We start from the raw sequence: 72,089 nt of genomic DNA, 5'->3' as shown, positions 1-72,089 counted from the left end.
CAGTCACAAATATAGTGTATAATTCCACTTATATGAGATATCTAAAGTTGTCAAATTCATAGAAATAGAAAGTAGAGTGATAGTTGCCAGGGGCTGAGGGGATGGGGAAATGGGGAGCAGTGGTTTACTAAGTGCAGAGTTTTGCAAGATGAAAAAGTTCTGGACATCCATCGCACAACAGTGTGAATGTACTTAACATTAGTGAACTTAAAAATGTGTAAAGATAGTAAATTTTATATTATGTGTTTTTTTACCACAATTAAAAATAAATAACTATATATAAGGAATAACTTAAAATATAAGGAAAACAAACTGTAACCAAGATTTCATAGGATCAGTACTACTATCCAATGAAATTATCTTAAAACTGTTTATCATAAAACTATTTAGACTTTTTAACCTCCAGAAGAAATATTTGCATATTTGATTCCTACCAGTATTCTAGTTATGACAACTTTTCTCAACCTAATGGTTTGATCACATAATTGACAGAGATTTTTTCCCATTAGGAGTCCCCAAATCCTGTTGGTTAAGCCTAAAGACATTGTGTTTATTCTTTTGTCTCCAAGAAAATTCTTGATTTGAAAAAGCCCACAATCTTTTAAAAATAAAAGTTAAATGTAATAACATTAAATATATGAAAAGAAAACCTCACGCATCATCTTTCTCCCTACATACCAATTATTCCCAATTTACATACTTACCTTTCCAGTCCTCAACCAAATGCAGGCATATTTTCACACCACTGTAGTCCTGGTGTACATACCATTTTGTGTGTTTTTTTTTCATTTGCTGTTATGCTGCAGACATTTTTCCAAATTCTATATTTCATTGAAATTATCATTTTTAATTGCTGTCTGATATTTCACTGAGTCAATAACCATAATGAGCTTAGCCATTGCTCTATTTTTGAGCAGGTGTTTTTATTCTGCCCATACAGATAAAGCAGGCTTGGATATTTAAGTCCCATGTGATGTACTCAGTGTTTTAGACAATTGCTGTTTGAGACAAACTATCATACACATAGAGCTGGAAAGGCCAAGGGGGCAACCAGCCCGGCTGTTCATTGAGGAAGACTGAACCTGTACACTGAACACCACTCCTTGCTTCAGTCGTATCTTCCTGGCAGCAAGTTCATGGACCCACATAGTGCCAAGTAGGCTGTGGAGCCACGGCTGGTTTTGACTACACTTTTCGGTGGCATTCATCCAAATGGCAGCAATAACAGCATGCTCCTATGTAAATCACACATATAACAACATTTGAGTGCTTCAATTAGTGAATTCCTCACATTTCCTGGGTTCTGGGTAACTTTCGGAACCAGAGGATCCATTTGTAGGACTATGCTTGCTTGGCTATTTTTTCTTTTTGGTATTAAGAATAGATTTCATTAATCTGTTATGAGGTTTTATCACATGGTGTTCCACGCTGCCTGGAAAGCCTCCTTCACAGGACTGACTCCTATTCGTCTTTCACATCTCAGGGCAAAATATCATTCCTTTGGGAAAGCCTTCCCTGACACTTCCTCCCCCAACCAGCTCAGTCCCCCACCTAGTACATATTCTCATTATTTCCTGGACTTTCCTTTCATTGCATTGATCAGGTTGTAACAATGTATACTCATATAAGTATTTGATGTCTGTCTCTCCTTCTAGATGTAAGCTCCACGGGGCTGGGTCTGTTTTTGACCACTGTATTCCAATGTCTAGCACATAGTACGTGGTCAGTAATATTTGCTGAATGAAGTAAATGTCATGAGGGACAGCCATGAGCCATTAGGTTAATGAAAGAGGAGAGGAGGAACCAAGAGACAAGGCTTGGTTATCTTAGCACGGTCCGCTTCTTCACACTCAGCAAAAACATTGTGATGACTTTAATAACCAATAAATCAAAGACTTCACCATAACTTTTCTTTCTAAAAGTAGTCTGGAGAATTTGCCTTCAGTTTTTCCTCCCTTCTCTACCTTTCATATTACATACATGCTTAAGGCACCTAGCCAGTTCTGTTTCATGTTTATTTGTTATAGCTTACCTTTTCTTATAAAACTGTGCTCTCTTAGAGGGAAGGCTTGCTTTTTCCCTACCTTGTATTTGCATTACCAACATGCTTAGGAGATAATACATACTCAATAAACACTAGTTCCTTTATCCTAAAATTCCTTTGGAATCTCAAAGGATCCCCAATAGCCACAATAATCTTGAAAAAGAGGAACAAAATTGGAAGTCTCACATTTCCTGATTTCAAAATTGACTACCAAGCTATAGTAATTAAAACAGTGTGGTACTGGCATGAAGACAGACATATAGACCAGTGGAATAGAATAGAAAACCGAGAAATAAATCTACATCTATATGGTCAAATGATTTACAACTGGGATACCAAGAGGGTACCAGTGGGGAAAGGACAGTTTCTTTCAACAAATAGTGTTAGGAAAATTGGATATTTACATGCAAAAGAATAAAGTTGGATGCTTACCCTAGACCATTTTACACAGGAATTAACTTAAAATGGATCAAAGACCTAAACATAAGAACTAAAACCATAAAACTCTTAGAAGAAAAAATAGGGGAAAAGCTGCATGGTATTGGATTTGGCAATGATTTCTTGGCTATGACACCAAAGCACAGGCAACAACAAAAATAAATAAATTGGACTTCATCAAAATTTAAAACTTCTATGCACAAAGGATACAAACAACAGAGGAAAAAGGCAACCCATGGAATAGGAGAAAATTTTTGCAAATCATATATTCGATAAGGGGTTAATATCCATAATATATAAAGAACTCCTATAACTCAACAACAACAACAAAATAAACAATCTGATTTTTAAATGGGCAAAGTACTTGAATACACATTTCTCCAAAGAAGGTATACAAATGGCCTATAAACACATGAAAGGATGTTCAACATCACTAATCTTTAGGGAAATGCAAATCAAAACCACAATGAGATACCACCATACACCTATTAAGATACTACTCTAAAAGAGACAATAATAGCAATAAAACAGAAAATAACAAGCATGGGAAAAGATGTAGAGAAATTGGAATCTTTGTGCACTGCTGGTGAGAATGTAAAATGGTGTAGCTGCTGTGAAAAACAGTGCAGCAGTTCCTCCAAAAATGAAACATAGAATTAGCATACGATCCAGCAATTCCACTTCTAGGTATATACACAAAAGAATTGAAAGCGGGGACTCAAACATATATTTGCTCACCAATGTTCACAGCAGCATTATTCATATGAGCCAAAAGGTAGAACAACCCAAGTGTCCATTGATGGATGAATGGGTCAACAACATGTGGTATATACATGCAATGGAATATTATCAGTCTTAAAGAGGAAAGAACAATCAATCTGACACATGCTACAACATGGTTGGCCATTATGCTAAATGAAATGCTCCAATCACAAAAGGACAAATACTGTACGGTTCTGCTTCTCTGAGGTTCATAAGATAGTCAAGTTTATAAAGACAGAAAGTAGAGTGGTGGTTGCCAGGGACTTGGGGGAAGGAGAAATGAAGAGTTGATGTTTAATGGACATAGGAGTTTCAGTTTTGCAGGATGAGAGGAGCTCTGTGGATGGATGGTGGTGGTGGTTGCACAACAATGTGAATGTACTTAATGGCATCGCGCTGTAGCCTTCAAATGGGTTAAATGGTACATTTTATGTTGTGCGTATTTTGCCACAATTGAAAAGAATGGTTGCTTTTTCCACTATTCAAAACAAGTGTGAATCTCCTCAGAGCCTAGAATGGCACCTTGCTTCCAGCATGTCCTCAAAAAATGTGTGAGTGAATGAGCAAACAAAATCCCGGAGTTGGAAAGTGCCTTAGAGGCAATTTGTGGAACCCTGTAGTCAGTGGACAAGTGTCTTCTACAATTCCCACTTTTGCTGAGACACCTCCAGATTGTAGGACACTCCCTACCTTTCAAAGTACCTCACTCCATTGTTGTATGCATCTTTTTCACTAGAAAATTCTTCTTTAAGCCAAGCCAAGATATGATTTTCTGATAATCTCTCTCCAACCTCAGTGGTCCTACCTCTGCCTTCCGGGCCAAAGAGAATAGGTCAAATTTCTATCTCACCTGACCACCCTTATACAATAAAGGGCAGAGCTCTGTGCACTAGGAAAGTTAAAGCCTTACCCCAAATGCATCTTTTCTAGCCAAGAAATACTCCTTTTTTATTTAGACACACACTAAAAAGTCTCAAAAGGAATAGCTGACTTTGATTCCTTCTAGAGATTCACCAAATGGCAAGAATATGGAGGCAAGAAATGGGTCTGATGGAGTCTACTTGGAGAGGGGACTCCGATAATCAAAAAACAGGAAGTATTTAGCCTGGAGCAGAGACGTCTCAGAGGGAGATACTACCTGTCCTGAGGACTGTTCTATGGAAGAGGAAGCCTTGGGGTAGAAGTCTGTGGGAAGGCAGATTCAGCTCATTTATAAGAAAAGACTCTAGAACCATCCAAGTACATAAAAACTCACAGAACATAGAGTAGATGCTCAGTAAAGTGTATCCATTATTGTTACTATCAGGCCCCAGCTGGAACTTCATCACCCCTTTGAATTCAGAAAATAAACACACACACACACACACACACACACACACACACACACACACACACACACACACCACATACCACACTGGGCTCCTGGCACTATCCAAGCCTGGCACAGAACATTCTAGAAGCATTTCTATTTTTAATACAGCTGCACATAGCAAACCGAGTTAAAAATCGAACAACTGTACAAACAGACACTATTCAAAGACTGAAAACCCTGCTCACTCCAGAGTACCTTAAGACCTGTTTCTTCCCACTGAGCTGTAGCTGATTCTAACCTGGTTCCTCCCAGGGCTGGGAGCCTCTGACCTTTTACGTCCTGGCAATGACTTCTATGTGTTTTGGCAGTGACTGTCTGAATTTCGGATTCAACCCTGATCTCAGCCTCTTGGGCTTTCTCCCTCCGTTAATTCCTTCCATGGATGACCAAGGTTTCTGCCGCCCCTTCCCTTCCTGGAGCAACCCGTGCTTCTGAAAAATGACCCTGCCGACAGGGAACTAACACTCCCAGCCTGCAGCAGGTCTTGTCAATCTGATTTTTAAATGACAGAGAAGGTTTGAGGACGAGGCTCAGGGTGGCATTAGCACTCTCCGGGCTGATGCAAAGATCCAGTGAAAAGGAAGAAAGGATCTTCTGAATGTGAGCACATTCACAGACCCAGAGGACAGAGAGGTATTTAGAGTGAACTGGAACAAACCTGCAACATCAGGTGCGTTCTGCCTTCAAAAATACCTGCCAGTTAGAAAGGGTTATTTACATATTGATTTCATGCTAACTTTGTAATGGGATGTGCTGCTTGCCTGCCTGAGACCTAACAACTGTCATCATAATCTTTTCTAAAAATACAGTCAGAGAAAAACACTCAGTGAACCCTCCACTGGAAAGTGGCTGCCAAAGACCCCAGATCCCAAACTGACTCCCTAGACCACAGCCAAGGGCAAGGGCACTCAACCTCCACAGCGGAGGGAATATTTCACAGTTATAGCTGGCCCTCCCTTCTTCCAACCATCCTGCGCTCCAATTTATTTATTATTTTTTATGGCATTCTAGAAAACCTGGCTTGTTCTAAGGTGAGGGAGATGTGTCCCCCTACAGAGCAGCCATTATGGGAACTCCAGCTGGCCCCTTATCAGAAATGATGGATGAGAAAGGGGCTGGAGTCAGCCCACCAGCCCCAATGCTGCGTCCTGGGTGCATTCCTGCCTTGGTTTCTCCCGATGGCTCTCTCCTAAGGATCCCCACTTCTGCTGCCTTCTAATAGCCATCTTCTAGTGTTCCTCACTTGGGCTCCTTCGAAACCCCCAGGTTTGTCTAGATGGATCCTACAGAGCTGATCCTTGGCAGGGCTGTCATCGCTCCCCAGCACAATATTAGCAATTTAAATGCCTCTTTGCCAGGCCTGATGGAGCTGATTGGGTTGTGATCCTGGGCATATGGATGGCATATGTGCTGTGAGCTAGGTGAGATGTGTCCCAGAAGGACCACACCAGCCCCTGCACCGCCTTCCCCAGCCGCTCCAGCCATAACTGCTGCCCACTTTGCTTCCAGTCGGGCCCCCAGGGCTGCGGACAAATCTTTCATTCATGAAGAGTAGCTTGTTAGGCCAACTCCGGGGACTCTAAAGCCACTTAATTAAATTGTGGAAAGTCGCTTGGCCCCGGTGGGAAATTTGCACACAAAGGCACGGTGTCTGGTGCTCCCTTGCCAAACCGCTCACAACAAAACCTCACAACAAAACCTCGACCTTACCCGCCCCCCTGCCCCCAGCTCTCCCCCTCTGTTCTCAGCACCCCCTCATTAGAGGACATTTGTTTGGGAATGTTTTCCCAGCGATTCACTGACAGGCCTTTCATTCCTCCCTTGGCAATCAAGGGTGGCAAGTACAGGCTGAGAACCCTCCAAGGCCTGATTGCTGAAAGAATTTCCAAAAGTAAAGAGTGTAAACAGGTACATTGAAAAAGCCTCTTTTGAACAATTGTGTAAACATTCCAAACACTATTTGAAAACTTTCACAGTGGAACTGTCAGATCGGAGCATTCTTGTTTAATTGCCCGAGCACAATGCGCCCTGCAGACCCAGCTCAGAGAGAGTTTAGCTGGACATGGGGGCTTCAAATAAAGAAAGTCAAGGGAACACAGCCATATACAAATGAGCTTCTCTGCCAGGCCAACTGCGTCTTTCTGTGTGTGTTCTCACTCCCTCGGCTTCCAGAAGAATCTCCTGGGAACAGGATAGGTGTTTTCTTTCTTCTGGGAGGATCTCTCCAGGACCCGGTCCAATGCTCTGCACACAGGGTCAGTTGATGAGCCTGGATATAAGATATTCCCAGGTTCACTTCCATGTCATTTAAGGTTTTCTTCAAAGCACCAAATGATCATACCAAGCAGAGTTGTTGGCAATGTTCCCCTCACCCTGGGAATGGCTCTTTGCTCGCCTGTTTTCTTCTCCTCCTCTAGTTTCCTGTCTTTCTCTTTTTCCACGCAGCTCAGATTCTCACCATTCACTAACCTAACCACTTTGCTGTACGCCAGAAACTAGCACAACATTGTAAATCAAATATCCTTCAATTTTAGGGCTTCCCTGGTGGCGCAGTGGTTGAGAGTCCACCTGCCAATACAGGGGACGTGGGTTCGTGGCCCGGTCTGGGAGGATCCCACATGCTGCGGAGTGGCTGGGCCCGTGAGCCATGGCCACTGAGCCTGCGCGTCCGGAGCCTGTGCTCTGCGGCGGGAGGGGCCACAACAGTGAGAGGCCCGCGTACCGCAAAAAAAATTAAAAAAAAAGAAAGCCGTGTATGAAAAGTCATCTAAAACCTCAGTGTTTCCATGAGCACGTTGCTAGGAGCTGGAAGAGTTTAAGCCACATGAGCAAACTGCTTAATTTCATATTTCATGGAAGCACCGAAGTTTCAGATGACAGTTGTGCTAGTTTCTGGTGTACAGCAAAGTGATTCAGTTATATATATATATATATATATATATATATACACACACATATATATGTGTGTGTATGTGTGTGTATATATATATGTGTATATATATGTGTATATATATATATATACACACACACATATACACATATTCTTTTTCAGATTATTTTCCATTATAGATTATTATAAGATCTTGAATATAGTTCCCTGTGCTATACAGTAGGACCATGTTGTTTGTCTATTTTACGTATAGTAGTTTGTATCTGCTAATCCCAAACTCCTAATTTATCCCTCCTCCACGCTTTCCCCTTTGGTAACCGTAAGTTTGTTTTTTATATCTGTGAGTGTGTTTCTGTTTTGTAAATAAGTTCATTTGTATCATTTTTTTAGATTCCACACATAAGTGATATCACATGGCATTTGTGTTTCTCTGTCTGACTTCTCTCACTTAGTATGATAATCTCTAGGTCCACCCAATACGTGGCCTTCCTTGAATCAACATAGTCTCCAGTCATTTGGGATCCGTTCAGCGTCTGACCACTAAGCCTTGCAGGTTTTATCTCAGTAGGAACTGTTATCCCAGAGGGTGGGGCATGACTTATTCCTATTTTTGTATTTTAAAATCTGTTTCTTAAGAGCCAGCAGGAAAAGACTAAATAGTCAACAAAGAGGATTGGCTTATCGACACAATAAAGTCTTACAAATGTGTGTTATGAGGGCTAAGTGGAGACATGGGAAATATTATGAAAACAAAGTAAAAAAATCAGGCCACAAAATCATATCTGCACTCTACCTGCAAAGACAAAAACAAACAAACAAACAAAACATGTCTGCATGCGGCAAAGGAGTGGAAAGGGCCATGGCAGAATGAAAACACTTGCTCTGGGGAGTGGAAGTGCTAGCACGTTTCACTTTACAAGCCTAACTTTAATGTCATCGCATTGTGTTGTCAAGGCAGGGTCTGGGAATGCTGGAAAGTACCCATGTACATACAAGGTTGAACATAAAAGGCCACCCCAGTAACCCGCAGAGAGATGTACACACCAGCCTGCAGGCAATGTGCATCCTTACCAAGGGTGTGGATCAGAGCTTCAGAGTAAATTCCTCAGGTCTAAGGAAGGAGCTAAGACTTGCCTGCTTGCTGAGTCCCCAGGAGGCAGACACAGAATCACAACTACAAGATAAATCAGAAATATGGTTGGAAGAAATGGTGATGCTCAACAGGGTCAGTTACAGAGCGGGAACCAGAGAGAAAAATCACCTCTCTCCATCCCCTGTGCTCCCTGGATACAGAAGGGCTCAGTGTCTGAATGTGCCTATCTATCAGGCTTACTCCATTTGACTGAAGTTAACACTTACTTTGCACCTACTCTGTGCCAGGGCCTGTGCTTTTTGCTGAGCATACAAAGTCGTAGGATAATTTTGGCTCCAAAAGTCAATTCACAATTAAGTGCGGAACCAACATCTTCAAAAATGCATGTGAGTCAGTTGCAGTTTGACAAGGGTGTTAAGACAATTCAATGGGCAAACAATAGTCTTTTCAACAAATGATGCTGGAACAACTGGGTATCCACATGCAAAAAATGAATCTGGACCTCTACCTCATGCCATATACAAAAATTACCTCAAAATAGACTAGACATAAATGTAAGCGCGAACACTATAAGACTCTTGGAAGAAAGCATAGGTGTAAATCTTTATGACCTTGGATTAGGCAATGGTTTCTTAGATATGACACCAAAAAGCACAAGGAACAAAAGAAACAATAGATTAATTTAACTTGATGAAAATTTAAAACTTTTGTGCTTCAAAGGACGTTATCAAGAAAGTAAAAAGGCAACCCACAGAATGAGTGAAAATATTTATAAATCATATATCTAATAAAGGTCTAGTACCCAGCATACATAAAGAACTCAACAGTAAAAAGACAAATAACCCAATTTAAAAATGAGCAGAAGGGGCTTCCCTGGTGGCGCAGTGGTTGAGAGTCCGCCTGCCGATGCAGGGGATGTGGGTTCATGCCCCGGTCCGGGAAGATCCCACATGCCGCGGAGCGGCTGGGCCCGTGAGCCATGGCCACTGAGCCTGCGCGTCCGGAGCCTGTGCTCCACAACGGGAGAGGCCACAACAGTGAGAGGCCCGCGTACCGCCAAAAAATAAAAATAATAAATAAAAAAAAATGAGCAAAGGATTTAAATAGACATTTCTTCAAAGAAAATATACAAATGATCAATAAGCAAATGAAAAGATGCTCAACATCATTAGTCATTAATGAAATTCAAGTCAAAACCACAGTGGGATGCCACTTTACACCCACCAGGATGGCTATAATCAAAAAGACAAACGATGAAAAGTATTGGCAAAGATGTGGAGAAATTCCAACTCTCGTAGGTTGCTGGTGAAAGTGTAAAATGATGCCGCCATGATGGAAAACAGTTTGGCAGCTCCCCAAAAAGTTAGACACAGAGTTACTACATGACCAAGCAATTGCACCCAAGAGAATTGAAAACATAGGTCCACACAAAAACTTGTATATGAACATTCACAGCACATTATTCATAATAGCCAAAAAACGTAAACAGCCCAAATGTCCATCAGCTGATGAATGGATAAACAAAATGTGGTATGTCCAAACAATGGAACATTATTTAGCCATAAGAAGAAATGAAGTGCTGTTGCATGCTATGAGCAAGACACGAAAGGCTACATATTTATGCTTCTATTAATACGAAACGCCCAGAATAGGCAAATCCGCAGAGACATAAAGTAGATTAGTGATTGCCAGGGACCGGGGGAGAGGGGGAATGAGGAGGGACTGCCAAAGGGTACAGGGTCTCTTTTTGGGGTGACGGGAATATTCTAGAATTAGAAGTGATGGTTGCACAGCCTGTGACTATACTAAAACCACTGTACACTTTAAAAGGATGAATTTTATGATATATGAATTATACTTCAGTTATTGTTGTAGTTTTTATTTTTATGCATGTGAGAAGTTCTACAAGTTGTAAAACACCACACACAATACAATTTCTGCAGCAGAGGCAGGAGGTCCTAGGTATTACGTGGAATCCACAATGCTCGTCAGCCTAATTCCTGAGCCCCCTCTCAGCTTCCATGCCAGCAGTTAACCAGGATGAGGCTGGCACTGTAGCCAGCCCTAGGCCTCAGGAGCTTAACTGGGGCTTCTGTGTGTCCCTGGTCTTCCAGAAGGGAATGGGGCACATGATTTCTAGGTCTGCTGAGCCCTCTAGGTTGGGAGGATGGGGGATGTACAAGTAAGCCTGCCTGGAAAGACAGCATACACAGGGAGGCCAACGGTATTGAGTCAGAATCAGAGAGCTCAGCCAGAATTCCAGGAGCAGGGTAACCCTGAGCAGGGCCGCCCACCCTGCGCCCACCATGTACACACACCATGGATTTCTTTCATCAGATTGGGCTAGACTGTGCCTTGAGATTCCAAGAAGAGATTCTTCCGCTCATTCTGTGGCTTTACAATAGCAACCAAGGTGGGCTTGGGATCCCCAGACCCTAAGCACAGCCCTGCTAGAGAAGGGCTCTGTGTTTCCCAGAGCAGACCTGCTACAGTGACTGGCTTGGGGTCACAGGAGCTAGACGTGGTTTCACTCTGCTTCCAGGCTGTGGGTCACCCATGCCCACTGCATTCCTGAGCTATGCCCCTGAATCCTCCAGCTTGGTACTGGACCCCATTTCTCTGTGTGAATAGCTGCTGCGGCTGCATCCAGGATCCAACCTACATTTCAAATAGCCCCAAGGGCCCCATCTATCCTTGGCTATAATCTTCTGAGCTCTAAACTGGGCTGGCCTGAGTGGCTGGTACCCAGTGTTCAAAGGGTGGCCTGGGCTTCAGGCTATTTCTACATTAAGAGAATCTCCTGAGCTATAGGAGTCTATAGGATTAGACCCCAGGCTGTCTCTCTGACTTCATCCCCTACCATTCCCACCTTCCTTCATTCAACTCAGGCCATGCTGGCCTCCTGGGGGTCCTGGAACCCAAGCATGGTCCTACTTCAGGTCCTTTGCACATGCTCTTCTCTGACTGGAATGGTTCTCGGCTTAGTCACTTCACTTAGTTCTTGCCTTAAGTGTAGCCTCACCGAAGTCTTCTCAGACCACCCCATATAAAATAACACCCTTGTCACATTGTATCCCCGTGTCATGCTTTATTTTTCCTTCTTCATATGCCTTTCACCTGTAGTCCCCTCCAGAATGGAAGCTGGAATAGAGGCTCCATAAAAATTGGACTCTGTTTTGTATCCTCATCGCCTAAGAGTGCCTGGCACCTCGCTGACAGTGCATATCTGTTGAATGAATGAATGAGCAGATGAATAAACGAATGAATATGTTATCCCATTTGAACCTCCTGACAGCACTATGAGAAACGCAGGTTATGAGCTTTGTCTCAGCTCTGAGAAATTTAAACAGAAGGACGATAAATTCCTCGTCCATGTTCACAGAGAGTTGGGGGTGAAAGAGGAACTTGGGTGGGGGAGGGTTTAAGGCCCTCTTCATGACTCCAGAGCCATCCCTCTGCTCTGTGTGAAATCCTCTGTGTGGAGGACTCCTGGATGGTTTAATGGAAGGTCAGGTTGGCCTAGGGCACCAGGGCTTCAGGGGGAGCAGGTCTGGAGAACTTGGATGATGGAATATTCAAAGGGAGGAAGTCAGAATCTCTCAGCACCTACTCCTGTCCCGGAGCCCCACCAGAGACTGCTCTGGATATACCTGGGGCCATGCTCTACCTTGCTGGTCCTTGCATAGGTCAAAGAGTCTTCAGAAGTTCCTGGGCATGAAGCTAGAACACCTGTGTCCTAGGCCCAGCCTCACCACCTCCTTACCTTTAAGACAATAGGACAAGGATACCTGTCCAACTACTTCAGAAAGGGGAGGAAATACAGATGTGCAGTGTGTTGGAAATGACCATGCACACCTGGGACCCTGCCTTCATTTGGAGAGGTGTGGCTGTAAAGGGGAAAACACTAGGCTGGGAGTTTGGAGATTCTCACTGGAGTTCCAGTTCTTCTCATTTAGAAGCTCTCTGATAGACAAGGCTCCTCTGAGCCTTGATTTTCTCAACCATTAAATGGAACTAATAAATCCAGCCTCACAGAGATGCTGTGAGGATTTCACGGGGAACGATTTCAGCACCGTCAGTTGCAGGTCAATGTGACCTGTTAGAGCGTGGCACATGCGCACACAACAGACCTAGGAAGTTGCATGAGTAATGGGAGAAGAAGGAAACTAACCAATCAAGAGCAAGGGCACTCACTCTCTGTGCCTCAATTTTCTCATCTGTAAAGTGGGGATAATAATAGGACCTTTGCATAGGATTGTCTTAAAATATAAAATATATGAAGGGCTCAGAACACTTCCTGGTTCATGGAAAGCTCTTAGGGGAAGTTAGCTATTATTTTTGTTGCTATTACTGTGAATGCCATGTATCAGTATTCTATAAATAATGAAATATCAACCATGAGGTTTTGACACACCTGCCTCCACTTGGGCAATGTTGATTATCCATTCCACACCTACTGTCCATCCCAGGATCCCTGTCAAGGGTGAATGACTCGCTTGTCATTTCAGTTCCCTCCCCCAACACGCATCTCAGCCAAAAACTGGCTTCAGTTCTTATACATAAAAAGCATTTTAGGGGTAAAATACTATAGTGCCTTTCTGTGACAAGAAAAGTTTGCTGACTTACATCTCTCTGTGACTTGGTGAGGAAATAGGAAGCTGTGAAATCATTGGTTTAATAAAAATTAACCACCCATAAGGTGTCCCACCTAAGAATTTCAGTGGTCCCTGGAGGAAGAGACAAATGTCTGCACCCATGGGTTGTTTTTAACCATAAGAGAGAGACAGATGCATTCTCTGTGCAAGAGGCAGAGCCAGGGCCAGGGCTGCAGGTATAAAGAGGCAGATTGCAGTTCAATATTAAAAAATACTTTGCACCCAGAGAGCTGCCTGGAAATGAACTAGCCTGACTCAGGGGGAAGGGGGTTCCCTGTCATTGGATGTGAGCAAGTGGAGGCCCCTGCTAAGAGGAGATTAATTCGTTGGGTAAAGGTCCGAGTTACATTACTTTTAAGGTCTCTTCAATTTTTTTTTTTTTTTTGCGTTATGCGGGCCTCTCACTGTTGTGGCCTCTCCCGTCGCGGAGCACAGGCTCTGGACGCGCAGGCTCAGCGGCCATGGCTCACGGGCCCAGCCGCTCCACGGCATGTGGGATCTTCCCGGACCGGGGCACGAACCCGTGTCCCCTGCATTGGCAGGCGGACTCTCAGCCACTGCGCCACCAGGGAAGCCCAGGTCTCTTGAATTTTAAGTTTCCGTGACTCTCTAAGTGTATGAATTGCCTAGTTAGAGCAAAGGAAGCCATGTGGGCCTGAATCTCAGGCCAAGATCTTATACACAGAAAACCAAAAGTGCTCAACAGTTGCCTTTGGTCACCTCCATTGCACCAGCCAAGGGACTATGGAGCCCTCTTTCCTTCCCCCTCCAATCTTGAGATCACAGCCTCATCTGTCTCCTACAGGAAGTTAACTGCAACCAACACACTCCACCAATGAACTTGCTGCAGGTGGAGATAACAGAGGGCCAGGGTTATGCTGCCCAGCTCTGCTTGTCACAGCTTCCTTCATTCAGCAAATGTTTACTGAGCACGTACTTTCTGCCAGACGTTATGCTGAGTGCTGGTGAGTCAAGTAAGTAAGTATGGTGCCTGTCCTCAGGGAACCCACAGGATGGTGTAGCATTCACAGAGGTCAGCGAGTTGGGATTAACATATACACACTACTATGTATAAAATAGATAAGCAACCAGGACCTGCTGTATAGCACAGGGATCTCTACTCAATATTCTGTAATAACCTATGTGGGAAAAGAATCTGAAAAGGAATGAATGTATGTATATGTATAACTGAATCACTGTTGTACACTTGAAACTAACACAACATTGTACATCAACTATACTCCAATATAAAATATAAATTAAATTAGAAATTTTTTAAAAATTTAATGCACTGTAAATTTACACATGTAATATAAGTAGTCAATAAAAGCAACAACAACAAAAAAGAAACAAAAAGAAAAGTCAAAACCAAACAAAAAGATGTCAGCGAGGATCCTAGTACAGGACAGTGGAGGATGCAGTGAGGTGGGATGTCTAACTGAGCCTGGAAGGACTCCCCTGGAAGACATGGCAAGGGCTGAATTTCAGAGGTCACATAAGCGTTAGCTAGACTTGTAGAATTTTCTGCAATAATGGAAATGCTCTATATTCTACTAATATGGTAGCCACTAGCCACACGTGGCTATGGAACACTTCAAATGTAGTCTGTGAGGATGTAGTGTGACTGAGGAACAGAATTTTTAATTTTATTAATATTAAAACGTGGCTGGATTGGACAGGACAGGTAGGCAAAGGGAAAGGGAAGGTTGTGGATGTCATGATATGGAATTTCAAGGGGATGGCATTGGGGAAAAGGCCTCTCAAAGCATGTGAATAGGACCAACAGAAGAGAACAGAAGAAGGAGCTCTGGAGAAGGCTGACCTTTAAAGGGTGAACCAAGAAAATCAGAAAAGCAAAAAGAAACCTAGAAGCAGTGGTGTCACTGAAATAGGGGAGAGAGGGTTTCCAGAGGAGTAGTCCAGGGTGTCAAATGCCATAAGCATTAAAAAGGTGGCAGTGAATCTGGCAATTAAGAGACTGAGGGTATGGGGGGAGGGGAGCAGACTGAATGGAGTGTTGGAGGACTTCACCTCCATCTGGATTTGGCAACGCAGACCTGTTCCTCCCCAAGATAGCTTACTCCCTAGAGACACGGAGCCCGGTGTTTTTTGTTGTTTTTTTTGCAGTACGCGGGCCTCTCACTGCTGTGGCCTCTCCCGTTGCGGAGCACAGGCTCCGGACGTGCAGGCTCAGTGGCCATGGCTCACGGAACCCGGTGTTTTTTAAACATTTTGGAGTTTTAAAACATTTTGGAGTCACAAAGGACTTTGACAATCTAGCCAAATCTATGCGTCCTCTCTCCAGAAAAATTCACCCACAAATGAAATGTTGATTTCATTTCAGGCACCTCTAAAAGCTCATCCGTGGACACCCTAGTTTTTAGAAGTCTAAATTATTTAGTTCTTATTTGCTGAGTTCTCATTGCATATATCTGAATTGTAGCCAGGAATGTACAAGTAGATAGAAACCTACAATTTCTCCATCCCTGAGGCCCTCCAGCCTCAGTGCAAGCCTGGTTCATTCACAGTTCTGTGGTTTATTGTCCTGCTGCCTGTCAATCCATTACACAATTAGCATCTCTAAAGCCCACCTCAGGAGCCTCTGCCTGGAGATGTGTAACTAGTGTTTCCCAGGGTCCTCAGCTTGGATAAAAGATCTCACAAAAGAGGTTACAAAACTGGGGGGACTGTTTACCACTCCCCCACGACGCCTGTGGGACTAATTGTGGGCCTTGTTCCCGGCATCTGCAGGCTTGTGGCCCAGCACCAGTGTGTCACTTTCCCATTCCATCCAAAGTCTTGGCTCACAGACCCTTTATGGCCCACTCTTCTAGTTTTTGAATATACTTAGGAATAGTTGAATTAGCTGATGGTCCACAGCCTTGTCCCAGTTTAGAACTCAGATATGGTTTGGGCCATTTAACCTAAAGAAAGGATCTGAAATCAAGTATTTTTTCAGGAGAAAAGAGAGAGAACAGGTGGATACATGGAAGGGAAAGAAGGAGCGACGAATCACCTGTCTCTTTATCTTGGGTTCTTAAAATCAGTCTTAGCTGTAAAACCTTTATAGAGTAAGAGAAAACAGTTGCCTAAACCCTCTTACAATACTACTACTACAATAATAATAACAATAATGGCCTATCTGCAGCAATATGGATGGACCTAGAGATTGTCATTCTGAGTGAAGTAAGTCAGACAGAGAAGGACAAATATCGTATGATATCGCTTGTATGTGGAATCTTAAAAAATGGTACAAATGAACTTATTTACAAAACAGAAATAGAGTTACAGATGTAGAAAACAATCTTATGGTTACTAGGGGGTAAAGGGCGGGGGAAGGATAAATTGGGAGATTGGGATGGACATATACACACTACTATATATAAAATAGATAACTAATAAGGACCTACTGTATAGCACAGGGAACTCTACTCAATACTCTGTAATGACCTATATGGGAAAAGAATTTTTAAAAAGAGTGGATATATGTATATGTATAACTGATTCACTTTGCTGTACAGCAGGAAGTAACACAACATTTTACATTATAAATCAACTATACTCCAATAAAAATTTAAAAATAAAACAGAAACAAAACAAGACAAAAAACCAATAATGGCCTTAAAATGTTACTATTCTTAAAGCAACTTCCCAAAAAATGACCCCTGCCTAGACGACTGTGCTCTGGCCAAGCTAAAGTGAATGGTGATTCCAGCAAGCTTACACGTGGCTACGGTTCCTGAAATCTTGGAAAGCCAGCAAACTTCCCACTAACTCACCCCAAACTAAGTCACACATTAATTCTAGAATGCTATCTGTTAGCACCTCCAGTGTGTCCATACAGGATTGGGCTCCTCAGACGGCGCTGGCTGTTCGGAGCCACAGAGCGTGGGATATGGCCCTTCAGGTTTCACAGACACCCACTCCAAGTACAAACACACACTCACACACACACAGACACACACACACAGGCCCACTCCCTCAGCAGCCTGCCTGGTGCCTGCAGTCAGAAGCCGTGTGGGGAATGTGCAATCACACCTCGCTTTCGGAGGCAGTGAAATCTTTCTTGGTTTGGGAACGGCAACAGTTTGTGCGTTAAGAGGGTGCAGGAGGTTTCCAAGCACCCCGCGTGGAGTTTGGTGTTCTGGCACAGTTCACCTAGTTCCCATTTTGCCAGATCCTTCTGGAAGTCCCCACACAGCCTGGGGAAGGCCCTCAACAGAGCATAAATCTGTGGTTCTTGTTAGTTTTCTCCAAGATACTACATAGGTTTGTTCAGTTTTTGACAGTTTGCACACATTACTTATATTCCTTACCCCATTTGCTTCTTCCAGAGGCACTGAGAGGGATCCCAGCAGGAATTATTGACCCTATTTTACAGGGGAGGAAAATGAAAGGCAAAGATGTCAAATGATTTACTAAATACACAGAGCTTTCTCCATCAAAAGAGACATTTATCTGGAATCTTTTAAGGAAGTCCCGTCCTGGGAGGTGAACTCCGGGAAGGTGAACTCCCGGAAGGGGAGGTGGACAGCAAGAAGAATGAGTGATGCCCGGTCAGATGGTAGTAAGTGTTAAAGGTCAATATGGTACTAAGTGTTAAAGGAAAAATTATTCTGGCACTTGTTAAAAACAGTAAAAAAAGACTTTATTCAAGACTATTGCAATAGGAGAGAGAGATCGGGCTCAACTCCAAACATAGCAAAGAAAGCTGACCAAGGAATAGCGTGAGGGGGCCAGTGGATAAGAAAGTACTAAGAGGAGAGTCAAGGGCAGGGGAATTCTCGCTAAAGACAGGCTAAGAACTTCGACAACAAAGTGGGGGGATAAAGAACTTGATCAGATATCAGGGATGGGGGATTCTCTCTAAAGTGACTTAGTAGCATTCCTGCTAAAATTTAGCTGTTCGTGGACAGACACAGAAAGCCAGAGTCAAGACCTAGTCAAAAGAGGCTTCAGAGGAGCCTCCCTAAAGTTTGCTCAAGGAGAGAGTCTTTGTCATAGCAGCAAAGCTGAGATCAAAACCCTCGTTCTGAGGTCAGGGCCTTTCCCTTGAGTTGCCATTATAATAATTATAATCTCAACCCATCTCTACATTTTTTTTTATTTTTTGCGGTACACGGGCCTCTCACTGTTGTGGCCTCTCCCGTTGCAGAGCACAGGCTCCGGACGCACAGGCTCAGCAGCCATGGCTCACAGGCCCAGCCACTCCACGGCATGTGGGATCTTCCTGGACCAGGACACGAATCCGTATCCTCTGCATCGGCAGGCGGACTCTCAACCACTGCGCCACCAGGGAAGCCCCCATCCCTACCTTTATTAGTAACTGTGCAGCATGTCACGTTACACAGGAATTCCATATAGCATGTCATTCTGCTCCTTGAATTAATACTAAGTCTAGGTAATGTTTTCTGTTTATTGATTCTGTCTTCTTTTTTTTAATCAATATCTTTTATTTTTAATATTGGAGGTATTTGTGTATTTTATTTATTTATTTATATTTTTGGCTGCGTTGGGTCTTCGTTGCTGTGTGTGGGCTTTCTCTAGTTGCAGTAAGCAGGGGCTACTCTTCGTTGTGGTGCACGGGATTCTCATTACAGTGGCTTCTCTTGTTGCAGAGCACGGGCTCTAGATGCGCGGGCTTCAGTAGTTGTGGCTCACGGGCTTAGTTGCTCCGCGGCATGTGGGATCTTCCCGGACCAGGACTTGAACCCATGTCCCCTTCATTGGCAGGCTGATTCTTAACCAGTGCGCCACCAAGGAAGTCCCTGTTCTAAGTCTTTATTGTCCTTCCAACACTAAGGATTAAGGAACTGTTCATTAGAAATAAATTTTTATTGAAAGGCAATGCTGATTGATAAAATACCTGTGGGGACCAAATAATGATGTCATATTTTGGCCTCAGGTTTCAGTTCTACTATTCAATTTGTATGACCTTGAGTGATTCTCTTCATGTAAATGAGGGAACAGCCTAGAGGGCCCTAATTAGAATCCCAGCTTCACCGCTTACTAGCTGCATGAACTTGGACAAAGTCCGTGCCCACAATTAGCCTCAGTTTCCTCATTTGTAGAAGGGGGATAAATGTAGTACTCACTCTATCATGAGGGTGATGAGAATTGAAATATTCAATTTAAGGCACATAGCACAGTGCCTTTCAAATAGGACTCCAGAGTCATCAACTGTTATGACCTCAGTGTCCTTATCTGTAAAATGGAGCTAATAGCAGCTCTCTCATGGGATCTTTATGACAATTGAAGATGTGCTTTGTAGCCTTTGTATAAGCTGCATATGATATTAATACTGTGTGCTGTATACACACTACTATATATAAAATAGATAATCAAGAAGGACCTACTGTATAGCACAGGAACTCTTCTCAATATTCTGTAATGACCTATTTGGGAAAAGAATCTAAAAAAGAGTGGATATATGTATATATATATAACTGATTCACCTTGCTGTACAGCAAAAACTTACACAGCATTGTAAATCAACTATACTCCAATAAAATGTTTTTTAAAAAATTAAAAATAGGGGCTTCCCTGGTGGCGCGGTGGTTGAGAGTCCTCCTGCCGATGCAGGGGACACGGGTTCGTGACCCGGTCCGGGAAGATCCCACATGCCGCGGAGCAGCTGGGCCCGTGAGCCATGGCCGCTGAGCCTGCGCGTCTGGAGCCTGTGCTCCGCAACGGGAGAGGCCGCAACAGTGAGAGGCCTGCGTACCGAAAAAAAAAAAATTAAAAATAAAATGTGTGAGGAAAATACTATGTGCTGAGGGGGTGGATTAAACTGGTCATTTGATCTGGAAATACTAGGATAGTCTATGGGCCTCAAGGGTATTCATTACTATTGCTCTCCAAGTCCCAAGCAGGGGGAGGACAGCACAAAGGGAGACCCTCTTTTTGTTCTGAGTGGAGCAGCATGGTGGTGGGATACGATTCGTTCTAGATGGTAGGAAATAAGACGATGTTTTCCATGCAGAAATCTAGAACTTGGATAGAAGTCCAGGCAGCGGCCTGTACCCTCCAGTCAGTCAACAGCTGCAATTTGTTTATGAGGCCACTGGGAGCTTAGAAAAGCGCTTCACTGTTCCCCTGGGACTGGAGGATTATTTGATCAAACCATATGAAATTGCCAATATTCGACTGGTTTTGACCAACAAAACCAGCAATGTATGATCCAGCCGAACATTAAGCTCTTCATGTGAGTTCAGTTGTCTGTGCCACTGTATCCCAGACTGATCCCTGGGATTCAATGACTAATTGGTTCGGTCTTTCATTCCACAACATTTACTGTCGTCTAATGTGCGGGCCACTGTGCTGGGAGTTAAGGAACCAACCAGTTCTCCTCTTCCTACCTGAGTTCTGGACCTCTTGAAAGAGACATGGAGTCTGGCAGGTGGGACTTGAAAAATTGGCTTTATTACTGATAAGACTGGTTCTGGAGGGTGTGGCTTGGTCGCAGGGTGATGATGGGCTTCCTAATGCTGAATCCCAGGATTGGGTAGACGACCCCCTCAGTCACAAGTGTGGCTGGAAAACTGTCACCCTCGCCTTTACTGCTAGGGCTGCCCGTGCACAGGTCCTCTGCTGAGATGGTTCCCAAAACAAAGGGGAGAAGGAGCTGCAAGCCTGGTTCCTCTCCAAACTCACCAATCAGTTCACCCGCCTCCATCCTGGGGGCAAAGTGAGTACCATCCAGTCAGGGCAAGAGTACGACTTGGTATCCTTCCCCATGGAAACTAACACTGGGAAGATAGGTTCCCCCAACAAATAGTAACAGCAGCAAAACAAAAACAAACTGCCCACTTGCTAAAGACCTGCATGAGTACTGGAGCCTTTATTAAAGGTTTGGAAATGTGTTTATATTCCAGCAAAGCTAACAAATTATATTCGTTATCAGAAATCTTTTTCTTGATAAACTGCCACTTAATTTCTTTGTCCCTTTCCTCTCCTTTCCCTTCTTCTGCCTCCTCCCCCCTCTTCACTGTCCTTTATCTCCCAGGAGCATCCTCTACTCCCTTTCTCCCATTTTATTATGTAGAAATCAGGGTTCTTTTCAACCTCTATCCTCCAGTTTCAGTTGAACTATTTCTTTGCATATTTTGTCTGTCTTCAGAAGATGCACCCCTTTTCTGTAATACAGAAGAAGCTAACTTAAGAGTACATACTTCTTCTAAGTCCTGAAAACCCCAAACCTCATTACCCCCATCCTTTCTGCCACAAAATAAAAACCTAAAAAATAGTTCTCAACTATGCCTACATTTGACATTCCCCAAAACGACTTTTTCTAAATATAACTATTCTAAGTACTAATCCCAGCTAAGCTTTGCGTTCAAAAACACACCAGAACCCCTGCTCTCCAAAATTAGTGTTACTACATTAGCTTTGTAATATAGGCATAAGTTAGTCTCAACCCAAATCATTGATTTCCATTCCTCCTCTTCCCCTTAAATTAAGAGAAAAATGAGGGAAAGCTAAGAAATTAAGAGAAATCTCTAATGACTCTTTCTCCTCAAAGAAAGGGATCCTTTCTAGTAAGCAGCTTTCAGAAATTATGGCTCCTTTTCCAATGATTAATCACATACACATGACCAAGTGTGGGGAGAAGTGTAAATTGAAAAAAAAAGTACATTTTGATACAATTCTAAAAACAAATTTCAAGCATGCACTCAATAACACAGTTCTAATAGATGAACATCTTTAATCCTAGGTATCAGGATAATAAAGTGTGGAACTAGGTGATACTTTAGAAACCATCAGGTGCCCCCTCCTTGTTAAGACCTGGTTCAAAAGTCTCTGCCCAGGTCAGCCAGGGAGTGAGGGGCAGGGCAGGAACAAGCACCCCGGTCTCAACACGGCCCTGTGCCTTCTTCTTTTCTTGCCTCTTGTCAGGTTCTACTTTAAAACACCCCAGACAATCAGAGCAGAAACTGGGGTTTTCACCTTCCCCCATGGCCTATATGAATGAAATTCTAATCACTATAATAAAAGAACACCTAGAAGTAAAAACCTATGAAGTATTTGGAGCAGATGGACTTGGAATCTTGGTGACATCCCTCCATCTACCCAAGAAGCCCATTACTCTCCCCTCTGGAGACGGCCTGCTGATTCATGGAGCACCCTGATGCTAAGACCTCCTGCCTCCGTGGTACATCCTTCCAGCAGGTCCGCTAGCCCATCCCTCTCCACGCATCACTCTATTGACGTCTGCTCTAGGGCAGCATGGTTTACTCTTCTCTAGTGAAATGTTCACACTTGCTCAATGAAGAGGAGGTCCTTCAGCCCCATTATAGCAGCTCCTGAGTAAGACCAGGGCTATTTCTGATCCTTGCACTGGAGATAATATTCTTACTTAACCCCTTATTGGACCACACAAAGGAAAAGCACGATAGAGCATACGTGACGCAAGCTTCTTTAGCTGTTTCCATGGATGTCCAATTCTAATGCTCTTAAAATCAATTTTAACTTAGTCTAAGAGCTCATTTGCATATTTGCTTTCAGAAATACAACATGCATGATGCAGAAACAAGACCCAATGACTACATTATGTGTATATCCTGCTAATTGTCTAATATAGCCAGGTGCTGTCAGATGCTTCCCGTTCAATTTGGGAATCAGGGTCATGAGTTACTCTTTTCATTTTAGAACAGGGGAAATAAAGGCAGGAATTTTGCCTGAGTTGAATCCCACAAGGCAGAAGCAGAAAAGCCTATGTTGGAAGCGCAGAGTTCTTCCCAACCCAGTCCTCTTGAGTGAAGAGAATTCTCATCTCTACCCGTTATCCCCAGACTCTGGCTCTACTGTTACAATGACTTGGGGAGGAGGGGTAAGGCGATGAAGCAGGATGTCACAGACAGTCGTCAAAGGGATAGGGAGTCATACTTTGGGAACAAACACCTTGACTTTGCTGAGGCGTAAACTTCACAGCAGGAAGCCATTATTTCAGTGACAAAGCTTTGTTCCATTGACATTATCTCTAAATCATCTGCCTAAGAATGCATTTGTCAAGTTTCAAGAGATGGGATTGATAACAAGAAACCTGCATTTCTGCACAATATTTTAATTCTGAAGTCAGAAGCAGCACAACATACTAGAAAAGAACTGTGGGCGGCTTGTCTTGTCTGCTGCTGGCTGCGCACTGATTCCAGCCCCATAACTATAACGAACTGTGACCCACCCGACCAAAACGGGCCACCAGGCTGGGTCAGGGTTTCTGGGGCCTCAAGGCTAAGGCGAGATTCCTGGAATGTCTTGGGCCAAATGTTCCACAACTTGGGAAGACACAGTTCACTGCCACTTCCCAAAACAGCCAGTGTGCTTCCCTTAGACTCCCAGCTCCTTCTACCCCATCCTTTCCCCTAAATGTCTCCAGCTCCTCACTAAACAGCCACAGGGATTTTCTCTTCATGTCATTGAGGCTGCCCTTCCTTCAGTATTTTCACCAGGGCAAGATCCAGCTATGGGTGGAAACAGGGTAGAGTTCCTGGACTTAGATGACCTGACATGACAATATTGTAAGTCTTTAAATGATTGACAATAATTTAATTGTCAGATAAATACAGCTCCTCCTACAACTCCTAAGACATCTCTGACCCTTTCATTCTGCCAGGGAATTTAGAAGATGTTTCTCAAGGGGTGGACCACATCGTATTGTCAGGGTCTCCACTCGAAGGACATTGAGATGCAGGTGTACCTTATACCCCAGTAATCTGCTCTGAGATTCCAGAGTTTCCCGGTTGGGTGTGCAGGTTAGTGTCCCAACCTGACCCTCATTAAAAGGAGCCAAAGACAGAGGCTTAGAGAATACCAACATTTAGAGGGGTGGGCTGGTGGCAAGGAGTCCACAAGAGACCGGGAAGGAAAACTGGGCAGAACATGTGTGTCTGCCCACACCTGTGCCCCCCATGCCCAGTCAGAGAGAGCATCTAGGGGAACTGCTAAGTGACTGTGGCAGACAGAGTCACCTCCAATTAGTTTATACCTCCCTGTATCCACACCCTTGAGTAGTTCCTTCCTGCACCGACTCAAGGTTTGCCCAGGTGACTTGCATTGGCCAAAGGGGCAGTAACTAACACGATGCCAGCAGAGACTTGAAAGCACTTGCACTTGGAGCCCTGCCACAGCCGCCATGGAAGGACACCCTGGCAGGCCTGCAAGCACGATGAGAGGCCCTCAGCCCACTCTCCCAGGTGACAGTCTGCCGACCCCCAGATACGTGGATGAGGCCATCCTAGATCATTGAGCCATGGCCCAGCCACCTGCTGACCACAGCTGCAGGAGTGAGCTCAGTGGAATCAGCCTAGCAGCCCAGAGCAGAAGGACCACACTGATAATAACTGATACACTGACCAGGATGGACTCAGATTAGTGATCCCAAGTGTGATGGTTAATTTCACACGTCAACTCAACCAGGCCACCGGCTGCCCAGACTTCCGGTGGAACATGATTCTGGGTGTGTCTGTGAGGGTGTTTCTGGATGAGGTAACATTCAAATCCATAGACTGAGGGAAGCAGATGGCCCTCCCTAACGTGGGTGGGCCTGATCCAATCAAAAGAAGGCCCAACTAGAACAAAAAGGCTGAGTAAGATGGAACTTCAACTGCACGACTGTTGAGTTGGGACACTGGCCTCCTGCCTTCAGACTGGAACTTGGCTTTCCTGGTTCTCAGTCCCTCAGACTCAGGTTGGAACTTACACCACCAGCCCTCCTGGGTCTCCAGTTTGCTGACTGCACATCTTGGGGCTTCTCAGCCTCCATAATCATGTGATCCAATTCCTAATTATAAATCTCTCAATAGAAATAAATAAATAAATAATATTGTATTTACTATACTTTATATTTCTATTTTATATATATATATATATATATATATATATATATATATATATAATGTAATAGGTCTATAGATAGTATGCATCTCGTTGGTTGTGTATCTCTGGAGAACCCTGACTGATACACCCAGTCTCCTGATCACTGGTGTCCTCTGCTCCTAGGCTCTCCTTAGCACACACTGTTCTCTCCCTTCCCCCAAGATGGCTGAGACAGTCTGCAGGTGGGACTAGAGCCTCCCAGACTCCCTTGTTCTAATTGCAATCAGCAGTGACTTTCCACTCGCTTGGTGCCTCCGTTAGCTCCTCGGCTCTGTCTTCTCCACTGCGGGAGGGTAGCCGTCGCCCTGGAAATGCAGTCCCGGGCTGAGGAGGGGAGGAGATGGAGACGAGGAAGGTTATAGCTGATTTATGTCGCACACGGGCCATTCTTTTTCCTCTTTTTCTTCCCCCACAGAACTGAATCCAAAAGAAATGAACAGACTCAACCATTCCTGAGTTTTAATGGAACTAATTATCTGACTGCAGAGTCCCAACTCTGTGACTGCTTCCATTCTGGCTAGTGTTAGATTGCATTACTATTTTCATTTGTTTTCATTATTATTAGCTTTTAGCAATGAAATGGAGTTAAAATTATTACAGTTTGTTACATGCTTTTTGTACTAATAATTCAAGTACTTTGGAGTAGGAGCTGAGAGCATTAATTTGTCAATCACTCCCGCTTTGTATCTAGTCCTACATTAAATAGACTAAACAAAAGAAATGAACACTATATATTTCCCCAAGGAATAGAACTTGTAAACATTCAGATACGTTAGGCTTTTATGAAATTATAAACCGTAATTCCAAGGTATATTGCACAAATAATAGGGTATTTTGAAATCAGTGCAGCTGACACACAAAAGCTTCAGCCCTGGTTCAGATAATAACACGAGGCAGCCATCTGTGCTCAGAGTCTACTAACCTAGTCAGGAATCAAGGTGAAGGTGAATAAATGCAAACATTTTTAGAGGTTGAGCAGAAGGTCTTCAAGAAGCTCTGAGTCAGGGACCTATGCACTAAGGAAAATGAGAGCCTTTCCCAGCTTCTACGCCCACTCAATCGGAAGCAGCATTTCAAAAACAACAACAAAATGGGGATAGCCTGAACTACCACTAAGAAGTGCTGCGTTAATTCTCCCAGGAGTGTTTACAACAAAGAGAAGAGGAAGCAAGATGCAGAGCTAGAAATAAATGTGGTGATGGGACTGCATGTAAGCGCTGAACCATCTCTCTATTAAATGGGGTAAAAAAAAGATCAGTTTGTATCCCTGGAATGCCTAGGACAGAAAGAAATGCTGTCTTATTACCTTAAAATACACAGCGCACTCAGTCAGATTAGCCCAATATTAGTCCTCCAGGATCTACTTTAATGAATGAATGAGAATGGTTTGAAATTATCAAATCAATTGTCTCCTGTAAATAGGTCTTTGGGTAGTCTTGAAAATAGTTGAGTCTCTTAACTAGGTTAAGCACTCTCTGAAAATCTTGTGTATCTTTGTTTTGTAAAGGTTGTTTTTTTTTTTTTTTTTTTTACCCTAAAGCAAAGGAAATCTGTAACCTGGCTTCATTGTCGGTGGTTACAGGTCCTGGATTGGAAGGACGCCCGCAGAGTAGGGGGGGGCCTTGGGTGGGCACAGGTGGGACCTGTGGAAAGGTTTCTTTCCACTGCAGGTTTGATTCTACTTCTGATTGTTCTCAAGCCAATTTTTCGTCCCACCTGAGAAAAGCCAGAATGTCAAACTTAGCCCCTAAAATACACTTCCAAGAAAACACAGGAATTCGTATGTTCCTGGGTTTCACTCCCACTGCTTAAGACTGTGATTTAGATCATCTCAAATAGCTGACAAGAATATATTTTGTCATTAGTAAGAGGCTTCCCTGCACCTGTTCACTAAACGCAGGAGGTTTTGCAAGTTTGGATTTTCTTTGGCAGAAGAGACCTTGGAAATTGACCACTACCTGATGAATCCTGTTGACTCTCCAAGTCCCCCCCACATGCCCTGCCCCCTCACACTCACCTCTCAGGCTGCTCAAAAAATAGCTTTTGACTGTGGCCTTTAACAATATGATAATTTATTTAAAACAGATACAGTCCTGAAAGTGACCCACTTAAAATTATTAAAGAGATACTGTGTTTATTTTTGCTGTCCATAAAACAGAAAATGGTTTATGAATATGCAAACCGATCTGATGTAATTAGCATGATTGGCTCCTACTGCACTCCGTTTTATGTGGTTAGGAGAGTAGATGCACAAACTAATGAGGTCATGTTAATGTGCCTGTGAAGAGAGCTTCAGCTGTCAGAACCACGAAGGCGAATGTCTGCAAGAATCCTTTCTTTTCCGCAAAATCACTGGAAGTGGGCATGCACGGGCTGAGCTCCTGCCTGAGTGCTGGGTACCACCAGCTCTGGGAGCCACTTTCCATTCTGCAGGTGGGAAGTCCAGATGAGAAAGAAAATTCTGTGTCCATTCGGAGCAATGATTAATGTGCTATTTAATTATCTAGAAAGTCTTCAACAAGTGCTAATAACCGAAACTCCTCCGGCAGTCGGCACATGCCACAGGGTCCCATTAGACGCGCTAACACCCCATTCCCTGGCCCTTCTTAATTAAAAGTAAGAGGCAGAAATGTTAATTGTGCACCGACCACCTCTTGGGATTAATCTGCCCTGGTTGTTGGGTCCTGCGAACCTGGGAAAGCGGATTTCTGATTCAGGCATGAGGCTTGCACAAAAGGCTTCTGGTCCTGATGCGCTGCTACCCACTGGGCCCTGCCAGGCCCCCGCTGGGGGAGGGGAAGAGGAAGGGAGGCGGCCACGAACGGGCAGGGAGGCTTTGTAATCAGAATGCTGGAAGGCATGTCGCAGAAAGCTTCTTAGATATTGAACAGGACACACAGACCGCCACCGAGCTGTTCCTTTACATCCCTTCAAAAGCATAAACATATGAACTTGAAAACCTTATTTTCCATTTCTGCCAGCTCCTCTCTAGCTCTAAAAATACACCTCGCCTCTGCCTCTTTGTACCCCCGCCCTGCAACACACACACACACACACACACACACACACACACACACACACAATTTGCAACAGAAACAAAGAACATCTTGAGAGCGCCACTGTTAAAAGGGGGTGGGGGGAACCAGTGGAAAGTGAAAAAATGAGGTTTGGGTGCTAATCAAAGACTCGGCCAAGTTCAATGTAAAGGGATCTCACTGGAAAGACATTGAATCGGCTCATTCTAAAGACACTTAAAGAAAAGGCAGTCGGTGTTCTTCAGCCTGCACCTGGCAGCAACCAGGACTCCTGCTTGTGGAGAAGCAGCTGGTCCATTCCTCATGGCCTCCAGGGACAGGATCTCAAAAAGAAAAATTGTTTTGTGTGTCTACTGTGTGTCTGGCACTTTTCTGGATCCTACAAAGTAAAGATTTTTATCGCCATTATACAGATGAGGAAACTGAGGCTTAGAGAGGGTGAATAACTTGCCGTAACTGAAGAGCTAGCCAACGGCAGAGGCAGTCTCCATACCCAGGTCTGTTTTACTTAACAGTCCATGTTTTCTCTCCATGTTATCCTTGGATGTGGGACAAACGGAGAGACACAGGTATGGGTCCCACCCTGCGATGCCTTCAGTTTGGCTTGTTTAAGGAAAAGAACAGCATTTAGCCAAAAATAGTTCTACAGCCTTGAAAACTGGCTAGAGTTTGACAGTGGGAAACCGCAGCAGATCTCATCCAAGTAACCCCAGGGAAAGGGATTAGCGGGAAAAACAGAAACTGGGTCTCTTCAGACTGGCCTCCCAGCACTCTTGTTCTTGGGCTCTACATCCTGGTCACATGGAATTCACTTGCCACTTCCCAGACCTGCCACGAACCTTCACATCCCCATGTCTGTGTCCTGCTGTTCCCTCTGGCTGGATTCCCCTCATGTGCTGCATCTCATTTCACTTCTTTACATAGCAACTGGCCTCATCCTTCAAGGCTGAACCTGAACTTCCCTTTTCCTCTAGGATTACATTCCTACAGAGGCAGACACATAGAACCTACCTCTGTTTCATATCATCATCACACCAGATTATAGTTATTTGTTCATCAGTCTTTCCTCTTGGCCAGACTGTGTGTTGTTTTTAAAAGATGGGACTTGAATGTGTGACTGCGGCACTTACCCGTCACCAGGTACATAGAAAGGACTTCATAAATGTTTTTGTTAAATGAATGGATAAAGGAATAAGTAAATTTTTAAGAAGTGTGTGGTCCTTTTCTTAGGGATTTTTATACTTTAATGAGTACACTTCTGAGAACTTTTTTCTTTTTGTCTGTGTTGGGTCTTCATTGCTGTGCGCGGGCTTTCTCTAGTTGCGGCGAGCGGGGGCCACTCCTCGTTGTGGTGCGCGGGCTTCTCGCTGCAGTGGCTTCTCTTGTTGCGGAGCACGGGCCTTAGGTGCACGGGCTTCAGTAGTTGTGGCACGTGGGCTCAGTAGTTGTGGCTCACGGGCTCAGTAGTTGTGGCTCACGGGCTCTAGAGCCCAAGCTCAGTAGTTGTGGTGCACGGGCTTAGTTGCTCCGCGGCATGTGGGATCTTCCTGGACCAGGGCTCGAATCCATGTCCCCTGAATTGGCAGGTGGATTCTTAATCACTGCACCACCAGGGAAGTCCCTGAGATCATTTCTTGCGTTTGCACACAGAAAGCCCTACACATGGGCAGGGTACAGTTCCCAGCCATGAAAGCAGAGGTGTGACCACAGACATGTCAAAAGGTACCATCCCAATCCAAAATCTCTCACCCACAACACTGTCCAGGGTCTGTTTCCATCCTGATTCCATGGCACCTGGTACCTCCCTCCTAAATATTTATCATAGTTGTAATTTTGCATCTACTTAGATGATTCTTTGGTTAATAGCCAGTACCACCTCCTTCACTGGGCTATAGGATCCACAAGGGAAGGTTTTGTCTGTCTTTTTTTTTAATCACCATTGTCCAGCCCACACCTGGCCCAGAGGAGGCACTCTGTAAATATCTCCTGGGTCTCAGTCAGTCCATCTCTGCAGCAAGGGCCCTGCCAGCCCTGCCATTCTGTGATGCTGTGCTAGCCTCACCTTTATTTTTTTCCAGCTTTATTGAGATGTAGTTGACATAGAACACTGTATATGTATGTAAGGTGTACAACATAGTGACTTTGTGTATGTGTATATTGAAAAAGGATTACCACAATAAGGTTAGTTAACCCATTCATTACATCATATAGTTAAAATATTTGTGTGTATGGTGAGAACTTTTAAAATCTACTCTATTTGTAACTTTCATATGTATATACAATATTGTTAAATAATCACCACTCTGTACTTTATAACCCCAGAGCTTATTTATCTTATAACTCGAAGTTTATGCCTTTGGCCCCCTTCGCCCGTTCCCCAGCAACCACCGATCTGCTCTCTGCTTCTATGAGTTTAGTTTTTTAGATTTTGCATAAGAGTGAGGTCATACAGTATTTGTCTTTCTCCATCTGACTTATTTCACTTAGCATGAGGCCCTCAATGTCAAAGATTTCCTTCTTTTCATGGCTGAATAATATTCCACTGTACACATACAGACCACATCTTCTTTAGCCACTCACCTGTTGATGGACACTTAGGTTGTTTCCATGCCCTGGCTGTTGGAAATAACGCTGCAATGAACATGGGGGTGCAGATGTCTCTTCGAGATGGCGATTTCATTCCTTTGCATGTGTATCCAGAAGCTCGCCCCACATTTAGAGTCGCTCCTGGGAGTGAAAGCTCTAAGTCTCCAGGAGGCCCAGGTTAAAATTCAAATCTATTACTCAAGCGAGAGGAAGTGATGGCCTAACAGATTGGCCAACTACCATGGAAAGGGGTCTTGACAAAAGGCCAAGAGATGGGTATGGTGGTGGCGGTGAAGACAGGTGAGTCCGGGAGGACCCCAGCTGGAGGGGGCAGGCCCAGGTGTGGCTGTCAGGACCCAGAAAGCCAGGGAGGAGCACCGGGGCACAACACCGGAAGAAGAGAAGAATAAGGGCATCGTCTGAGTTTCCCAGGGCTGCCATAACAAAGTACCAAAAAACTGGGGGCTTAAAACAACAGAAATGTATTGTCTCACAGCTCTGGAGGCCGGAAGCCTGAAATCAAGGTGGTGGCAGGACCGTGATGCTTACAAAGCCTTTAGAGGAGGGTCCTTCCTTGCCGGTTCCAGGCTCAGGTGGACAAGGCCTTCCTTGCCCTATGGCAGCATCACTCTAATCTCTGCCCCCGTCTTCACACGGCCAGCTTTCCTCTGTGTCTTCAAGTCATCTTCCCTCTATTAACTCTGTTTCTTCTCTTCTTATAAGGACACCAGTCCTATTGGAGTGGGGCCCATCCTACTCCACTATTACCTCATATTAACTTGATTATACCCTCAAAACCCCTTTTTCCAAATAAGGTCGCATTCACAATAGCAGTAGCAGGAGTTAGGATCTGAAAATATCTTTGGTGGGGTGTGTGTGAGAATAACCATCCCAGAAGACGCATTAAAAAGCAGAGTCTTAGTTCAGCAAACCTTTGACGACTACCATGTGCCCGGCTGTGTGCCGATCTCTTCGGGGGGGGAAGAAATGAGTCAGATGTGAATACAAAGTACAGAAAGGAAACACCCTCAAGGGGCACTCGATGACGTGAGGGTTCAAAGAAGGCAAGATCCTGTTCAGCTGGAGAAACCTGGGAAAACTTCACAGAGGTGGTTGGGTTTGAGATCATTGCTAAAGGATGGATCAGAGTTCAACAGGTGGGTACGGGGAAAGCAAAGGTGGTCAAGGAAAAGAACACAGCATAGGCAAACCGTGCAGTATAGGATGTGTCCTCTACCCTGTGATTAGGTTTTGGTTTTAGCAAAACTCCCAGCCAATGCAGTAGGGCATCCAAAGCCTCGCCTAAGGCGCCCACTGCCCAGCTGCTAATCCAGCAGGAAATCCTCTCTCCCTACCGTCCTGGGGGCACAAGACATACCAGGTCAGTGCTCTTGGGAACTTGCTTACCTGAAATCTCCTTCTTACCTTACTGTCAGGCAAATGCCTACCTGCCTTTTATAGCTCAGCTCCAATGTCACTAGTTTGGTCTGTTGTGACTTGTTTATGCTTCCAAAGCAGTGTCAGCTCACTGCTGTTCCGGTACAAGAGACACCTTGTTGTCACCATCTTCACAGTCTAGCTCCCCTACCAGACCATGGGCTTCTAGAGGTCAGGGTCTGGGTCATTTCTATATCAACCAATAACCAACTCAGTGTCTGACGTGGGGTTGGTATTCGACAGATGCCCCTGCCCACAGAGCTGAGGAAGGATGGGAGGAGAAGAAACGCAAATGAGCAAGACCGATTTAGGTGACTCTCAAAATAGCACTGGCAAGAAATGATAAGGCTAGAAGTACCCCCGAGGTAGTGTCAGGGAAGGGAGGAGGACAGGCTCCCCCCAAACCTAGAAACACTGACTTCCTAATTTGGCTTCCTACACCTGGAACAACTCTTTCTAAAGCCCCAAGGAGCAGGCGTAGCCTCAGCTAGTCCGTCCTGATTCTGGGCAGAAAGCACAAGACCTTCAGCCCTTAGCCTGAGGCTCAGCTGGGGAAGAGCTGGGGTCTGGTACAGTCCCCGCCAAGGCCCCAGGGAAGCTCTCTTTCTGCTGCTAGCCCAAGGCCTCCCCTTAAAGTCTCCTCTAGAGCCCCAGAAGGGCCCTACTACGGCCCTGCGGTGGGCTAAGAGCGACCTCCAGTGCCTGGGAACCAGCCCAGTCAGGCTCCTCCCTGTAGGTTCTGTTTAAAGGGAAAGTCTGAGCTCTGCTCCAGCCTCCTGATAATCGGCGGAGAGCCCAGTCGGTGCCTGACAGCCAGCCTTCCCAATTCAGTCAGACCTGCCTCCTCCCTGAGCACCTCTGACATCTTTCAGGCTGGCTCAGCCTCTCACCGTTTTACCTTCTGGAGGGCAAGCCAGCTCTGTCGCAAGCAGGACGCGATGGACCTGGGTGTGGAAGGCTCTGCAAAGGCTGCCGTGGGAGGCTTTTTGGGTACCATTCCCACAGGGCTCCAGGGGGTGGTCTATACCAACCTCACCAGCCTGTAGGAGGGGCCCCCATGCTCACATGCACACCACAGACGTGGCTGCTGCAATGATCCGGAGGAAACAAGAAAGAGGGAAGAGGTTATTGAGTGTTCCATTGTTTCAGTCTGCATGTACCCCATAAGGAGCATGTCACTCCTCTGACTGGGAATACCCAGCTTGGGTTTACAGTCGTGGAATTAAATCCAGTGATCAAGTCTGTGCGTATTCTCTCTCTCTTTCTCTATCCCTATCTCTCTCTCTCTCTCTCTCTCTCTCTCTCTCTCTCTCTATCTCTTCCCCCCACCTTCTCTCCCTTCCTTGCTTCCTCTGACTCAATCATCCTCATCTTCCATCACCTTTACCTGCAGCTGTGGACTCCCCATTTTTTTCTGTTTGCAACACTATTTTGGGGTCAGTTGAAGGCAGGGCTCCAGATACGAAGCCACAAAACTCAGAATGGGCCAATTGGAATGGCATTCTGACAATGCTGTTGAGGTTTCCCTTTGTCCTGTTTTAGGGTGGGAGAGGAAAGAAATTAGAAGACAAGGCAAGGGACGGAGGGTGTCCTGCTCTCCCTGCCCTCACAAAGTCAAGGGGGAGGCTCCCTTTGGCTGCACAGACATGGATACAAAACCATCCATAGGCACAGGACACATCCCTTCAGCAGACACTAACTAGGACTTACGATGTACTGGCCACCCTCACACCTGTCCATCTTCAGTTTTTAAAGCACTCTCAGATCTCTTACGTCTTCTGATTCTCACAACAACTTATGAGGCACATACGATTATCCTAACGTCACTCATTTAGAGCCTGGAGCCTGGAGAGTCCACAAGGAAGAGCCAGGTGAGAACCCAGGTCTTCTGACTCCTAATCCAGGGCTCTTTCTCCTGCAATGGCCACAGAGCATCGACCTTTAAGTCGCCAAGTAAAACCGTTCTCACAGCCCAGCACCTCCAACCAGGCTCTGCCATCCCGAACAAAGTCACTGCCCTTCAAGAAGGCCAGAAAGAATCTAAAGGATGGTGACAATGACTTTGTGTTGACAGATAGAAGTCCCCTAGTCAGCATGGTCAGATGGTTCGGAAGAGGCAGGATGCAAATGCACAGTCATCAGGGGACTTAGGAAAAGGCCACCGTCAGCCAACCTTAGGTATTTGAATTAGGGGCTCCCTTTGAACTTGGAAGAGTCAGTTTTGAAATGACATAGAAGTTGTTACCTTATGCAGCGAGTGGTCAAGTTTTGCAATTCATGACTCTCAGTTGTCTACTAAAAATATAGTCACAGAGAACAGAACTGAAGGCATCAAATAATACCATCTCCTTTAATGCTAAAATTTGTCCAAATGATTTAGATGAAGTTGTGGGTAGTAACTTACGAAACGATCTAGAATATTCTTCGAGTTGACAACTGTCAGATAGCTATTCCCTTTAACATAATATTCTTCAATGTCCTAATCAATGGCATAATTCTGAACCTAATGATTCAAGAAGGAATCTCTGGCATTCTTAACTCATCTATGTCACAAATTCTTACTGAATGCCCATTCTGGGCCCTGGGTGCTGGGAATACAATGGTGACCAATACAGTTCCTGCCCTCAACGCACAGCAAAGTCAGAGATGCAGACAATACAATTCTGATACAAAGTGATAGGTTTTGCCGTGGGGATAAAGGATGCTATGAGAGCCCAAGAGGGGCACCTGACCAAGCTCAGAGGATCTGGAAAGGCTTCTTCGAGTGGTTGACTTTAGCCAAAGGATAGAGATGGAGTGACAGTGGAGAGAGCAGTGGGGAGGTTGAATTCCAAGCGGAGCAAACAGCTTGTGCAAAGGAAAGGAGTTCGGCGAGAGGATGAGACACGTAAGGAACTGAAAGTAGCTCAGAATAGCTGCTAAGTCAACTGCAAGAGGTAGAAAGAAGGGCTTTAAGGGAGATGAGGTTGGAGAGGCCGGTAGGGGCCAGACCATGAAAAGCCTTCTATACAATGTTCAGATATGTGAACTTGAACATGAAGGCAGAGCCTTAACAAACCAGAGAACACCTTTTGGAGGGTCCAACTCAGGCTGGAATCTGTCCCCGGATGCCCCCTGAAGGCTTGACAGAAAGAAAACGTACACTGTGAATGAACTGCCCAAGCTGAATTGCCTCAAATGCAAAATACTCATATTCTTTGGAGGGTCAGCTCCCAAAGCAGGCGCAGATGTGTCCCAGCTCTGCGCTTCACTTCTAAGAACAAAGGGGTAGTAAAGTGCATGAGGGTGTGGGCTGTGGCGTCAAAGACACTGGGGTTCAAGTGCTGGTTCTGCACTATATGGGCTTCCTGACTTGGGGAGTATTTCTTAATGTTCCTGGAACTCTGGCTCCTCAACTGGAAAATCAGGATAACCACACCTACATGCCTCCAGGACTGCTACAGAGATAGATGAAATGACCATAAAATTCCTAACGCAGTCCCTGGCACATATTGTGCAATTTATGGTACTATTATTTTTTTAATGTATTTTGCTCTGAACTGTAGGGTGCTAAAGCTGGTCATGGGCTGATGAGTCTTGATAAAAAGGCAGAGTCCAAGATGGCAGCTCCAGAAGCTTCGTCAATCCTGCCTCATAGCGGGGCCCTTATTTCTAGTCCTAAATTGTACGCCAGGGTGAGCTGACATTGAAATTCTCCATGGTCAATGCTTGGTCTCTTGAGTTCCGGGGAAGGAGAACCTTCCTGGGAAAAATCACCTGGGACCCGGATGCAGCACAGCAATCTGACTTGGGTGGGCTCTAGGGGGCCTCCAGCAATGGTTCCAGATGCAAAACCAGAGAATAATATCATCAACTTAAAATGTGAGGCAGTGAACCTCCCTGGGAGGTTGTGGGAAGGGGTAGAGCATGATGTGTGTTTCTTTCCTAGGGCTCTTGTAACAAATTACCCCAAACTTTGTGGCTTAAAACAACAAAAATTTATTCTCGTACAGTTCGGGATTCCAGGGCTCTGATCAAGGTGCAGCAGGGCCACGCTCCCGTGGAAGGGTCTGGAAGAGAATCCGTCCTTGCCTCTTCCAGCTTCTGTGGCTCCAGGCGCGCCTTGGCTTGTGGCTGCCTCCATCTTCACAGGACCTTTCTCTCTCATCTTCCTGTGTGTCTCTCCTCCCTCTGTCTCACATAAAGATACTTGTTATTGGATTTCGGGCTCACCACGATCATACAAGATGATCTCATCTCTAAATCTTTAACCTAATCACATCTGCAAAGACCCCTTTTCCAAATAAAGTCATATTCACAGGTTCCAGGGTTTAGGACATGGACGTACCTTTGCGGGGCCACCATCTAATCCACTACAGTGGGTGCGGAAGGTGGGTCCCAGCTCTCCGAGGCTTCTGTTCACTACTGGCTGTTTGGCACCAAAGGGATACAAGTGTGTATGGGCAGAGACGCTGGCAGAAAGCCTTGCTGCTTCGTTGTTCTGCTTCTCAGAGCTTCCCCTTGTCCACCCCCATGGTGCCCATCCTTTTCTCCCTCCTCTTGCATGAAGGGGTTCGCGATGGGATGCTGAAATGTCCATTTCCCCAGGGTCCCTAGCTGTTCCCCCCGAAACTGCATACGCTCCCTGGCTCTGGACAAACATACATCATTTCAAGAAGCCATACGAAGATAGGTAGCTTGACTCTTCCAGAGCCGTTCTCACCTAGAAGGGCAGACAAGGGTTTCATTATTGTGGGGATGAGAAAGATACGTACAAGGAAATATTAATTCAGGCAAAAGGTTCATTCTTTCTTTTTTATGTACAAATTATGCAACATAAATGTTTTACAATGATTAATATTATTTCAGGGGCCTAACAAACACCATTTACAATGCAAATCTCCAGGCTGCAGGAAGGTACCGGTAATCAGGGAGCGATGGCTGCCGGGCTGGAGTGGGGCTGAGATGGAGCCTGTGGAAAGTCATGTGGCTTGCCTTTGAACACAGCGTCCAAAAGCACACGCGCCCCTCCCAGCGAAGGCTCTGGGAAGACGTTCCCAAGTGGCCCAGCATGCCCTCTGAGCGATATGGCACATCTACCCTCCTTTCCTGAGGCTTCCCTTTAAAAAGTCACATGCTTTTACTCCTAACCAAGAGAAAGGCACATGACTAGGGGTGGGAAGATGGGAAATTGGAAAATAACAACATGGGGAAATGTGTCAAAAGTACCCATCTGTTCTAATCCATCCCATCATTAATAACCTCTCCTCCCCGCTTCATCAGGAAAGAAAAAGCAGGAGACCTCCCGCTGTGCTGTATCTCCCCCCCATCTCCCCGGTGCTATCTCCGTTGCTCGTGTGATCTCATGCTTCGATGTCGCTTGATTCCTTAAATGTGTGATTAGCACACACTTTGCAGCACACACCCAGTTTTAGTCCTTCCCAGACCTGCTCAAAAGTTAGAGCCCCACAAGCCGTGACACCCAAGTGTCCTTGTGAGATGGTTGCTCTCTCTAACTCAGCTTCCCCGCACAGGGGGGATCCTAATGCAGGATGAACCATCACCTAGTTCTGCCTGTGCTCAAACAGCACCAAACGCATCCCAGGGAAATCTCGGTCATTCTGGAATCCAATTTTTCTTTACAGCTTTACTCCCGTTGCTTCCGATGTCCTGTGTTGAATGCAGAAATTCAATAAGTGTGAAATTTTCTAGAGAGAGAGAGGGAAAAAACCTTATAGCATGGCATATACATTGCTGAATCGTTCATTTGTTAGCACAACAATATCCCTGCAATGTTGCAACTGGTTTCCTTAGTAACATGTTAAAGTATACAGGAAAACATTTTGGGGTAATGTTCCCACTTGAATTTTGAATAAACTTTCACATGAGGTAAGGAAGTGACATTCTAAAAATAGCAGATTAAGCTTATTCAGTCATTCCATGAAACTTTAAAGTATGGAAACGTTGTACGTACTGGAAATACGATGGGCTACCAGAATTGTGACTGGGCTGGTCAGTTACATTTTGAAGAATCACTTGGAAATCTTTTCCTATTTAACACTCGGCAGTGCATAGAAACAGTTCACCCGAGCATTCTGAAATGAAGAGTTTATTTTTAAGGAGCCAATAATCAAAAATGTATTACTTCCCTAGTGCTGGTATTCAGACAGTCTGGATTTCCAAATCGTAATTTTCTAGGGCAATGGTTTTCAAACTTTACTGTGCCTCAGAATCCCCTGGAGGGCTTGTTAAAACACAGATTGCTGGGCCCTACCAGAGGTTCCGATTCAGCAGGACTGGGGTGGAACCTGAGAATATGCATTTCTAACAAGTTCCCAGGTGGTGCTGATGCCTCTTATTCAAGAACCACACTTTGAAAACCATATTCCAAACAAAGACCTACTGTATAGCACAGGGAACTATACTCAATATTTGGTAATAACCTATAAGGGAAAAGAATTTGAAAAAAAAGATATCTATCTATCTCTATCTATCTATCTATATATCTAACTGAATCAATTTGCTGTACACCTGAAACTAACATATTGTGAATCAACTATGATTCAATTAAAAAAAAAGAAAACCATATTCTGGGGATGGCTAAAAATGATCATTCTGGTCCCCATATACCTAAGCAACAAAAAGGTAATTTTTTTTTTTATCACCTTAAAACAATCGGAATCCTAACGTCACGGCCAGAGCTCTTCTTTTCCGTACATTTTATAAAAACCTTCAGGAGATGGGTCCATTCTCCTGGAAGATGGGGAAATGTAGGTGGGCACAGAGGCTTCATCATATTTTAGAAAAGAATAGTCAGGAGCCTGAGACCTCACCTGGGATCAGGCCAACATCGCACAGGGTAGAACAGGGACCCTGTTTGTAATCACCTCCATCCCCAGAGCTTTGCAGGCAGCCAGACAAGGGGCAGGAGCCCCAGATGTGCTTCTATGCTTGAGTTAAGGCTACAGTCAGCGAGTACCTTGGTTTTGTTATGGATTTTACTAAATGTATTCACAGAGTCATTGGTGACAGGAAAATGCTTAAGTCGCAGTCCTGGCCCTTTCACTCCTAATATGATAATCCAGGTCTTCAGGTAGACAGTCTGCTTATAAAATGGAAAGTGCTCTGGGCCGGAGTCAGGACATCTTGCTTCAGGTCCTGAATTTGCCCTGACTTGCCATTGACCTTGGGCTCTTTTCCGTCTCCGAGAGGGTCAGACCAGTTCCCTGAGAATGCCTTGCAGCTCTAGTGATGCAGGAGTCAACTTTGATCTTACGCTTGTTCTTTGTTTTGGTTTGTTTTTTTCCCTCTTTCTGTACCAAATCAAGTTCAGTTTGAGGTAAAGGAAATTCCCAAATTACTGTTTTGTGTCTTGCGGAGGATCACTTCCCACAGCTAATTTCTCAACTTCAGTTTCCTTACTCCAGAAGCTTGCTGTGTCCACATTTCAATTAATTGCCTATTGGCGCACACCCGACTCCAAATATTTGTGCAGTTCCCGAGAAAGCCTCATTCAGCTAAGTACCTGATCGCGTCAACCTGCTCTCTGGTTCCAACATCTCAGAATATCCAAGCGAGGAAATATGCAAATGCCAAAGTCACCCAGAGAGAATTCATCAGGGGAGGCAGTCATTGCAGGCAGGGAGAGAGGCTCGGATGAAAGATATTATCGCTCGCCGGAGACAGGGAAATCGAGGTGGGGGAAGGGAGGAGGTGGAGAATCTGAAGACTGGAAACGCTCACACCCTATAGCACAGGATGCTGTTTTCTTCCAACAAGGGCTGAGCAGATCCGCTGAGCTACAAATAAGCTATGGAGGTACTTGCAGGGAGCCAGGGCTTAACAGCCGGCAGAAAATGCAGTATTATTAGAGAGACTACCCCAAGTCTCTGTGCCAATAAATTCCCCACTCCCACTTGCTGACAAACTCCTACCGTTAGAATTACGCTTCAGTGTGTTTGATAACATTGCAAAATGGTTAGGATATAGTGCTCAGTAACAAAAGTGGTGTGCAAAATTATGTCAACAGAGCATGTCAAAGGCATAGAAGAAAACAAAGGGAAAATATGTCAAGTGCTGGCTGGCCCCTGGGTAGTGAGATCTTCGAAAAGTTTGTCCCCTACTTTATATTTTTCTTTACTTTCCAAGTCTTCTACAATTAATAAGTACTGCTTTACTGCTTTCAAGGTAAAAAAATTTTTTTTGAAGTTTTTTCTTTTTTACCAAAAAATGTGCTTTGAAGTTAAGTGACTGTCTTCAAAAAGCTCTTGGTAAAATGCAAATCTATTACCTGAAAGGGACTGTCCATCACTAATTCTGCATAGTTTAGTTTGTCATCTTGGTGACTGTCATCCTGGAAAGCTGGATCGGGGGCTGAGAATTGTATTTCATTCATCTTTGCATCCTGTGAGCTCAGTACAGATCAAGGCACAGGGAGAGGCATCAAATGTGTATTGAATTGTACCAAGAACAGAGGAAACAACAGATGTCAGAGGAAATGGAACCCAGGATGAGCTTTGAAAGAACAAGGGTGATTTGGAAAGGCTCGGGGCAGAGTAAGCCCCAGGGTACGATGTACAGCGGGAGTCGCAGTGGCAAAAAAAGCAACATGATGGCCTTAAGCGCTGGTCTGGGGAGGGGAGCAGAGTCCAAACAGGGTGTGACAGGGGACCCTCACAGGTTAACCACTAGCCAGGCCAGTCTTGTAACACAGTAGTTTAACAACTTTGTACATCCTTCTGCTGAGCTCTGGTTTCAAAGTTCCTCCATTCACAGAGACACCAAAAGGAAAATGGAAGTTAAATGATGGAAAACATGCAAAACTTCTTCAAAGTTGGCTGGGTCTGCCCCTCCAGGCCTGATGACATGGCGCTGAGTGCTAAAGAAATCTCCAGGGAAATGTCAATCGCTTTCAAGTTTGAACAGAATCCCACAACAAGACTCGGGAATCTAGGGAGGCAACAGAAGGCACAGACAGGCAATCAGAGGCACAGAATGGAAGAAGGACTTTGACAAAACATAGTGACATGATGTGGTCGGGTTCACTGCCACCACACACGTACCCTGAGGAAATGACTTACATCAAATAAATGGAAAAGATACTTCCTTGATTTTCTCATTTGGGACAAGCTGCTTACACATATCATTATACATACTCATTTAATAAATATTTATTGAGTGCCTACCGTGTGTTAGGAGCTGGAAATCGGTAATGAATAAAGCAATACTCCCTGCTCTCCTGGAATATGTGAGCTGGAAGGAACATTCACTATCTAGTTCAACAGCTGCAGGTTACAGATCCAGAGAACGCAGCCTACGATGGAGAAGGGGTCTGACCAAGAGCACCCAGCTAGGGCACTTTCACCATCTTTTATACCAGGAGGTTTTGTATGCAACTCTCAGGGTTTTCTCTGCCTACTGTGATCCTTGTGCCCTATACTCCATTGATGAAAATTCTACTGACCCTCTAAGGCTTATTAAAATGTCAGCTAGTCTCTGTGAAGCTTTTTCTATGCCTTCCTTTGGGTTCCCATTGCCCTCTCTGCCTCTGTTATAGCATTTGTCAAGTCTGCCTTGAACTTTCAAGAGGATACACCTGTCCCGTCCGCTCGATGCTGAGCCCCCTGAGGGCAGAGATGACCTCTCATTCATCGCCCTACTCTCAGCGCCTAGCACCGCTGGGGGGGATACTGTTTATGCAGGAGCCACCAAAACCCAGACACTGAGCTAAACACTTCACACACACTGTTGCATTTAATCCTCACCCAACTCTCCAAAGCGGATATGACTTTGCTTGATTGAAAGATGAGGAAGCCAAGGCTCAGAGAGATTAACTAACTTGCTCGAAGTCACAATGCCTAGTGGAGAAGCCGAGATCCAGCCAGTTCTCTCTAGCTCCAAAGTCCATATTCTCCTCATTACGTACTGCAAGGTCCCTAAGCTCAAGGTCAAAGACTCTGCTGTCCTGTCTGTAGCACCTGGCACGGTGGTGTCCGACTGGTCACACAGACCAACCCTGAGTCAGTGTGGGAGGGAACCACAAGAGAACATGAGTAACGGGGGGTAGGGGCCACTGGGGGCACCATGGAGGCTACCTGCCAACAGAGGGCATGGAGTCGAGATACTGTCAGATACCCCTTACGCAGTTCTGCCGTTATAACAACCGTACCATGTTCAAGGGCAGAAAGCAAAGTAAACACATGGTAACCTGAAAACAAAAAGCAAAAGACAAAATGAACCCTACTATGACCATGACATAATTCCCAGGAGATAAAGTATAAAGACGAACCATATGGACAAGCAATGAAGCCAAGTAGGGGCTGGGAAAATGATGATGTGACTGAGATCCAGGGAGAGTCAAGGACAAGGATGCTGGGACTGTTCCAGTAGCAGAATATGTAGAAGCGATCTCAGGGGGCAGTCTGGCACCCACCAAAAGGCTGAGTGGGACTGCTAAGAGTTGTCTCCCAGCTTTAGACATTTATTTCACTTCCTAATTCCCCAACCAAACCTCCTAGGGGACTGGTTTTAGTTCTAGGTCACTGCCAGCTCCCATCCCCCACCTCCTCCCATCCCCCACCCTACCCCACCCACCCCGGCTTTGCCTTGGCCTCACACACCAGATCCAGGTTCTCAGAAGCTCCAGAGCAAACCAGGGAAGGCTCAATGGATCCACATTTTCATCTCCAGCTAAGAAACGACCACATCTCTGGGAAATTCATAAAAACACGTGAGATTTTTTTCCTACCGGGTCCCTTCAATATTTCTTCAGTATTTACAAAAAGGAAAAAAAAATCTACCTCCCCATGTACGCTGAGAACCAGATAAGCCATGTGATTTCTCTGTGCATTGCCTTCTAAGAAGCTCTGAACTAAATCCAGTGTTTGTGTTTCAGCCCAGGTTATAAGTTCCTTACAGGTGAAGAAGGGTGGATTTTTCCTTTCACTCTTACAGGGTCTAGCTCAGTGTTTAGTGAAAGGACTCAGGGAAGATTTGTGGGAGTTAGATGTTCAAAAGCACAGCGCTCCCACCTCCATCCTAAGATTTCCAACCTTCCTTTCGAGTTTTTAAAAATCTCTCTTAGGATATATGTGTGTTTATTGTGACCTACCTTAAATCCTTTTTGTAGGCAGGCAGGGAATGAATGAATAAACAAACAAATAAATGAATAACAGACTCCCTCCTGCCTGGGGGTACTTGCACAGGGCTTTGTCAGCTCTGCTTCCAGAAAATCCTCCCTAACAGAGACTGAGCTGAGAAACAACAGTTTGGGAGCTCAGCGGGTTTCCTTTTCTTTTTTTTTTTTTAAACCTAGATAAGCTTGGGTGTCTCAAGTAAATTCCCCTTTGATTGGTATGTTTCATCAGTTGAACTCTAATTGGTGCAAACAGGTAATTTGGAGATTACGAGATTTATTCTTCTATAACAGTGATTACTGATTGCTAATGATAGTGCTGATTTTTAGGTATTTAAAACCTTGACAGTTACAATGTGATTTACTACAGTGTCTCCGAGACAGCCTTCTACGGATCCCTGAGGACAGAGACTGTGTCCCTAGTGAGCTCTGGCCAGTGCCCCATGGGCGTGTGTGCGTGTGTGTGTGTGTGTGTGTGTGTGTGTGTGTGTATGAATAAATGCTTATTAATATTAATAATCATAATAACCACAGACTGTAAAGTACACACTCAGAATACTGAGTCACTTAATCTGCTTGTAATTTCATGGATTTTAAAATATATACCTTCTCTTACCGATGCCTAATTCAATGAGATATTAGGATTATTAGCTTTGGAAATAATTGGCCTTAAAGGCACATCGTAGAATGACAAAGTCGACAACACTCCTCCCTGACATTTGGAGACAGTTTGTTTTGGAAGCACTCAGAGGAGGTAGAACTACGAAGTAGCTGCCTTCCTGCCACCCCAGAGAAAGGAGCTAACCCAGACTGCCCTGGCCCAGTGCCAGCTCAGGAGCTGGGCGCTGCCTATGCATGCGCTCTCTTGTTATCCCGTGGTAACAGGCCAGGCACTGAAATGTCGAAACACCAGTGTGTGAGTGGATGGAAAGTGGCGGTGCCCAGACAGGAAAGTTACGTCCACCCAGAGAGCCATGCGTCTGATCGTACAGGACGAAGCTTGGCACACAAGCCCACTTGCCAACAAAGAGAGCAGAAGGGATCAAGTCAGGCCAACTCATTCAGAAATGTGCACCAATTACCTCTGGGTCAGGCATTGGACCCAGAACATAATAGCAACGTCCCAGCTTCAGTAATTATGTGATTTTCCTTTTTGTTAACACTTTAGGTGAATAACAGAATATGCCACCTCCCATTTCCTGCCTCTAAGCTGCTGCACAAGCTGTCCACTATGTAAGTTATACTGCACGTGCAAGACCTCCTCGTCAGGTAAGGGCCAGCTCAATGCCACTTCCTTCCCTGCTTCTTCCTTCCCTCTCCCTTCCACGCTGGGTGATGCCTCCCTTCTCTGAACTCCCATGAAATTCTGTGGGCACTCTGAAGTGGTGGGTGCACCCTCTCAGAGCAGCGCCAGTCACCTGGGCATGGGTACCCTCACTAGATTGTGAGCTCCAGCTCTAGACAACCAAAGACTGTTGTCCTCCCAACATGCTCAGCACACTTCCTTGGATGTAACTTGTGTTTCATAAAGCTAGTGATATTTTGACTCAATCAAAAGCTTTCCTCTAGGTTGATAGAATCATACATCTTTAGAGCAGAAATGGATCATTGAGGAAATCTATTTGACCCCTTCATTTCAGGGATGAAGAAACAAAGGCTCAGATGAATGGGCAGAGTCACTCCAGGAATTTCAGTAGATGGCAATGTAAGACAGAAGAAGACTTTTTAGCTAGAAGGGCCTGAGAAAAAGTATCCCCAGTCACCTACAAGTAAAAAATACTCCTCAACCTTTGCTCTCAGAAAAGAGCAGATCTTTCCATTAAACCCAATGCTCATGGCCACCCAGGTTTCTTGACTGTGAAGTGAACTCAACAACTGCCCTTTTGCATCCCATGTTCAGGGCCACAATGGGAATCTCAACGCCCCATCCCTGAATAGCAGTATACAACACTCAAAGTGCTTTCAAATGCATTGTTTGATCCTTGTAACATTTTTTAATGGAGTTATTACTTTTTACCTGAGAGGAAATTTTGGTGAAATGCCTTTCCCAAGGTCACACAGCTAGTAGTACATAGAAGAGCTGGAACTTGAACCCCGGACTTTTGATTTCAAGCCCAATGTTTGTGTTCTCTGTCCCAAAGCTGCCTCTCCCAGCTCGTCTCCATGGAAACAAGCTTCCCATACCTCCCTTTGGCCTGTAGCTTCTGGAGACATGTGCTTTAAGCAGGTTTTACCTTTTACCTTCCTCATGTAACCCTAAAACTTGTCCATCAGATTGTTCTCATTCTGCTTTTAAAAGTCTCTAAAAGCCTTGATATGTGAGACTTTCTGAGGTGTCAGCTAGAAATACAGGGCTATGATTTGGCCTGGATGGCATCAATACCTTGTCCCCTCAGACTGAATTCTAATCTACCACAATATGTTTTCTCCTGAAAAATTGGGAAAAGATTACTCTTGCTTGGGAGGGCCCATCACCATCAACATGAAGTCACAACATTATCTTCATTTTTGATAGAAAAGAAACATGGAACGATTTGGCCCACTTCCACATCTGACTCACGCTTTCCCCCAAAGGAGAAAGGAACAAGGTTACAAACTAAACTGTCTGACTCGCTTGGTCCCCTCAGCTTTTGCAACAAGAGGCAATATGGTCTTGAAACAAAAAGAATCCAGCTGTCATTGGCTGGAGTGGCTCTCAGTACAAAACAGCACTGGTGGTCCTGAAACATCTTCTAACAGATCAATCACATGGTCATCCTCTGGAGTTTTTGAACTAGGAGCAAAAAGGCATTTGACACTGCACTAACCCCTTACCAAGCAGGGGGAAGCAGCAGGAACCAGGCCAGATTGCTGTCCCTCCTTCCTCTTTTGAGAGGAGTTCTGGGTCTAACTGGTTCATGTTGGCTTTGACAGCTTTATTATGCTGTATTTGATCATTACATAAAGCTGAGGTAAGTCTCTCTTACTTTCTCTCCCTAAAGAACTTTTAAAATAACGAAGTGTTTTACAGAGGATCTGAAGGCAAAATCAACCATGACCACAAATCTTCATTCTCTAGAAAGTTCCTTAGTATTAAAAATTCCTTTTAGTATTAAAATGTGCAATTACATTTTGCCTCGCCTGCCACCCTCCCCTCTCCCACACGGAGAGGCTTTGATATAATCAGCAGCACCCCAATCTACCTGATTTTGAGTGATTTCCATTCACACTCACACCCAGAGTCTTGCTTAAATATGATATAAGTCATCATTTTGCATCCATTATCAGGCATCTTCAGTGATCCCAAGAGAAGCTTGGTCTGATAGTCCTAAAGGTGAGGAGTCTGGGTTTGCTAATTACAAGTAGAACCCAGTAGAACTTCCCAGATGAGCAGCTGGGCATCAGCCCACTGGGCTGGTCCCCCGACTTTGCCGCTGTGTGGCCTTGGGTAGTCACAAGCCCAGCTGCCAAGAACATGTGCCAATCTCTGCCACCCTGGTGGCAGGGAAGATGAAGAGGGCAATGGGCCAGATGACTTCATGAATCTCTTACACCCCGAATGCGCTGCTCTCTTCTGTGACATCATAATCATAGGAGTGGGTGGGCCGTGGAGCTTGTTCCAATTTGAGGGAAAGACTCTTAGCTACATGTCCTCCCCTTCTCCTTCCCTCTCCCACTTCTCCTCTCTAACTCCCACAAGCCAGGGCTAAGGCAGTGACACCCACCCAAATGCCATTTCCCCAGAGAAGACAGGCAAGGGGCCAGTGGCCCAAAAGGACACCTTGGGGTGTGTAGCACCTTCCCTGCATCAGGGAAGAGCCGCCCCAGTGAAGACATGCCTTGGCAGTGAAGAGGAGGCATTCAGATCACAGATGCAGTATCTCCTTCAGCGTCAAATGGCACCAGCAGGTACAGGCCCCAAACTCGAGACACCGCCTAGTAACCAAGCCAAGCCCTTGAGGCCATGACAAACCCTCCCAATGCTCAGTGAGCTCACAAACTAAAGCTGCTGATGGAACTATCCGTGGAGCCCATCCTGATATATGGGGCTCCAAGGTGGGGAGCTCTGGCTCTGTACACCCTTACTCAGAACATTCCCCCTGAGACTATGGAGGAAAGATGGGCCAACCAGAGCCCTTCCTTCCCTGTCTCCAACAGGACTATAACCCACACAGGGGGTTAGAAGGCACAGGAGGGCACCGAGTGCCCTCAGCGACCTAGTTCCACCCCTTCTCACCTCCACTCATCTGGTGCTTCAACTCCAGTAGGAAGGTTCTTCTCACATAAGTGTCATGGAGGTGGAGAGGAGAAAGTCACTGCATTTGTGTCCTAGGGCTGCCCTAAAAAACTGGGTGGCTTAAAACCACAGAAATGTATTCTCTCACATTTCTAGAGGCTAGAAGTCCAAAGGAAAGGTGTCAGCAGGGCCATGTTCCCTCTAAAGTCTCCAGGGAAGATCCTTCCTTGCCTGTTCCTAGTTTTTGGTGGTGGCTGTCAATCCTTAGTGCCCTTTGGCTTGTAGCTGCGTCACTCCAATCTCTGCCTGTGTCGTCACATGACCTTCATCCCTGCGTGTGTTCACATGGCCTTCATATAAGGGCAGCAGTCATTAGACTTAGATTTACCCTAAATAATCCAGTATGACCTCATCTTAACTTAAAACTCAATCTGCAAAGACCCTATTTCCACATAAGGCCACATTTCTGAGATTCGAGGTGGACATGAATTTTGGAGCAACGCTATCCGATCCACTATAGTTATCCCAGCTTCCGAAGCCTATACCAGCTCCTGGTCTCTGTGCTTCATGTGCCAAACCCAGTGATTTTAGCATCTCAGAAGGTGGAGCAAGAGCCCTGGGGTATATCTGGGGTACAGCAGCCCAGTAATCCTAACAGACCTGAAACTAAGAACATTCCCAGCAAGCAGACCATATTGCCTCTGGGATAACATCACCACTTCAAAACATTTTTGCACTCATCTTCTCATTTGATCTACCCAACATCCCAGCGAGGTAGGCAGAGCAAGAAAAATTAATCTCAAAATACAGAAGAAACTAAAATTCACAAAGATGAAATAACTTGCCCCAGGCTACCCTGATGGTTAGAAACATAACTGGGATTAGGATTGGGGTCTTCTCATGCTCAGTGCCATGTATGCTCCACCGTCTCAGCCAGTTTACTGTCATAGGAGGAGACACCATCAAATAAGAAAAGCGTCACCACAAACCTAGAGTTCCCAATGTCCAGGCTATTCCTTAGGTGCTCAGTACTGAATTCATTTAGATAATAGACACTGGAGAAACTAGTATTAATAAAATAAGGCCTCTGTTCTCAAGGGGTTTCCAATCTGGAGAGGAAGACCAAAACACCTGAACAAGCACATAAAGTAAAATGTTATGCACATTATGATGGAAGACTGAAGAGGTCAAGTGGGGAACAAAGGAGGGAGAGGTCAGCACCGTCAGGAAAAGGGCAATTAGGAAAGGTTTCAAGGAAGAGAGAGCATCTGGCTAGTCTTTCCAAAGACATTGATGGTTCTAGATCAGAAAAAAATATTTGCTATAAAGAATAGTATTCAGACAATTGCAAATATGGATACGAACTCTTTAGTAGATAATGCATTGTTATCAACGTTAAATGTCCAGAATGTGACTGTTATATCATGGATGTGTTAAAAAAAAAAAATCCAGGTTATCCTTTATTGAAGTCTTTAGGAGTAAAAAAAGGGTACTGGTGTCTACAATTTACTTTCAATGGTTAAGAAAATAATAACAAGATGAGTGTGCGTACATAAAAAGGCATACACGTAATACAGAGAGAGAAAAAGACGGAGGCAAATGTAGCAAAATGCTAATAATTGGTGAAGCCAGATGAAGGATATTGGAAGGTTATTGCAGCTTTCCAATACGCTTAAATTTTTTTCAAAATGAATAGCTAAAAAAGATCAGGATTGAGTGTGAACAGGAATGAGTCACTTAAGAAATAGGCTGAGGACTTCGCTGGTGGCGCAGTGGTTGAGAGTCCACCTGCCGATGCAGGGGACGCGGGTTCGTGCCCCGGTCTGGGAAGATCCCACATGCCGAGGAGAAGCTGGGCCCGTGAGCCATGGCCGCTGAGCCTGTGCATCCGGAGCCTGTGCTCCACAACAGGAGAGGCCACAACAGTGAGAAGCCCGCGTACCGCAAAGAAAAAAAAAAAAGAAAAGAAATAGGCTGAAAAATTATTAGATTAAGGTGGACTAAATATCTTTGCTGCTTCGCAAGAAAGGAAAAAGAGGTTGATAGACCACCTGGGTGGCAGTTACTACGAGAAATGAAACTATTTCATCTAAAAAAAAAATTATTTGGAGTTGGACATGCAAGCTGAAGGGAGAGAAGGGGAGAAGCAGAGATGGGCAAAAACCCAGAAGCCCAGCCAGTCTGGATATGTGCTGGGTGGGCATGGGGGGCCATTGGAGAATTGGAGCAAGAGCAGCAGCTGGAAAGGTTAGCAAGGACCAGATCACAGCCAAACTTGCCAGCCACATGAAGGAGCTTAAAACCCACCTGAGAACCAATTGGAAGTCACTGAAGGGCGTCAGGCAGGAGAGTGACTGAGATTTCCCACGTGTGGAGGGCGGCAGCAGTGTGGAGAGTGGGTTAGAGCAGAGTGGAGACCATATGTGAGATGTGTTACAAGTCATTTATCACAGATAATAGGTAAAGACAAAAGAGGATTTACTTACTTTAATAAATTACAGTGGATTCAAGGTTACACTTATAATAATAGCACCTCGTTCATTCACCTGCATTCTAACTGCTTTATTGTACATCAGGTATTTATACCTAAAACAGGAAGTATGCCCAGCATGATAGCATCACCCTTCGCGTGCATCACAGTCAAGACAAGATTAAGAACCACTGGACTAGATGGATGAAAGAACAGAGAGCATGATCCTCTGCATCCCTGCAAAAATCCAGGAAAGAAATGATATGGCTTGAAGACCAATGGTTTTCAAACCTTTGGCCATTGAATGCTTCTCAAACAATATGTAAAACAGATAAACATGCAATCGCTCTGGTTGAATCAGGGATGAGAAGCCCCAAGTCTTGCTTGATACCCTCCTCCATTCCAACCTCGGAAGCGCCTAAAAGGACTCGAGTGAAACAGTTAGAAAGCCACTGGCCTAGACTGTTCAGGAGAGGATAGTAATGAGAGTCTAGAGAGGAGATGAGATATGCAGAAAGTTAGGAATCAGCTTCTCAGTTGAGTGCAAATAACAGAAAGTTATTAGACTAGTTGCTAGTGTTCTAGGTTTCTCGTTTGAGGGCCTGGGAGGAAGAGGATGAAGACAGGAGAAACAGGCTTTGGAGAAAAATGAAGTCTTCCATAGGCTGAATTGCAAGTGCATGTGGACACACCCTAGGTAGGCAGGGGAACAGAGGGCAGAGGAAGCTCAGGGGAGAGTCTACCTGGAGAAATAGATGGAGAGTTCATCAGTGATTGTGGGTAACTGAAGTCTGGGGGAAAAAAAATCCAGAAAACAACACCAACAAAAAAAATATATGACAAGAGAAAAGGAGAGAACCTAGGATCGAATGATGATTAATACCAACATTTAATAGTTGGCTAGAGAGGCAGGAAGTTAAGCAGGTTCATGTCTTAAAAGCAAAGGAGGAGAAAGAGAGAACAGGGGTCATGGCTACACATTCTCTATGTCCCCAAAACACCAAGATTATACTCACAACGTAAGAACCATCACAAGGAATTAGGTGAAGAGAGCTGAAAACCTGTTTCTTCATTTCAACTGAATTCTAGGCTAGGGATTTTCTCATTTATAAATATATCCTGTGCTTAACAGAGGCCCTGGAACATAAGAGCTTTATAAACATTTGTTGAATGAGTGAACTAATTAATGAATCTTTAAGAGCTATTTGGAGAAAGCATTACAATAGCTTTAAGAGCTAGCAGAACTAGGGAGAGGATCAGGGTAAACTTGAGGACCATCTGGAATGTTCCCCAGGGGAAGACACATACCAAACTGTGTGTTGGCTTCTGGAAGACCAAGCAGCCTGGTCATGTCCCACACAGGGCAAGATTTAAGGACAAGCAATGGAAACAAAGGAAAGTCAGCCCAAGTAGGCCTCATGGCCCAGGAGCACAGGTGGACAAAACTCCATGGAATGGAGCCAAAGGGCCAAGAGGAAATGGAAAGTAGTGGAGGTGCTTAAGAAAACCTAAGGTAATAAAAATAGAAATTCTGGATTTGGGTTATCACTGTATTACCAAAACATATATTTGAGAAGTAAAACAGACAGCCCTGGAGGGAATAATGCCAACGCAGCAGGCTTGCCCCTAGAAACCAGGTTGACTTTCACTCCTCCTGACCCTATAAGCAAAATTGAAACTCCAGTGGTGTTTCCTTCTTCCCAACAACCAAATGGAGCAAGAGAATCTAGGACCATGGGGGGGCAAAGCTTCCTGAAAGGAACCAGGTCCAGAGCCTGCCTATCTTTGCTGATCCTCTGAAGCTCAACAGGAAGGGCACCTCCTACTGAGCAGAAGCTTATTTGCTCCTTAAACAGGAAGCCATCAATTTCCCTCTTATATTATGGTAACTAGAAAATAACAGAAATTCACACTCTGCAATTTGCTGGCTAGAACTTGTGCATAATCTGAAAGGTGAGAGTAGCGTTAGGGCATGTTCCTGCTTGGGAGGATGAGGAACTGACATTTCTGCCAATAAATAATCTGTTGACCAAGAACACTGCTCAGCAGTTTTTGCCTCTGCCCTGTGACCCAATAAAGAGCCCGGAATGGAGGACAGGTAGGAACTGAAATTCTTTTCTTATTATTTCTTCTGCGGTAGAGAATACGTTGACATTGCAGGTTATTCCTTTGGGCACACGTCTTCAGAGACTTCTGGGCATAGTGTTTTGAAAGTTGTCCTTTCCGATGCAACTTCCAAATGGTCTCAGCAGGAATTGGAGCATTTTGATCACACATTTCTTGGCTTCTCTTCAGTGTTTTATCACTTTGCTTGGTTTTAGAGAGTGTTTTTCTACCCATTGGACGAGTAAGACCAAACTTTGATCTAGATGAGAACTCACAAATGAAAGTGACCTTAAAGTTCCTGGAGAATGGAAGGGTGCAGAACTGCCTCAAAAGGGGAAAAAAGAAGGAAAATGAGACATGGAGAGAGGGGGTGAGGGACAGTTTGGAAGGATGCTAAGATTTTAATGTGGCTATCTCTAGGATAAGGGATGTTTTAATTGTCCTCTTTTGGTTTAACTGCATTTTCTACTTTTGCTTCAAGGAACTTATATTTAAGTAGTGGAAAAATAAAAGTTATTTTGTGACAAAGAATCAAATTAACAAGGTCTAAATATCCTAAGGTAAGATTTCTTACTGCTTTTTTTTTTTTTTTAAGTTTTGGATGTGTACTGAAATATACACGACATAAATTTTACCATTTTAACCATTGTTGAGTACAATTCAGTGGCATTAAGTACAATGTTGTACTCAATGTTGTACAGCCATCACCACCATCTTTTTCCAGAAATTTTTCATCATCTCAAACAGAAACTCTATACCCATTTGATAATAACTCCCCATTCCCCCCTCCTCCTGCCCCTATAACCTCTATTCTAATTTATGTCTCTATGATTTTGCCTATTCTAAGTTCCTCATAGTAGAATCCTACAATATTTGTCCTTCTGTATCTGACTTATTTCCCTTAGCATAACATTTTCAACGTTCATCCATGGTGTGGCATGTATCAGAATATCATTCTTCTTTAAAACTGAATAATATTCCATTATATATCTATGCCACATGTACCATCTGTTGGGTTTTTTTTTTTCCCTTGAAATATCTGGGGGGAGGTAGCTCAGTGGTTTTCTTTTTTTATTGAAGTATAGTTGATTTATATACATACCACCTGTTGACGGACAGTTAGGTTGTTTCCACCTTTTGTCCATTATGAATAATGCTGCCATGAACATTGGCGTGCAAGTGTCTATTCGAATCCTTGCTTTCAATTTTTGGGGGGTATATACCTAGAAGTGGAATTGCTAGATCATATAGTAATTCTATGTTTAACTTTTTGATGAACCTCCACACTGTTTTCCATAGCAGTTGTACCATTTTATATCTCTACCAGCAATGCACCCACTGTCCAGTTTCTCAACATCCTTGTCAACACTTGTTATTTTTCTTTTTTTTGATTATAGTCATCCCAATTTGTGTGAAGTGGGATCTCACTGTGGTTTTGATTTTCTTTCCCCTAATGATTAATGATGCTGAGTATCTTGTCATGTGCTTGTGGTCCATTTGTATATCTTGTTTGAAGAAATGTCTATTCAGGTCCTTTGCCCATTTTTTTAAACTTATTTATTTATTTATTTTTGGCTGCGTTGGGTCTTCGTTGCTGTGCGCGGGCTTTCTCTAGTTGTGGCGAGCAGGGGCTACTCTTTGTTGCGGTGCACGGGCTTCTCTTGTTGTGGAGCACAGGCTTTAGAGCCCAGGCTCAGTAGTTGTGGTGCATGAGCTTAGTTGCTCTGCAGCATGTGAGATCTTCCTGGACCAGGGCTCGAACCCACGTCCCCTGCATTGGCAGGCGGATTCTTAAGCACTGCGCCACCAGGGAAGCCCCCTTTGCCCATTTTTGAATTGGATTTTTTATTGTTGTTGAGTTGTAGGAGTTCTTTACAGATTCTGGATTTTTATTCCTTATCAGATACATGATTTTCAAATATTTTCTCTCATTCTGTATGTTGCCTTTTCATTCTCTTGATATTGTCTTTTAGCAGACAAAAGTTTTAAACTTTGATGAAGTCCAGTTTATCTAATTTTTCTTTTGTTGCTATGCTTTTATACCGAAGTCATTGCCAAATCCAATGTTATGAAAGTTTTCCCCTGTATTTTCTTCAGAAATTTCTATAGTTTTAGGTCTTATGCTTAGGTCTTTAACCCATTTTGAATTAATTTTGTACATGACATAAGATAAGCATATGACTTCATTCCTTTGCACAGATATTCAGTTCTCCCAGAATCATTGTTGAAAAGACTTTCCTTTCCCCACTGGATGGTCTTGGCGCCCATGTAGAAGGTCTTACATGCTTCCTATATTGTGAAAGACAAAGATTTCAATGCACTCTGTGGGTAAATGTGAAAATAAAATAGAAACACTGTATATTTGCATAAATGATGGCCGGGGCTGGGGGGTAATATAATCCTGTATTTATACAGTACTTTATGTTGTGAGGTAGTTTTGTGTCAATTAGAAAATTCATGAGTTTGGTCGTTGTACTGTCTGGGTTTGAATCCTGGCTGCATAATTTATAATTTATAAATTATAAGCTATATAAACTTGGGCAAGTCATTTAACTTTTCTAGGCCTCAGCTTCCTCATCTGTAAAATGGGATTGTACTATTCACTTCACAGGGTTGTTATGAGGATTCAAGGGGATAATTCATATAAAGGACTTAGCACATTTCCCGACACAGAGAAACTGCCTGATGCGTGATTACTATTGCAATCACATTGTCATCATTAACAGCATACATGGAGTGGTTTATATCCATTATTTCCTGTGATTCCCACCTAAACCCTGTTAGGCAAGCAGGAGAGTAATAATAGTCTCGTTATAGAGATACGTTAGGTTCAGAATGTATTTTACTGGACTAATGTCCAGTAAAGAATGTATTTTATTGGACTAATACCATGTGGCAAGTGGCAGAATAAGTGTTTTTTCCACGACCTGTAAAAGGGACAATATCAGAAACAAAGTAACTTTTACACAGAGATCTGGTCCCTGGGCCAATGTTTCTTTTATTAAGAAATTTGTCTGTCTTCACACATCCTAAAATAGAGATGGCTTACTGTTCTCTACCTTGGACAAACAGGGAAACAATGGGAGAGAAGGTAAGAGTCCTGCGTAGGGCAGACCCAGAACTAAGGGCAAATATTTTCAAGAACCAGGAACAGATTCAGAGCTACCAGAGTCTCATCAGAATATTTCTTCAGTAATTATAAAAGCCTTAAATATGAAATAGGAAATTCATGCACCCCACCTCCTGGCCAGATAGACGGTGTAAAGCGCTGTAGACGTGAGTTGCTACAAGCACAGGGAGTTGGTGCTGTCACTCCAGGCTTTGGCAAAAAGAACCACCTGAGCTGAAACTGATGTAAAGATGGCTGCTGAAATTCACTTAGGAGATGGTTACACTCCTAAGACGGTCTCCAAAAAGAAAGTGATTAGGTACCTACTGTGGACAAGATGTTTTAGGAGATGTGCAGATATAAAGTTGGTAATCTTTGAGAAGTTTCAAGACAGAGGGTAAAATAGGAAACAAGAAAGAACTACAGTTTACGGCATCGTGTATTAAGTGCCTTAAGAGTGTCTTGTGAAACTTCTATAATGCTGCTCCTATCAGCAAAGACAAGATCCCTAAGTTTGTCCAAAACAATGTCCCATTGCTTAGTCTCCATCAAAAACCTGCCTGATGGATTTAGCCTCTCTGTACTGAGCCCTCGTTATGCAAATCCTCTTCCATATCTTAAAGGGAAACACAGACTTCCTGATGTAATAACGGGATGGATGGTGAGGCTATACATTTATTTGGATTTACGACCTGGCGCTCTCTCCTACCTCCATCTGTGCCAAACCATCCGGGGACGCTCCTGATTAATCATCTCTGAATAAAGTACGTTACTGCAAGGTGCGTGTTCTCACTCAAGTGCTTTCGGCAAGACCCTGGATGGTTAGTGCAGAGGCTTCCAGGAACAGAGCTGCTCAGAGAGCATCAAATATTTGGCTTTTCCTGTACCTCACTGTTATCTAAACCTGGAATGCCCTCGGGATCAGGGAGAATAGAAAAGGTAGGCAGGCTTGGCAGTCTAAGCCTCAGTGTGAGGCTGGGCAGGTGTCAACAAAGCCACCTGAACAGGTGACTCTGTGGGTGGGATGTCATCTTGTTTGTCCTGAGGGATTTTATCCAGCCACAGGAGGCAGCATGAGATAGTGGGAAGGGGCAGGCTTTGGAGAAAGACGGGTTCAAATTCTGGTTCTGCTACTTAGTATGTGAGCCTGAGTTTCCAATTCCTTTTCTTGAAAAGGAGAGAACCCTATTATATAGCGTGGTTGTGGGAGTGTGCAAGCTTCTAAAATGGTTCCCAACTGTTCCGCCTCTTGGTGTTCACGTCCTGTGCAATTTCCCCTTGAGTGTATGCTGTAGCTAGTGACAAACAGAATCGGGCAAAAGTGATGGAATGTCTCTTCTGAGATTAGGTTACAAGAGGCTGTGACTTCCACATTGCCCCACTCTCTCTCTGTTTCATCTCCCTTGCTGCGAAGTGCCTTATGGGTTGTCCATGTGGCCAAGAACAGAGGACAGCCTCCAGCCAATAGGCAGCGTGGAACTGAGGCCCTCAGTCCAACAGCCCCCAAGGAGCTGAATCCTGCCAACAACCCTATAAAGGAGCTCGGAAGCAGATCCTTTCTCAAGTCAAGCCTGAATCTAACGGCAGCCCGGCCAACATCTTGACTGCAGCTTGTCTGAGACCTGAGTCAGGGGGCCCCGCTGAGCCACAGGCAGATTCCCAACTCACAGAAACTATGACAGGGCAAGTGGTTATCGTTTTAAACCACGAAGTTTGGGAGTAATTTGTTATGCAGCGATAGATAGCTAATACCGTGGTATCGAGGATTGATAGCCAGTCCGTAAGTGGTACTTATGCTACTGTCATTAGCATGAGATGGAATCATTGTCTTCTAATCCATTTACAGGAAAGATGGTGGTGAAGATTAGGGGATGGAGGGAAGGAAAGAGATGACATTTTCCAGGAAATCATGAACTAGGCAGAAACTAAAACAAGAAATATAGCCAATGGCAACTATTTTGTAACGTGATCATCTCCCTTCTGAATAGTCCCCAAATATTTCATTTGTGCCATGATTATAGCCCCAGCACAGCAGGCTGTATGTTGTGTGGTTGTACCCTTCTCCCTTATCCCGTCCTCAAAGATAGGGGCCATGCCTTCATTTACTTGGTCCATCATCACGCCAAACACCATACTTTGCAAATAATGATAGTGAGACTAGCCTATAATTGTTCTTCCTCCTGTGTTTTAAAAAAGTATTCTGGTAAGCTTTTTCTTTCCATTCTTTTCCTATTGAAATCCGCTTCGTCCTTCAAAGTCTGTTTCATATAAGGCAGAAAGAGAAAGATAAATGCCATATGATATCACTTACATGTGGAATCTAAAATATGACACAAATGAACCCATATACAAAACAGAAACAGGCTCACAGACATAGAGAACAGACTTGTGGTTGCCAAGAGGGAGGGGGGTGGGGGAGGGATGGAGTGGGAGTTTGGGATGAGTAGATGCAAACTATTACATATAGGATGGATAAACAACAAGGTCCTACTGTATAGCACAGGGAACTATATTCAATCTCCTGGGATAAACCATAATGGAAAAGAATATAAAAAAGAACGTATATGTGTATATAACTGAGTTACTTTACTATACAGCAGAAATTAACACAACGTAAATCAACTATACTTCAATTCTAAAAAATCAATGAAAAAATTGTAAATCAACTATATTTCAATAAAATTTCTTAAAAATAAAAAAAACAAACAAAGTCCATTTCATAGTTGTCCTTTTCCACATGGTCTCCCTGACTTCTAGCTCTTTTTACAATAATATTCACTCCCTCTGCAATGCTCTTAACAAACTATTTGTTCCTGCTATTAGTGCTCGCCTTATCTGGCTCTTGGTTAGAATGAGTGTGTTATAGTCGCCTCTCCCTCTAGGTGGCAGCCTCCAGGCCAGCAGGGGCAATCTGTCTTCTCACCCTTGTGAGCTGCAGTGCCCACCCCAAGTTTGTGGCGGGTTCTCAGAACCAGTGGCTGAAGGAATAAATTCAAACAATTCTCTGAGGTTTGAACTAACGAATCTCTGAGAACAAGATGAGAGGGAAAGTCACAAGTTGTAACAGACTTTTTCAAAGCTGCAGGGGGCCACAAGTCCCCTCCAACCCAACCAGGTTTTCCGAGCCTGTAGGATCTTGCAGGTTTCTATTCCAGGCTGTGGATCCCTGCTGGCCTCAACCTCAGGACAAAGAAAATGAAGCTGTGAACATTGCACCAACAATGAAAGGAAGATTAGGTGAGAGGACACAGATAAACATTGTTAGAAACATAATTCAAGAGGTACAATAAACAGGCACTTCTGGAATTCATTAACCAAGGCCAACCTATGCTCCCCTGCCCCACTCCCTGCTCCAATACACCCGGGCCAACAGGAATTGTACCTCCACACAGAACACAGTTCTGTACCAAACAGGACAAAAGCCTCTGGTGATTTCACAGTTCTAGCTTCTTTCTCATGCAACAGGGGAGGGGCAGCCAAAGATGCCATAAACAAGGGGGGAATGGGGAATGTCAGCAATGCTACTCTGACAGCAGCAGGCCATTAAAGAAGATGAAGCAGGGCGAGAACTCCCACAACCCATGCTGGGTGAGAGAATGCCTGTTGCCTTGGCAACCCCTCCTCCCTGAGGGCAACCTCAGCTCGAGGATGGCCAAGCCTCAGGCTAGGGAAGGACCAGGCCTCTCCACCCCCAAGTGCTCCCAGCTCCTGGACACGGGGTCTATGCTTCCCTGGAGGCACCAAATGAGCCACAGACAGGTCTGGGTCTGGGCCTCATGGCTTCAGGTGCCCTCATTTCAAAGGCTAGTCAGCAACCACCTGTGCCGCCGGCCAGTCAGAATAACCGATGCAGGCTGGGGATTGGTCAGCACCTGCCTGCTTGGTGGTGATTGGTCAAAACTTGCCTGCTTACCTGACCGCTCAGTGCTGTCCATGAGCAGGGCTTTGAATTAAGTAAGTACATTTGTCAGGGAGGCATGTGTCTAGAAGAAGTGTGAGGTAAGAGGGAAGGAACGTATATCTCATGCTTTACAGCGTCCTGGGGATTTTAGCATAGCATGGTTTCTTTCTTTTGATCTTCACCACAACCCTGTGGGGTAGGTACAGTCAGCTCACTTTCACAGAGGTATTCATTCACTTATTTCAGAGACGTTTTGGGAGCACATATTCTGGACCCCACTCTGGGGAATTTTGGGGGGCAGAGAGATGAATAAAATGCAGCTCCTACTCTCAGACACCAGGAGAAGAGAGGAGGACCTCGTCATGCTCATCCTAGTAACAGTTAACATTACTGAGCTCTTCTGAAGCCAGGCACCGTCCAAGCCCTTCATGAGTGATAACTCATTTAATCCTCAGCAATTCTGTGAGGTAGGCACAGTGATTATCCTTATGTTACAGATAAGAAAACAAGCCCAGAAAGGTAACTAAATTCCCCCAGGTTCTCCCAGAGAGCAAATGGCAGAAGTAGGATTTGAACCCACGGAGTCTGGCTGTAAAGTCTACCCCCCGCCCCAGGCACTATAGATAAGCAAGCCCAATGTGACATGTTAAGCACCAACTTAGAAATGTCCACCTTTCCACTGTAGTGAAGAGGAATGGGTAAGGCAGAGGATGGGAGAATCTAAGGCAGGAGACCATTTAAACAGGGCTCACCCAGAGCCCCGGAGGCCCACATCACTTCTGTTCTGAAGACTTTGGTATATTAAAATAAACACATAAAATCAAAGTTACAGAATTTTGGTATATTTTAAATGCTTATACTTAACAGATGATTGTCATGCATATGTGTTATAATGCAAGGTAATTGTGCTAGTCACAAGGTAATTCCAAGATTGTGAAAATATACTGATTCATTGTTCATTTCAGGTAGGATGGTCCAGTAACAGGACACAGACTAAGGCTGCATGACAAACATCTTCCTCTTTCAGTCCTGTCAATGTTTCTCTGTGACCGGATAAAGGTTTTCACTTGGAGATAATGTCAAAAATTTAAATTTTTTGCTCTCTGTGATTGAAGGTCTGGGAGCCAAATGGCCTTCTGGGTCTCCCGTGACTGGCCTTGAATTTCAACAATGTCTTAAAGCCAGAGAGGCAGTGCAGTGTGGTGGCTAAAAATGATATCCTACAGCAGTGTTGCCTGGGTTTGAGCCTCAGTTCGGTTGCTCACTAGTTGTGTGATCTTGGGCAAATTACTTAAATGGTATTTACATCAGTTGCCCCATTCATAAAATAAGGATAATCATGGTACCTACCTCCTAGATTTGCTGTGACTATTAAATAATTTAACACATGTCAAGTGCTTAAAAATGAGCCTGGCATATAGCAAGTCCTCAATAAGTATTAACCATCATTATCTTGAAGAGCAGGGATTTTAGGTGTACAAAGAATAAAAGACTTTCTAGTCAAAAGAATCAGTGTATACAAAGGCACAGTGGTGTGGAAGTACGAGAAATGTTAGGGGAACTGAAAGTAACTTCTTGTGGCTAGATTACAGATTCCATTCAAGGTCGGGTAAGCCTGGGCTCAGATGGGGCAAAGCCTTGTACGCCCAGATAAGGAATTAGAGTGAATTCTTTAGGAAATGGGGATACTGGTGAGTGGTAAGCATTGAGAGCGGAAGGCGTTGAGGGAGGTTCAAAATTATGTGACTCATACAGGCAGTACATGGAAGAACTGGGACTGAAAGGTTGGTCTGCTGCTGCTTTTAAATCCCATGTTCTCTTCTTTCCACGAGAATGAACTTGCTTACCCACCTTACCAGTCCATCGGCCCACGCCGCTCACACAATCATTTCATCCACCTTCTAGTGAAGCCAGACTGGATTTCCTCAGTAAACAACTCCTCCTCCATTTTTAGCCCATATGGCCCAGACATTTTTACCACCTCCACTTCAGGTGCTCACAGATGAGTCTGGTTCTGCCCATCACAGTGTCACACCCCCTAGAAACAATTCAAGAATCATCATCATCACCACCATCCACATTATCTGAGCCCTTAGCAGGTGCCAGGCACGGTTCTAAAAGGTTTCCATGTATTATCTCATTTCATCTTCACAACAACCCTTGAGAGGAAGCACTACTATTTTTTTTCTGTTAGAAAACTAAAGGCATTCTCACTCCAAAGTCCATTTGCTTAACTACCCTGTTACTCTGCCTCCTGCCCATCAGTCTGGGGGAAGATTGGCACCTCCCCGAAAGGCAGCTCACTAGAAGTATTGGAATAAGCTACTGTCTTATTGACAGGGTTACTCAGTCCCATTATTTAAAATAAATACAGAAACCAAGCCCACAATCGTCCTTCTAAGCCTCAAATATATGCTTACTATAGGAAGTGATGAACACACACACATTCATTCCTCAAACATCCATCATCCCTCCTGGGCCAGGTCCCATGCATGGCCCTATGAAGTACAAAGATGGATAAGGCAAGAGGCCAGCCCAGGGGCAACAGCACAGTCTAGTGGGAAGTCAGACTCTGCAGTGGCTCGCTTGTGAGCAGCAGATCCTAACCCTACCCAAGGGACTATTGGTCAGATGCAGAATTGGGGCTCCAGCCTGGCTGCTCCCCATATTAGATTGAGGCAGCAGGAAGAGAGTGGGTAGCAGCCACATGGGCAGTGTTATCATGCCATGATATGCCACGTGACTGGGACCCTACAGATGAGCTACTTTGACACTTCTTAATTTGCACCAAAAGCATGATGTGTTTGGCCTACAAAGTACACTGTCCTTCAAATGACCTCCAAATCCATATTCTACCTTGGAAATTAAGTATTACTTAGTGAATTTTTAAAGCCACACACTTTATCAATGGCAGGAAATTTGGAGGGTGGCGGCGGGGGAAGGCAAGGAGAACATCAAAATCACCCATCACCCCACCACCCAGAGGCAAACACTGTTCACTTCCTTCCAATCCTTCCTATATACATTTTTAACACAGTTGAGATCATACTGTATAATCAATTTTGCATCTTGCTTTTCAGAAATGTGAATTTAAAAGTCAAGCGCCCAAGAACCCCAGCTATCTCATCAACACTTCAGATGCCTCAGAAATGCATTGGAATTTTTAAAAATTGATTCTACGAATCTCCCCCCTCCACTTCTCTCCTGACCACGTGGGATTTGCAGCAGGATACACACGATATAGACACATCCCCTGAAGTGTAATAGATTTGAATTGCACACAAGTTGGTGAATGAATGTCTAAATAATTAGGAGGTTAATTAATCTAAAATAGAGGAGGATGAGAGAAATTTGAAGCTACAGATTCAACAGAGAGATCTGCAAGCCTGTCTTGCCAGTGAAAATACGGAGAGGTGAGAGACTGCAGCTATTTAAGACGGTAACAGATACAGTTACGCAAAAGGGCGTCAGATTCCTCAGGACCCATCGACTGGGCTGTGCGGTGCTTGTGGTCAAGAGGCCCCTCGGTAGCAGAGATCAAGAACACAGATGCTAAAGCTGAACAATCGAGGTTCAAATTCAAGTTTTGCTGCGTCTTCACTTTGTGACCTTGGGCAAATTATTTAATCTCTCTGAACCTCAGTCTTCTTATCTATAAACCGGATGACGTTAGTAGCACCCAACCTCACAGTGTTGTTGTAATGATTAATTAAGCCCATATATATAGAACATTCCAAATACATAATGAAATCTTAGTAAATGTTAGCTATAACTAGCTGGAAAGCAGTATGTCCTAGAGAAGTAGCCCTCTCAGATTTTTTGACTACGAGTCATGGTAAGAAATATATTTTCCATCATCACTCAGAACATACAAACATACGTGTTATAGTTGTATATATGGATGTATGTGTGTGTATATGTATATATGGGTGTGTGTATATATGGAAATACATACGTATATTTCATTAAACACAAGTTATCCTTACCCAAGCAACGCAGTCGTATCTTCCATTCTATTCTATTTCATTTTTGAAAATGCTGGTTGCAGTCCAGTAAAATGATCTCATGACTCACTACTGGGTCTTAGTACTTGGCAATTTGAAAAACACTGGCCTAATGGAAAGCACACAGATTTTGACGTTCAAAAACAAAAGATTCAAATCTCACCTCTGCCACCTATAGGAAAGTTTTTTTGTTTGTTTGCTTTTAAAAAAAAATCTGACCTTCAGTTTCCTCATCTGTAAAACGAAGACATTTTTGTGGCCATCTTACCAGTATATATTCTATGGCACAGGACTTGGCACTCAGTAGGTACCCCATAAGCTGTAGCTTTTATAATTGATCTGCTTTGCGGAGCAGTCAGGACTTCCAGAGAAGCTTGCCCCCATTACCAATGCCTCTGGGAGCTCCAAATGCAATTACCATGGGGCTTTGTCTCAGGACTGTGGAAGCCGCTTCTGAGGTCCATGATACTCTCGCTTAACAGCACGTTTCCAAGCCCTGCTATTTGGATTTGATTTTTTAAAGTACTTCCTTTATTTTAATTCAGACCCCAGGGACCTGGAAAGTACACCACTGCTTTTTCCCAATAAAAATCAGACCGGCAATAAGCATATTGCATTTGAAATGGTGAAGCTGGACGCGCCTTCAAAGGACACCGCATTAGGGCTTGGCTCACTCCCAGCCTGTGTTACAGAGTCGATTTCCCTAGAGGAAACTCGGCCAGAGCCTCACAGTCTGGTGGGCTGAAAGAAACCTTGGCTCTAACTAACTCTTTTACGACTGGGCCAGTGAGATACTAAGGGGAGAGAGAAACTGTCTGGCGACATCAACTGATGGCAGCAGGCTGGGACTCACACCCTACAACCCACCCCTCCTCCTGGAAGCCCTGAGCCAGAAGGGGTCATGCACCCTCTTGGTCTCCCCAGCCTGACCCTAGGAGAGCTCTTCTCAGTTATCAGAGGCATTTTCATTCCTGGGGAGGATACCCTCAATGTTGCTATGCTTATAAAACAATTTCAGTAGTAAAAAAAAAATTTTTTTAATATATAACATTTACTAGATGTCAGTCACCATTTTGATTGCTTCACACAACTTCACTCATTGAATTTTCACAGTCCTATAAAGTAGCTTTTATTATCATTAACTCCATTTCAAGTTTTAAAAAAACTAAAGCACAAGGGGGGTTAAGTGATTTGCACAAGTTCTCTTAGCAGACCTGAGATTTGAACCTAGGCAGACTGGCTCCAAAGTCTGTGACCTTAACTACCTTTGCCCCCTGATCATGACATGAATAGCTAACCTTTCTTGTGGGTTCACCAGGACCCAGGCACTGTCCTAAGCCCTTTATTTTTTTAAATTTATTTATTGGTTTATAGTTGACCTACAATGTTGTGTTAATTTCTGCTGTACAGCAAAGTGATTCAGTTATACGTATATATACAGTCTTTTTCGTATTCTTTTCCATTACAGTTTATCACAGGATACTGAATACAGTTCCCTGTGCTACACCGTAGGACCTTGTTGTTTATCCGCCCTATATATTACTAAGCCCTTTATATGTATCCACTTATCTAATCTTCACAACAACCTAATGAGTAGACGTTGTTATTATGCCCACTTCCTATGCAGTTCTATACCTGTGCCCAGAGCTACCTCTTCTGGAACTTCCATGACAGAGGAGCGTGAAGGATCCTCCACTGTGAAACAGCATGGGGACCGCGTTGCCTGAGGGAGAAGGGTTTTGCTTGTCCGTGGTGCCTGCAGCCTGAGTAAGAGAGGCTGCAGCTGTTGACCTGATCGCCAGACATGCATGTGGGGTTTTTTTCTTCCAGTTTTATTGAAATATAATTGACATACAGCACTGTATGAGTTTAAGGTGTGAGCATAGTGATCTCATTTACATACATCATGAAGTGATTATCACAATAAGTTTAGGGAACATCCATCCTCTCATAGAGATACAATATTAAAGAAATTTTAAAAACTTTTTCCTTGTGATGAGAACTCATAGGATTTACTCTCTCAGCAGCTTCCATATGCAGCACACAGCAGTGTTCATCATCTTTCTCATGTTGTCCATTACAACCCTAGTACTTATTCATCCTTTAACTGGGAAGTTTGGACCTTTCGACTGCCTTCATCCAATTCCCCCTCCCTCCACCTGCCTCTGGTAACCACACATCTGACCTCTTTTTCTATGAGTTTGTTTGTTTTTGAAATATAATTGACCTACAACACTATGTTAGTTCCGGGTACACAACATAGTGATTCATTATTTCTATACATTTCAAACTGATCACCACGGTAAGTCTAGTTAGAATCTGTCACTATACAAAAATATTACATAGTTATTGACTATATTCCCCACACTATATTTCATACCCACAAACACACATTTTCTAAAGACCTACTCCAGGCCAGGCATCTGGGTGAGTTCTGAGGAGTCAAAGATGCACTCAGTCCCTGCCCTCAAGCAGGTTACAAGCTAGGAACAAAAAGGTTCATAGCTACTAGATTTAAGCTCTTGCCATTGGTCAGACACAGTGTTCAGGGATTTCCATACATAAGATCATTGTCTCCTCCTAAAAACACTTCTCAAGGTCGATACAATTACCCCTGAAGTCAAAGTTGGGTGAAACCAAGCTTCATAGGTTTTCCGGACTGCAAAGCCCATATCCTCAACCACTATATCATACCCAACCCCCATCCTGGGTGTAGAACCAAGTTAAGTGGACATCAAGGTTATGACTCCAACATCCAGCCCACCCACCCTCCACTGTGAAATAGCCTGTGATTTGACTCCACCCTTGGCTCCAGGACGGATTGGTCTAAACCAATCTGAATGACCTCACCCTCTTCCATGACGATTGGTTCACGTACCAGACTCAAGCCAATCAGCACACGGCATGCACGCATGTGCGTTTGAATGGGTTTGACTGATCTAATTAGAGAGAAGCTCAGGACGCTCTTCTGATCGTTGTGGGAAGGATCTTTCTTCCTTTATAAATGTGAGAAAGCATGAGGCGTGGTGACTCTTGGCAGCCATCTGGCCAGAAGGAAGAAAGACAGCCTGCATGGCGTCAACAGTAGAACAGGACAGAGGTGAGGGTATAGCAAAGAAGGAGGTAGAGCCTGGAAAACAATGCCTGAAGCTTACCTACCTCTCCGTTTCTCATTTATGTGAGTCTAGGGCTCCTCATTAATGTATAAAGTTAGCATACTTACTTTCAAAGGTGAACATCCCAACTAATAATAAGGTGTTTGGGAGAGGTTGAGGTTTATGAAGGTCAGAGTTATTATCCTAAACTTCTTGTCTATTCACCAAGTCAGTATGACAAAACTACGCAAAAATCCATACATGAAAAAAATGTATACATGTGGCCAATAAAATTCTTTAAAAGAATTTAAATTCTCCCAAACGTAATATAAATACAAATGAATATGCAACAAACCGGAAAACATATTTTCAACCCATTTGACAATTAAGAAGCATATATCCATAAATTCGTATATATTAATAAGAAAAATAAGCACTTCTACAGAAAAGAAATGAACTTAAGACATGGAGAAAGAGAAACAATAATGAACATAAAATTATACCAACAGTGTGATACCTTGATTTTACTTGTCAGATAGGCAAAGAATAGAAGGGATGATAGTACTTAGGGTTGGAGAGGATGTGTGAAAACTCACACTCTTATGCTTTGCTGGATTCAGTGTAGATTGCTACCATCTCTCCGGAGGATAATTTAGCAATAAGTATCACAGTTTTTAAAATATGCATACCATTTGATTCACCTACTTCTCTTCTTAAAATTTTGTCTAAGGAAATAATTTAAATAGCATGCAAAGTTGTATGTCCAAGGATATTCATTGCAAATTTTTTTTTTTTGGTAATAATGAAAATTAGAAACTATCAAGTACGCAACAGTAAGTGGTTGGTTAAATAAATGTGGCAATTCCATATAATGGAGTTCCATGCAACTATTTATAAAGACAGAATAGATATATAAAAAATTGAATGACATACTGCTTAGTTATAAAAGCAGTTTACAAAAGAAAAAGATGTAGGCATTATATATATATGACATACATATATATAGAAATGGGAAAAGATATTTTATCTGGAGTCTAAAACTAGAAGCATATAAACACTGGAACATAGGACACAGATGGAAGATCTAAAATCTTTCGAATAGAAAGTTTTATTCTAAAAGTTGTTTTTTACAATTCTTTTAAAAATCCTATTCCTTTAATAATTTATGACAAGTTACAGATGGTCCCTGACTTACAGTGATTCAACTTAAAAATTTTCAACTTTACGATGGTCTGATACACATTCAGTAGAAACCACAGTTTGAATTTTGACCTTTTCCTGGGCTAGTGGTATGCGGTACCATACTCTCTAATGATGCTGGGCAGTGTCAGCCAGCTTCCAGCCAGCCTCACAATCACGAGGGTAAACAACGGATACGCTTACAACCATTCTGTACCCGATCAACCGTTCTGTTTTTCACTTTTGGTACAGTATTCAATAAATCACATGAGACAGTCAACATTTTATAGTAAAATAGGGTTTGCATTAGATGATTTTTTCCAACTGTAGGCTAATGGAAGCATTCTGAGCACTTCCAAGGTAGGCGAGGCTAAGCGATGACGTCCAGTATGGTAGGTGGATTAAATGCATTTTAGACTTATGATATTTTCAACTTATAATTGGCGTATCAGGACACAACCCCATTGTAAGCGGAGGAAGATCTATACTGTGATGGCCAGAGGTTGATGTGCAGCATCTTTGTAACAGACTTGCTTGAACAGGGTGGAGCAGGTCATCACAGGTAGATCAAATGACCATGATGGAGGTCATATATGTAGTGAGAATCCTGCCTTCTGAGAGGAAGGTCACTTACCACCCTGCTGAAGCGGTGCCCCGAGTGCTCCAGGTGCCCCGAGTTGAAGGAAATTTGAAAGGAAAAATGTGTTAAGAGCAAGGAGTTGCTGCCAGTGGAGGTTTACAAAAGAGCCGCAGTTTCTCAAAAGCTATTACAAAAAATCCTAATGACGAGTGATTTTCACCACAACCCCATCTATAGATCAGGTAGGATTTCCTTATACATAAAAATTTAGTATACATTTTTATTATTGTATAACACTTCTTTAAAAATGTTTTCCTAAAGAAAAGTGTGAACATTCATAAAGAAAATACTGTATTGCCTTTACATCACTAAATATATAGGTTTTGTGTAAGTTTTTTCCCCATTTTCAGGTAAAAGGAGACATTTTCAGTGAATACAATTCGATGACCTTTGTAATCCATACTTCACTACATTCACAGAGCATAATTATAGTAAATAATAGTTTTTACATTTAATTATTTCTTACCAAATACTACGTATCATATCTTCCATTCTAATGTATTTTGCCATCACTGTGCTCCTTTAAAGTTAAGAATCTAAATCCCAGAAATGTTGTCAATGTAAAATAAATCAGATTCTGGACCTTCTAGATATCTAATCTCTGTGTGTGTGTGTGTGTGTGTGTGTGTGTGTGTGTGTGTGTGTGTGTGTGTTGTGAAAATATTAGCAGTGGTTGTCTGTGGGTGATTTAAATTATTCTGGATTTTGGGTGATTTAATTTTTTTGACTTGCCAACATTTTCTAATTTTTTTACACTGAGCATACTGGTAATACTGGTAGTATAAATTTCAACCAACAAACCCAGGTATTTAAGCAATGTTACTTTCTTAATTTCCTCGTGAGTGACTTTAATTCTTATTTCTAGCCCTTACTCCTCTTGTGGCAGAAACATAATCTTATTCAGATCAAATCACTGGGGGCTTACACAGTACCAAGCCACCGGAGGCCTCTGGTCCACCATTGCCACCATCTGTGCACACTGGTCACTTCTACACCCGCCTTGCCTGGACGGGGTGAGCTCTGGGAGGCTCTCTCAGGCCCCCCAACCTGTCTCTCTGAGCAGCCTCTTCTTGGCAACTGCTCCCCACCCTGCGGGAAAGTTCTGCAAGACTTGCTTCCTCCCAGGCTCTGCTCAAAGCCAAGGCAAGAGAAATGTATGTCCTTGCGTCCCCCAAGCCCATCGGGAGTGGCTGTCACCCCTGCCGCTGCAGCGTGCCATCTGGGGGTCTGGGTGGGGCAGAGGGCAGGGCATAGGTTTCCTTCCACCCCTTGATCAATTAACACTCACTTTCTCTCTTTTCTGTCTGTTCTACCTCCCCTTTATCTCCCATCCCCTATTGCTTTTGTCCAGCAAACTTTATCTAGTCAGGGAGGCGTATGTTTGCTGGAAAAACGAAAACAAAACTGACTTTGCTCAGTCACATATGTTTCTAAATCATTTCTGTTTTTGTAAGTATAACCTGAAGAATTTGATTCTCTTGTTCTGATGATATGCTGTGTCACATGTCCTATTATACATATATTTAGTTATTTATTTCAAATACATAAATAAGTAACCTACATAGAAAACAATGGAGTTTATTCTCAATGTATTTTTATCTTGCACAATTATTGTATTATTATTGTAATGATTATAAAATTATAAGTGGTTGCACAATAATTGTATTATTATTATAATGATTATAAAATGATGTGTGAGCCATAATTTAATACTTCTTTTCCTCCATAGCAGGCACATATCTTCTATTAACTCTGCGGATCCTCAAAACAACCCTTAAAGTAGGGGCTTCTAAAATTCCCACTCCGTAGATGGGGAAACTGAGTCAAAGAGAGGTCATGTAACCTGCCGGAGGTCACACAGCCTGTTAGTATCAGAGCCAGGATTCAGACCCAGGAGTTGAGCTTCAGGGTCTTTGCCTCTCCAGACACTGTTAAATTTAACCTAAAATTAATTAATGATATTGTGTGCCAGTGGGAGGTGAAGCATCTGGCTGAGCATTACCCAGCTAGTTTAAGAGGTTCAAGGCTGGGAGTAGAACCCAGGTCTTGTGACTCCACAGCTCACCTTTTTCCTGTGCTTCTCTGCTTTCTGAGACTGACAAAGCTGATGACTTTGCCAACTAAAGCCAGTGCAAAACTACCAGTCACCTCCAGACAGGCTGCCTGGGAAAGCTTTGCTCTGATTTGTAAGTCTAATCCCTAGTGGGACTGTCATTGCTTAAGATTCTTAATAGACACGAGTGTAAGGTCCAGCTCTCAGGTTCAAAAAGATAACTGCTCAAGTACAAGACAGGGAAGGGGAGATTTAGCCACAGCCAGTGAGAAATTCTCAGCGGGGATTTTCACTGCAGTGGAGCTGAGAATGAGTCAGTGTTCTAGATGTGGGTTCCCAGATGCTCTGGGGCTGTATTCATGCAAGTTTCCCAGTGTCCTAAATAAGGGACCTGAGGGTCCTGTTCTTATCTGTCCCACCTGAGCCTAGGCTCACTCTACATTTCAAAGGGGGCACAACCACTGGAGCCCTCGAGGAGGACTCCAAGTCTGATGGGGAGAGGGTTGAGCCATGTCATAAGAGAATAGGGAAGGATCTGAACCGGGGCTCTTAAGAATGGAACAGTACCTCGTTCAGGAGACATGACCACTGTTTGCAAAGTTCCGAAGTGCTATCATGAGAAAGAGTGAGAAGACTTGGCCGGTGGGGTCTAAAAGAGCAAACCTGGACCCAAGAGGTGAGAGAGATAGAGAAGAACCCAAATAAGATATTTAAACGCTCAAGCTATGGAGTTAGACAACCTGAATTTGAATCACCACTTAGCTGTTACTTAACCCCTCTGTGTGTCAGCTTCCTTGTCTGTAAAATAAGAAGAACAAAATCATCTACCTCGCAGAGTTCTTCAGAGGATTATATGAGATAATCCACGTAAAGTGCTTAGCATTTGGCATATGGAAGTGCTCTATAAATGCTATCTGTAGAAATTATTATTATCATAGTGGTACTCTTACTATTATTGCCAGGGCGACTGAGCACTGCGGCATGCTGCCTTAGGTAGTAACAAGCACCCCAACCCTGGACATGTATAAACACAGGTTCAAAGACTGACCACATGGTGAAGATGCTGTAAAGTAGATGCAGGGAGAACTAAAGCATCTCCAGGGCTCTGCATTCTGCCTCTTTCTGGAGCAAGTCAGAGTGCATTTCAGAAGAATCCATCCTTAGTCCACTCAGACTGCTATAACGAAAATACTACAGACTGGGTAACTTAAAAAACAATGGAATGTATCTCTCTGGAGATACATTCTGGAGGCTGGAGGCCAAAATCAAGGCGCTGGCAGATTCGATGTCTGGTGAAGGTCCCCTTCCTATTTCATAGACAGCTGTCTTCTTAATGTGTCCTCATATAGTGGAAGGGATAAGGGATCTCTCTGGAGTCTCTTTTATAAGGGCACTTATTCCATTCATGGAGGCTCCACCCTCATGATCTAGTCACCTCCCCAAGGCCCCACCTCCAAATACCATCACACTGGGGATTAGGTTTCAACATATGAATTTGGGGGACACAAATATCCAGTCTCTAGCACCCCCCACCCCCATTTCTGGAGTCTAGGGAGCAGCCTCATGTGCCTGATGACACTGTTTCCAATGAGAGTCGCCAAGCCAGTCACCAGGAACAGTCTGGACTTGGCCCAGCAGAGAAGGCTCATTCCCTGGCAGTGACCTCCAGAGGTGTTGAGAACAAAGCACTCAGTAAGCGCCATCGCTGTGCCCACACAAGGTGCGACAGTGAGCCCATAAACACCTTGGGAGTGCCCTGGAGCAAATGCAGACAGAGGCATCAGGCAAATGGTCTGGCTGCTGAAGACTCTGCTGCCATTGTATTCATATGTTCTGTGCGTATCTATGGAAAGCTTGGGGGTGAGCACAAACTTAATGTTGAAGGGGCTCGTTACAGAATCCTGGAGGTGGGTGACTAATAAGGAGGGGGTACTGGGGAATGGGGGAAATGTGCTCCCTGAGTGGGAGGGGCTTAGGGAGGACGGTTTCTCTGAACCACCCTTGTAGATGGTGCCCA

General features: G+C 44.0%; 2 long non-coding RNA genes across 2 annotated transcripts; one reads left to right on the top strand and one right to left on the bottom strand.

Annotated features, from left to right (window-relative positions):
- Positions 1-36,153: 36,153 nt before the first annotated feature.
- On the bottom strand, positions 36,154-46,784 carry LOC141276182 (uncharacterized). Its single transcript, XR_012325341.1, has 6 exons — positions 46,482-46,784; positions 42,785-42,873; positions 38,140-38,260; positions 37,730-37,873; positions 36,514-36,888; positions 36,154-36,356 (listed from the first exon to the last, which is right to left on the bottom strand). It is a non-coding gene; the product is annotated as an uncharacterized lncRNA (long non-coding RNA).
- Positions 46,785-47,152: 368 nt separating this feature from the next.
- LOC141276172 (uncharacterized) lies at positions 47,153-63,084 on the top strand. Its single transcript, XR_012325317.1, has 3 exons — positions 47,153-47,187; positions 58,356-58,437; positions 62,182-63,084. It is a non-coding gene; the product is annotated as an uncharacterized lncRNA (long non-coding RNA).
- Positions 63,085-72,089: the final 9,005 nt, after the last annotated feature.

Source organism: Tursiops truncatus, chromosome 1 (genome assembly GCF_011762595.2).
Source record: "Tursiops truncatus isolate mTurTru1 chromosome 1, mTurTru1.mat.Y, whole genome shotgun sequence".
NCBI lineage: Eukaryota > Metazoa > Chordata > Mammalia > Artiodactyla > Delphinidae > Tursiops > Tursiops truncatus.
The sequence above is the reverse complement of the archived record's forward strand: the minus strand, read 5'-3'. Positions and strand labels throughout refer to the sequence as shown.